The following is a 72089-nucleotide window of genomic DNA, read 5'->3' as shown; positions in this document are numbered from 1 at the left end:
TAACTGAGAGCAATTGCTTACGTTTGGCTGGAATTAAGAACAGGCTGGGCGCGGTGGCTCACGCCTGTAATCCCAGCACTTTGAGAGGCTGAGGCGGGTGGATCACGAGGTTAGGAGATCGAGACCATCCTGGCTAACACGGTGAAACCCCATCTCTACTAAAAATACAAAAAATTAGCCGGGCATGGTGGTGGGCGCCTGTAGTCCCAGCTACTCGGGAGGCTGAGGCAGGAGAATGGCGTGAACCCGGGAGGCGGAGCCGAGATAGCGCCACTGCACTCTGGCCTGGGCGAAAGAGCGAGACTCCATCTCAAAAAAAAAAAAAAAAAAAAAAAAAAAGAACAAACTAGCACAGAAAATAGTAATCTGGATGTTTTCTGTCTCAGGGGGCCTCTAGTAGGTGAAAAGAGGCTTTTAACCTTCAAGTTAAGCCACAGAAGGCTGATGAAATTGTGTGTCTAAAAATTAATTACTCTTGTTCACAAATTGTTAAATGTTTTGATTTTGTGACTGTATTTGGCACACACAAAATGTCAAATGAATTACATCAAAAAGCAGGATGTATTAGTTAAGGGCCTAGGTCTGAGGCTAGACAAGTGTCAAATTCATGCTCTGCCACTAGTTAACTGTGCGATGCCAGCAAGTTACTTCTCTGCCCTTCAGTTTCCTTCTCTGTAAAATGCATATAATGTAATCATATAATTCATCTCAAAGCATTATTGTGAAAATAAACTAAGGTAATGTGTGAAAAGTGCTCATCATCGTCACTGATACAGAGTAAACTCTGAATAAATAGTAATTATCTTCATTACACTGGGATTACAGCATTACAGCAGATGTAGTGTATGAATAAATGATGAAGAAGTCATTGTTAGGGCTACTATGGGGGCTATGTTTTTAGCTCAAGTGTAACAAAAAAGTATTTAAACTCTAGATTTTAATGTTTATTTTTAAATAAAATAACCATTATGTATACTGATGGTTTTTAAGAAGAAAAGCAATATTAAGTAAAGGCTGAATTTAGGTTAAGTTATTTCACAATGCTAAGTGACTCTTTTAATTGCCTGACTTATTTTAACAGTCCCACATTCAATAAGACTGGATATGCAAATGTCACCATATATAAAAAACAACCAGATTGCAATGTTCCAGATTATTTGATGTATTCAACAGTATCTGGATCAGAAAAAAATTCCAAAATTTATTGTCCTAACATTGACCTCTACAATTGGACAGCACCTCTTGAGTGGTTTAAGGTAAGAAGAAATTTGGAAGGAAATAGATGAAAATCACACAATTAAAATAGACACAAGTGGCCGGGCACAGTGGCTCACGCCTGTAATCCCAGCACTTTGGGAGGCCAAGGCAGGCAGATCACTTGAGGCCAGGAGTTCAAGACCAGCCTGGCCAACATGAGGAAACCCCATCTCTACTAAAAATATAAAAATCAGCTGGGTGTGGTGGCACACAACTGTAATCCCAGCTGCTTGGGAGGCTGAGGTATGAAAATCACTTGAACCTAGAAGGCAGAGGTTACAGTGAGCCCAGATTGCACTACTCACTCCAGCCTAGGCAACAAAGATTCTGTCAATAGATAAATAAATAAAAGTGAACAATTACTGAAAAGGAAATGGAATTTCTTATTTCAGGATTGTCAGGTTCTTCAAGGATCAAGGTACAGGGCGCACAAGTCATTTTTGGTCATTGATAATGTGATGACTGAGGACGCAGGTGATTACACCTGTAAATTTATACACAATGAAAATGGAGCCAATTATAGTGTGACGGCAACCAGGTCCTTCACGGTCAAGGGTAAGCTACTGACACTAATGAGATAGAATACTACGGGAAAGAAGTCAAAGTGGGAACAGTTGTGCCCTTCTGGTTGGGTTTCTTGCACTTCACCCTCCTCCCTCTACTTCCTCCTGCTCCATCTTATCTTGTACATTCTGAACTATGACGCAAAGAGATTTTCTGAACACACTATCAAGATTTAAGAAGTTTCAGGGGGAAATTACATTACTAATTCAAAGCTACATCTATTCTTTATTCTTTTTTTGTGACTTAATTTTCCAAAGATAAAGCAATCTGAATGCTAACTTAACTTACTTTTTTTGAATGGCAATACAACTATTTGGAGAGCAAAACCAGCTTTTTTTTTTTTCTAGTTTGGTGTCAAAGTTTCTGCAATAAAAAAGAAGAACTTAATCTTTAGGAATACTCATTGGATTCAAAGTTTAACGGGAGGCTTTGTGATGGGATACTATGTTGTACATAAATGTTGTTGAGTGGTTTTTAGTCTTTGTTTGCAATATTTTCAACATCATCAATGGCCTCAAGTAGGTCACTTCATTCCAAACATGTGTTTTCCAAGTTGTTTTAAATTTTATAAAAGCTTATTTAAGGGAAAGACTTCACAATCATAGCTTATCAATCTACAAAGAATTGTGGTCTCCTTAGCACAAGTTGATCTACAGACGTAGATGAAATAGCCCCTTTACATATGACAGTTTTTTCAGGGCAAAGCAATACTGGAGACAAATTTTTGGAGTTTTTCAATACTCCATCGCTATAAAATAAGCATCACCAGACCACATTCCTATCAGTGCCTCTTTCGGTTTAATATCAACCCTTACAGTGGTCCTTAATCACACTGTCATTAAATAAATGAGCATGAAGGGATGGAGGATTGCAGCAGCACTCCACAAGCACTGCCCGTCTTTCAGCCTTAGTGGTTACAGGAGTCAGAATTCCATACGGGCAAGATTTCACTGAGGATGGGCCACCCTGGTGGAGAACTGCGAGCAAATCTGTGGACTCATCCATTTATTATTTTCATGGGTCTTTTGAAATCTTCCCTGTAGTCTTATTCTTATTCTGTAGAAGTGTAGTTTTCTAACAACTACTAGGTCATGTAATTAGTTTTATGGGTTGGACCTGCATTTGTTTAAGTGATATCAAAGAGAATAAAGATATTAAAGAGCATCATAGGTAATAAAAGAAAGTTTTAAGTGCTTATCTGTTTCATGTGTGTGTGTGTGTGTGTGTGTTTGTCATTATGGGTTATTGTCAGAAGGACTTGAAAAACATTGCTATGAAATAGAATAGAAACATGAAAATACAAGCTTTCTACTGACTAGCATTCAATGCTCTCCTAATATTTATATTTCTTTTTGTCTTTAAGATGAGCAAGGCTTTTCTCTGTTCCCAGTAATCAGAGCCCCTGCACAGAATGAAACAAAGGAAGTGGAAATTGGTAAGAAAATTTATCAGAATGCTGTAAATATTGCCTGGAAAATCCTTCCATATGACCCATGTTCTGAATTCCCTTAGCAGGGGTCAGGCAATTAGCATAGGGAACCTTGAGGAGTAAGTGAGGTGACATCCCTGGAAGCACCTGCCCCGAGAATTCGCTAATATTGGGAACCAGGACACAGCGATTGCAGTGTTTACATTTGTTTATTGCAGGTTGTAATTCATGGTGCTTTCGTGTATGCATCTAATTTCATCTTCATCTCTATCCCAGAGCTTGGGATGGAGACCTGCAGAGTGTTCATTCTGGGCAATGGTAGCCAGGTCTGGTAAAACACATTTATCTTCAAAAGTAGCTTATGGAGAGGTGAAGAGAGTTCTGTAGAAAGATGTGGAAGAGAGCAGTTGGAAAGAAACTCTAATTTCTAGTAGAGGGCAATCCTTTTACTAGAAATCCTTTAGAATGTGAGGTTGGTGAAGCCAGAATCATTGGCCTTGTTAGTTTCCCATGCGGGTGAGAGCATAGTGGGAGCTAAGCTTCAAACCCAGTTGGGTGAATGAAGGTAATGGGAGCAGGGAGGAGGCAAGAGAGGACATAGAAAGAGGAAGGTGCTAGAGGTGAGGGAGGGAGGTCCTGGTGGGGTGCATACTAAGTGTTCAGTAAGGGTTTTTTTTTTACATTAAATGGGATAAAATGCCAGTCGCAGAAGTTAATTTTATTGGTGAATGTCCTTACTCCCCTCTAGGAAAAAACGCAGACCTAACTTGCTCTGCTTGTTTTGGAAAAGGCGCTCAGTTCTTGGCTGCTGTCCTGTGGCAGCTTAATAGAACAAAAATTACAGACTTTGGTGAACCAAGAATTCAACAAGAGGAAGGGCAAAATCAAAGGTATTTTTATATTGAAGAGAACCATCCTCTTCCCCTTGCACATGGTTTGCACCTGCAAAGTAGGCATTAAAAGTAACAGGTTGCTTTCTTAGTTTCAGCAATGGGCTGGCCTGTCTAAACATGGTTTTAAGAATAGCTGATGTGAAGGAAGAGGATTTACTGCTGCAGTACGACTGTCTGGCCCTGAATTTGCGTGGCTTGAGAAGGCACACCGTAAGACTAAGTAGGAAAAATCCAAGTAAGGAGTGTTTCTGAGTCTTTGGTCACCTGAACTTTCTGTAGCAAGTGTAAGCAGGATGGAGTGTGGTTCCGAGAGATCCATCAAGACAATGGGAATGGCCTGTGCCGTAAAATGTGCTTCTCTTCTTCGGGATGCTGTTTGCTATCCGGTCTTTGTAGACTGTTCCTGTTTGCTGGGAGCTTCTCTGCTGCTTAAATTCCTCTTCCTCCCCCACTCACTCCTATCATTGGTTGCTCTAGAACACTCAGCTGCTTCTTTGGTCATCCTTGTTTTCTAACTTTATGAACTCCCTCTGTCTCACTGTATGTGAAAGAAAATGCACCAACAACAGTAAACTGAACGTGTTCTTTTGGGCTCTTTTATAACTTGTATTACATGTTGTAAGCATGGTCCCTTCTGTACCTTTTTCTGGTCATAATGAACACTCATTTTGTTAGTGAGGGTGGTAAAGTGAACAAAAAGGGGAAGTATCTGACTACTGCCATTTCAGTGAGAAAATCCTAGGTGCTACTTTACAAGACATTTGTTAGGCCATTCTTGCATTGATATAAAGAAATACCCAAGACTGGGTGATTTGTATGAAAAGAGGTTTAATTGGCTCATGGTTCTGCAGGCTGTATGGGAAGCATGGCGGCATCTGCTTCTGGGGACACCTCAGGAGCTTTACTCATGGCAGAAGGCAAAGCAAAGGCAGGCGCTTCAAATATAAAAGCAGGAGTGAGAGAGGGCTGCCACACTTAAACAGCCACATCTCATGAGAAGTCACTCACTATTGCAAGGACAACATCAAGGGGATGGTGCTAAACCATTCATGATGAACTTACCCCCATGAGCCAATCATCTCCCACCAGGCTCCACCTCGAATACTGGGGATTACCATTCAGCATGAGATTTGGGCAGGAACACAGACCCAAACCATGTCACACACATTATCATTGTTAAACTTTATAAAGTATTTAAGGTACATGGAACACATGGGAAGTCTGGTAGCTCAGCCCATTTCTTTATTGCATCTGTTATTCACCATGCAATTCAGGTACCACCTATTCCAGGGAGCCTTTCTTGGCCCTCAGTTTGCAGTATACACACTTTCCAAGTACTCTTGTAGCATCCTGTTTGTATCATAGTACTGGTCACATTGCCTTACCTAAATCTGTTTGACAGTCTGCTCAACATGACCGCAAGCTCCACGAGGGCAGGGACATCATCTCATCCATCTTTGGGTCCTTAGTGCAATACCTGGCAGCTAGCCAGCGCTCAATTAAATATTTGTTGACTGAATAAATGAATGCACAACCAAATTATTGATACCAAATTTTTTGTGTGTACATTTCTACTTCTCTAGCTATAAGTCTTAATTATACAACAAAATACTATTTTATATTTATGTTTGGTAAGTTCAATAACATTCCTCATCATTTGGAAAGTCAAATTGTTTATTGCTTCCCTACAGTTTTTTCTGAATCTAGCAGGATTTTAATGATATCATTATACTTTGACACAATAAAAGGACAACATGAAACTGACGAATCTTTATTGGGTTAATTTCAGATGCTATATAATCTTTTAAAATGTAACATTCTTTTCTATATATAAATAATTGGTGGCATCACAAATAGCCAAAGCAGGGTGGAGAGAGTGATCCCTCCTGGGTGCAGGCAAGAAGGGGATATGTTGTCTACAGAGTTTTCAAAAACAGTGATAAAGCTGTCTACAAGTCATTGTGCTTTTTATCGTCACTACGCTGAGACAATGTGAAACATCAGAGATGAAGTGCTCCTCCCACAGAGTTGGACTGATCCTTCTCCCCACTCCCGTGGTGTGTCTCTGAATGCAATGTTGTCTTGGGAAATAGCTTTTCAAGCATTTCACTCCTGAGCACTTGTCAGTTTCCTCACTTGTTCTTCGCATATCCAGGCAAAGACATCCTGTTTGCTATATGAAGCATTGTGTCCCGTATAAAAGGAAGGAAAGAGAGAAATATATTTTTACACTCATCACTCCTCAGGGGATGTACAACCATGTAGAAATTATTTAATGTGCTTTTCAAATAGCCAAAGAAAGTGTTAAACCCTGAGTTCCCACCCATGTGTGTGCTATGGTCCAGATTCATCCAGATACACACAGAGAGGCACAACAGGAGGAGAAAGGATAGGGGTGTGGGGACAGTGGGCCCCCAATATGGTGTAATCGTGGCAGGTCTCTGCCTGAAGTGGTATGTGGGGTTTTTCTTGTTTTAATTTTGACCTTAACCCCTGATTTGTAAGTTTTTCATAAAATAGACAGAAACATAACTCATTTAGATGGCTATAAGTGCCGTAGTGTTCTGTGGGTCTCTGGTGTCTGCCAGTGATAAGTGTGGCACCCCAGGAAGGCTGTGGACCCCATCAAGGTGCTATGTGAGGGCCATGCTTGGGGTGATGGTGGGCCCAGTGGACCCTGCAGCCATCGATCCGGCCTGCCCACCTTCACTGCCCTTGTGTCCTCCTGCTTTGCTATGTTATCATCGATCAATGTCCCTGGTTACCTATGTGTTGGAATTGTCTTTGTGTTACAGGTGTTTAATGATTTTGTTCCTTCTAGCTTATTTGTATTTCACCTGTTTTTCTTTAAATCAACATGGTTACACTCTGTTTCAGCAACTGTATAAATTAAACACAAATTATTACTACTGCTATTGAGTTGTCATGATGAATTCTTTTTTATTTCTGAAATTATAGCATTTCTTGAATTTAAGAGAACAAAAACTTAAAAAGCCTGTCTCCATTTTACTATTACTAAATACATATTTGATGCTCATAATAATAATAATACACATTTATTCATTATTTCCTATGTACAAGGACTCATCTACTTATTTTACATTTAACTTTCTCATTTATTTTCTCAATACTTCAAAGTAAAAGACAAAGAAAGTTGAATAACTTGCCAAATACCACAGTTATGGAGCAAGGATTCAAACACAGCCAGCATTTTCCTATTTATATGTGTATACAGAAAGTAATGTTTCGTCATCACATACCTGAATTACTTATACTTTTATAAAATAATTCACACTTATGAAGACTTCCTTTGATGTCTTGGATCAACTTCTTTCCTCTACTTGGAAGCATCCAGCCAATGGCATGGTTACTTCTCAGCAATCCCCACAGGAAGTACACATTCCTCTGTGCATCGAGCTGGGGTTTTTAGAGAGAGTTACCTGGAAAGGAATCCTGTTGAAACGATTTACTTACAGAGTTTTCATTATTTAACCTGATGACAGTAAGCTCTTTGTCAATTTTCACTTTTTCCCCCCAATTTTGTGTCATATCACCTTGATAATTCTTGATTTCATACTGCTGGTCACTGAGAGAACTGATAAACTATTAGAGGCTGTGGAGGAATTCGTGAATATGGGCCAGTGATTTTTCTACCTTAAAACTGGGAGCCCATGCATGGAGACTTAAGATGGAAAAGAACCATATCAGCAAATCTCATTTGAGATTCTTCTCACATTCATCGGTGCATATGCATGTTGCATCTGCATTTTGTGAAGCAAGGAGTACTAGGAAAAAGTTCAGTGTTGGCTGAGTAATGTTCACCATGAGAAAAGCATGGGCTATGAGTAGGACCTAGAACTTAGTAATTTGACTTTTGAATTCTTTATCAAAGATGCTTTAGCCACTTAGGTGACTCTTGCTTCTTCTATCTCCCACACTGCCAAGCCCTTAGAGGCAGTAAGTCCCTCAGACCTGTTGATGCCTTCTCCTTAATGCCCTGACAGCACCTTGTCCGTTCCTCTCTCATTATTGCATGAGTTACAACCCTCTGCATCTTGCAACACAAGTACCACACTCCATTCTTCTCTGAGTGCCTATAGTTTCTTTCCACAGAAACAAACTTTCTGCTACCATCAGATTAATCTCATGGGAAAACCACTCAAGTCTCCAATGCTCCCGTGACCTTCAGAATAAGGCACTCTGCCTTAGTTGGGGTTTCAAGTCTGGACAGAACCTGGCCCTGACCAAACTTTCTAATCATATCTTCCACCAATTCCCCAAACTGGGTTATTCCAATTCCTCAGAAAACACACTTCCTCTCTGCATTTAGGCTTATAGTATTCTCTCTGCCCAGGTGGGCGTTTCTTTTTTTGCATCTCCCTGAATCCTACTTATCTTTCAGAGGCCTCCTGCTCCTCCAGGAAGGCTCCCTTTCCCAGTCCTGTACTGAGCAAGCTCTCCTTATAAACTCCTCTGCCAGCAAAAATCATGCTTTTGCTTCCCATCTTAGTTAAGTTGACAAGTGTCCCTCTGCCTCTTTTGCCTTTGAGAATTTCCTATAATGCTTAGCCTGATGTGTTGTAGAGGCTCAATAAATGTGAATGTCCTGGTACTTAAAGCAGCCATGAAAATTCCCAGTGGGTATATCTTACGTGAAATTCTTGTACTCCCAAGGGAAGCCAGCATCCATGTATCTGTTTATTATATCTTGTTTCAGTAGTAATAATAGACTTTTTCTTTCTTTTGAATAGTTGATCATCATAGCACCTACTGCATAATTGCAGTATGTAGTGTATTGTTAATGCTAATCAATGTCCTGGTTATCATCCTAAAAATGTTCTGGATTGAGGCCACTCTGCTCTGGAGAGACATAGCTAAGCCTTACAAGACTAGGAATGGTAAGTGGCAAATACCAAGTTTTTCTCCCAAAGAAAAAGTCCCATAATAACTGTTGGTTACTTGTCTATTAATCTTTTAATGGCTAAGCTGCTAAACCCAGATTCCATTTTGCTTGCTAATCTGTTATCAGTGAGTTGTGTTTTTAGATTTTCTTAGAGGCCATTTTCCACCCTGCTATGTAAATCCTCATGGTCCTGAGATTCATCTCAACAGCTCACTTTTCTTCCCCGATAAGATTGCTATTCCTACTGAGTTCCCAATAACAGAATCTGCCCCAAGCCCAGACAGGTGTAAATTTTATAATGTATTGGTAAGACATTATGAAGTTAAACACAGTAGCAAAATTGTTCCTGTTTTCCAGATGTGAGTAGGTTAGAAAGATCCGTCGGAATGCATGTGTGTTCTACCTGAAACCCTCATCTGTAAAGTCTAACCCAGGCACACAAGCATGGGCATGAAAGGAGTCAGTTCTGCCTGCTAGATGCAAACCTCATGCTTTCGTTTGGAGGCAGATACATGTTGCATTTTTCAAACAGTTGACTGAAGTAGGAGCTCATTGTTTGATTTGTGGAAAATTCAGATCCCTTAAAAAATTTTATGCCCTTGCTACCATTAGCTTTAAATTTTTTCACTTCTCCAGGGGAGTATGGGGAAACCAAAGATGAAACCAAAGTCTATTCAGCACAGAAGGCCCCCTTATTCATAGATTATTAATCAAAATTGATGAGATGGACAGGCTCTTGTCCACTTTTTTGTTATTTAGTCTGTGACAGTAAAAAGGAGAAACGCTTTGGGATGAAGACTGTTATTTCCTGATCCTGTTTTGTGGCAGTGGTTTGCCGTCAACATCTCTTGAGTCTAGAATATTTTGGAGGATGACATACATTCACCAACAGCCATAAAACTTGGAGAGGAATGTCTTCGAAGAGTCCAGTGAGAATTTTTAGAATCAAATAAGAAGTTGTACTTCTTGTTTTCATTTTCAGATGGAAAGCTCTATGATGCTTATATTATCTACCCACGGAACTACAAATCCAGTACAGATGGGGCCAGTCATGTAGAATACTTTGTTCACCAGATTCTGCCTGATGTTCTTGAAAATAAATGTGGCTATACCTTATGCATTTATGGGAGAGACATGCTACCTGGAGAAGGTAAAGCTATTGACATACATTAGGGACAGAAATTCATGCTTATTAAAGGCTGTGAACTAGGTGGCCTTATCCCTGCATTGGATAAGGAATTGCATTTACTATCTCAGGCCTTAAGACCAGAACTTTAAATATTTATCAAGAAGCAGACACTTATGCTTCAGTCGTCCCTGTCCCGTCATTGTCCCGGTGATGAGATCTTCACAGTAATATTGGTGGTGTGAATTCAGAGTTAGAAGTCCTTTGCTTCAAGGACTTAGCAAACCATCATCCCTACTTTATTTTCTTGGTCCCCCACCAGGATAACTCTGCCACTTCTTAATTCCGTCTATGAGATTTGAAAGAGGACTTAAAAATTGATGAATTTTGTTCTGGTAGCCATAGGCACTAGCTGAAATACCTTAAAAGGACTCAGAGAGTCTTCATGACTTTCTTTATGTTGCTGAAACATTTGCAAATTTATATTCTTACCAGAACAAAAAGAACTATAGCTTCTGTTCCTTAATATTCCTACCCAATTTTATATACTTTTGACAGTTTTATCACAACTCCTGTGATTGCAGTAGTTATTTTTCCCTTCCCTTCATACATTTATGTCCAGTACCTATGGACCCTCCTTGTGAACTTTTCTCTAATTTCTCACAGACCAGGGAGGGTTTGGAATATAATTGGGGCTCAGCTATCAAGGGCCTAGGCGTAATAAAGTAAACTTTCAGTTTTACATTTTAAACTCATTTTACTAAGAAGAGGAATTCACATGCCTGTAGATGTAAAGGTATGAACAACAGGTGAATTTGGTTTACCCTGGAATATCTGGGAATGCTAATAGCCACAATAACGGCTCAAGAGACTTGTGAAAGGTACAATTTAGGAGAATCTAATGCATTTCTTCTCTCGAGGCTCTCTTCTTCCCCCATTTTCCCACTGGCCACCCATGCAGGTAGAAGTAATGAGTAATGCTCTCAAACACTCTTTTCGTATTACAAATGTACTCAAGAACCTGCAGAGACTCCTGTTGTTTGTGAGCTCAACAGTGTGCCACATCTGGCCCCAAGCTCTTCACTTCTTCTTTCTTAGTCCATCCACCTAAGTTCTAGTTAAACTTCTCCCCAGCCAAACCCAGATGCTAGCTCTCTCACACTCAAGCCTGTGCTGCCTTCATTGTGTGACAACATACTAATCTGGAATGGTTTTCTACTTCCCTCTGTCAATGCATTTCCTCTGACCTTTCCTCAACCAAAATAAATGAAACCCAACAAAACAACACCAAACTTCACTCTTCGCTTAGGAAAGTTCATGACTGTCTAAGGTACTGTGTATAGTCTCATGCAACTTATCTTGCATTTGCCCCATCAAAATCCTCTCTGAACCACCACTCCATCCAGTGGCCCTGGGTGGCTGATCATCATGGAATCCATTGCACCCTTGTTGTCTGCTCCAGGCTGGGTTTGGCCAATGGGAGGCACTGGCAGGAGGTCAGAGGGTTCCTGTTCCTCCAGGTGGGGCTTCTGGAGCAGCTGTGCTCCTCCCTCTGGGAGCACCTCTTCTCAGCTGGCCTGCCTCATGCATCTGCAATCCCTCAGACACCCGTCTGTGGGAATATCTTGGGTTGTTTTATTCACGGTTGTGCTTTCTCCTGTTGCAGTGAGGACTGGGTATTTCATGTTCTTTCTAAGTCCACCCAGAGCTAATTGGAATCACCATAGAGTCTATGCTGTATAAACACCAAATGGGAAAGGGGATCTATTGTCCCTCAAGATTTTTCTAGTTTGGATCAAATCAGTTTCTACAACAGAGATTAATGGGGGGTGAAGTGAAGTCAGGACTTACTTTCCTAGAGACTTTGGTCAATTTTGAGGGGCAAAGCTTCCTGAGTTTGTGCTTTTTAATATGTGAGTTAAAATTTTAAGCCATTGAAAAACATAGAAGCAAATATTCTAAGAAGATAATACGTATCTAATGAACCAGAATTCTAAGTCTCTAATGCAACAATAGACTAAATAGCTTTACATTCCCATTTACTTGGAAGAACTCTGTTTTAGTTAAGACTAAGCTACCTGGGAAATAAAAAGAGGACATTGGGGCTGATATTCTCACAAATGAAAGGAGCACAAAGAACAAAACGGGTTCTCTATCTACGTATATTTCCACTTCTCTGAATAAGTGACTTGATTGATGTCAGAGAATCTCACACCAGATTATAACAATAAGACTTTTAAATGTTCAGGATGTTTATGTTTAAAGCATTAGACTGATAGGAAATCTGATATATTTCTTGTATGACTAGATGTAGTCACTGCAGTGGAAACCAACATAAGAAACAGCAGGCGGCACATTTTCATCCTGACCCCTCAGATCACGCACAGCAAGGAATTTGCCTATGAGCAGGAGGTTGCCCTGCACTGTGCCCTCATCCAGAACGACGCCAAGGTGATACTTATTGAGATGGAGGCTCTAAGCGAGCTGGACACGCTGCAGGCTGAGGAGCTTCAAGAGTCCCTCCGGCATCTTATGAAAGTACAGGGGACCATCAAGTGGAGGGAGGACCACATTACCAATAAACAGTCCCTGAATTCCAAATTCTGGAAGCACGTGAGGTACCAAATGCCTGTGCCAAGCAAAGTTCCCCGAAAGGCCTCTAGTTTGACTCCCTTGGCTGCCCAGAAGCAATAGTGCCTGCTGTGATGTGCAAAGGCATCTGAGTTTGAAGCTCTCCTGACTTCTCCTAGCTGGCTCATGCCCCTGCACTGAAGTGTGAGGAGTAGGAATGTCAAAGGGATTCAGGCCTCAGGTTTCATCTGGTAACTTTGCTTCCATTTCCCTGATTCTGGGTGGAGGCAAAATGCCCAGAAATTTTTCTCCTCAATCCTCCCCCATCCTCCAGTCACCATTTCCTTCCCTTTTCCCTTTTGCTTGCTTCTCTCCACTGTGGTGTGGGATGTTTTCACTACTCTCTTTTCCTCTCTCTCTGTCTTGCTTTGTTTCTCCTCATTCTTTGTCAATAATCTGAATAGCAAAGTAATCATTTGACGATAGATTTTCACGTCATGTTGAAGAACATTCTGATTCCCTCAGGCAGAATGTCAGTTGTAAATCTTGTTCCCAACATGCCAGATTTTCTTTATTTTATATATCTATAATATTATATATATGATATTATATATTATATATCATATGTAATATTATATATTATATATCATATAATATTATATATCATATATAATATATATTATATATCATATATAATATTATATGATATATATCATATAATATTATATATGATTATATATGACATATATATGAGATATATATATATATTTGAGACAGAGTCTCTCTCGGTTGCCCAGGCTGGAGTGCAGTGGCTGATCTCAGCCCACTGCAGTCCCAGTCTCCTGCGTTCAAGCGATTCTTCTGCCTCAGCCTCCCAAGAAGCTGGGACTACAGGTGGATGCTACCTTTTTTACTCCCGGTTAATATTTTGTTTTTGTTTTTGTTTTGGATTTTTAGTAGAGATGGGGCTTCATAATGTTGGTCAGGCTGGTCTCGAACTCCTGACCTCAAATGATCCACCTGCCTCGGCCTCCCAAAGTGCTGGGAGCCACCGCACCTGGCCTATTATATTTTATGTGAGTGGATGCTCAGTCTCATCATCTCAATATTGTTAATTATGTTGGAATACCTTATCCCCATTGCCATTATGATCAAGCTTTTTTTCAATTCTAAAATTCCTTTCATATACTTTTATTCTATTTAGAAATATTATTTTCTCCCTATAAAAGTGATATACAGAGATTATGGAAGAAAATAAAATATGAAAGAAGAAAATAATAAGAATCACTCATAAATCCATCATCTTAAGATTTAAATTTTCTTGTTTAAAGAAAAAATTTATGGCTGGGTGTGGTGGCTCACACCTATAATCCCAGCATTTTGGGAGGCCAAGGCGAGTGAATCACTGGATGTCAGGAGTTGAGACCAGCCTGGCCAACATGGTGAAACCCTGTCTCTACTAAAAAATACAAAAATTAGCCTGGCATGGTGGCATGTGCCTGTAATCCCAGCTACTTGGGAGGCTGAGGTAGGAGAATCGCTTGAACTCGGGAGGTGGAGGTTGCAGTGAGCCAAGATCGCACCATTGCACTATAGCCTGAGTGACAGAGTGAGAGCCATCTCAAAAACAAACAAACAAAAATTTGTTTTTACAGATATCATTTTTATAGCTGAGACGATGCCATGTGGAGTTTTGCAAACATCATAATGAAAACATGTGGCATGTCACTGAAACGTTTTAAAAAATGTAAAAATATTCATAGTGTTCCATCTCCCAATTGTACCACAGGGATGCAACTTAAATATCTATCCTGATAAATAATTCTGCAACAATCCTATCAGTATATCATATATGTCCTGCTTTTAAAATGTCTTTTAAATTTGAGACCATTTTGTTGTAACATTTCTATAAAGGTAGTAGGGGATTTTGACAAAACCGTTTTGGCAAAATGGAGTTAATTTACAGTCAGGGCCACTTTAGTCAGAGCACTGAAGGGAAGCACACACCCTGGGGGTTGCAGGACTGGACCCAGAGCTACCACAAATGTCCCCTCAGATAGGAATCCTGTTGGTGCTTCAAATTTTATAAGTGGATGGAGAGCTTATCTCAGTTGAACTGCTTAATATTGTATATGATTCTGTATTTCACTGGCAAAAGAAAACTGAACTCTGGACTGTTGACAGAGAACATCATCTTGAACTCATCGTCATTCAACAACTTTCAGAATCCGTATTAAGAGAAATCATATCTCTAGAAGATTCCTTATGGTTACTCATTTGTCTAGGTACCTATACCTTTCATTTGTACCCCCAGATTGGGTTGCCAGATAAAATACAGGAAACCTGTATTAAAATATCAGGACACCTGTTAAGATTGAATTCAGACAATGAACTTTCATCTGAAGACCTAAAATTCAGTTTTGGCTGGGGATCTTGTAGTTTTATTTGCTAAATCTGGCTACCTTACTTCTGTAGATTACCATTTGATTTTGTTGAGTTACTAAAATATTGGTCAATGAAAAGGGTATTGTATGGCTAACTGGTTGATATCGTAGTATTTGGAATCAACAAGCCATCCTCTGCAGGTCTACCAGCTGTGTGATCTTCAGGAAAGTACTTAACTTCCCCAAAGCTTAGTTTCCTTAGGTAAAATAAATATAATAATATAAAACACTTTGGATTTCTGTGCTAATCAAATGTTTAAAAAATATTTGGGCCAGAGTAAGAATTCAATAAATGGCAATAGTTGTTATTACAAAACTTCACTGTATTTCTTTTCATACTAATTATATTCTCTGACTTCTCTCAATGAAGACCACTAAAGAATAAATTATCCCCAGTCTCACTCTCAGGAATAGATGTGTCCTTATCCTTGATTCTTCATCCACCTAGAATGACAAGTGTGGTTTTGATTTATGGACTCAGGAAATTTTGGAATTGATTTGTTTTCCTCTTTACATTAGCTACTTGAAAGCACAGAGCTAAATTTGGGAGTTTTCTACAGCAGGCATATAGGACATCATTACACCGATTTTGTAATGATCTCTTTCTTGGCTCCCTAATACCTTTGTTTTAAGTTTGCCCCCATATTCCTTATTTTAAAATATGTTTTAACCATTTATATTATAAGCTCCTTTGCAAGTATTCAACATTTACATTTTCTGAATGTGTGCTGAGTGCCTCTCTGGGAAGGATGAGGAGGAAGGTGTGATGGGAGCCATGTATATAGCCCAGGAAGGCACACTCCTTGCTAACCCTGATGGGGTTTAGAGCCAATCGTGAAAATGCGCAGGGAAGAGAGAAGCACTTCAGAGACCTCAGATAGGGCTGGCCTGGGGAAAACTCTGAAGTTGCTGAGCTCTTTTCTCCATTGCCTGTTTCCTAAACTTCCACACCACTTCCCAAGTCACCTGAGCTCCCTGGGGCTCAGTTTCTGCAACTGAAAGGAGGATGGAGAAGATGAACCCAAAGGACTTTCTTAGCTGCAGTGGCTCATGATTCAGGCTGGTACACTCATAATGAGGTCAGGAAACTGCAAGAAGACCTGGATTCTCACACCAGCACCACAACTGACCTCTCTTATTTCCTCCTCTGTACAGTGACAGTAATACATGCTTCTCCTGCCATACAAGTTAGTGTGAATAAAACAAATGTAGCCAAAACTTGTTGAATGTCTGCCACACAAATCATGGTGAAAATGACTGTGAACTGTAAGAAAAAAATCAATTATTTTTAATTGAATCAAGTTTGCGTAGCATACAATAAAACGTTGATCCAAGTGCTCAGTTTGATGATTTCTGACTGTTGGACATACCTGTGTAATTATCACCCCAGGAAAGTTCCATTGTGCTACCAGGCAAACACTGTTTAGATTTCTAACTCCATGGATTAGTTTTGTTGTATCTTTATATTCATATCAGTAAAGTCATATGGCATTGAGTCTGGCTACTTCTACTCACCAATACTTTTAAGATGCATCCATGTTTTGCATGATTCAGTAGTTCATTCCTTTGTATTTCTTGTTGATGAACATATGAGTTGTTTCCTGTTTATTGCTATTATGAATATGGCTCCTATGAACATACTTGTGGACTTACGATTTTATTTCTTTTTGGTTGACACTTAAGAGTGGTCATATGGTAGTGTGCCCAGAATTGTTGGGTTCTTGGTCTCACTGACTTCAAGAATGAAGCTGCGGACCCTCGTGGTGAGTGTTACAGCTCTTAAGGTGGCACGTCTGGAGTTTGTTCCTTCTGATGTTCGGATGTGTTCGGAGTTTCTTCCTTCTGGTGGGTTCGTGGTCTTGCTGGCTCAGGAGTGAAGCTGCAGACCTTCACGGTGAGTGTTACAGTTCTTAAGGCGGTGCGTCTGGAGTTGTTCATTCCTCCCGGTGGGCTCGTGGTGTCCCTGGCTTCAGGAGTGAAGCTGCAGACCTTCCCAGTGAGTGTTACAGCTCATAAAAGCAGTGTGGACCCAAAGAGTGAGCAGTAGCAAGATTTATTGCAAAGAGCGAAAGAACAAAGATTCCACAGTGTGGAAGGGGACCCGAGCGGGTTGCCACTGCTGGCTTGGGCAGCCTGCTTTTATTCTCTTATCTGGCTCCACCCACATCCTGCTGATTGGTGGAGCAGAGTGGTCTGTTTTGACAGGGCGCTGATTGGTGCGTTTACCATCCCTGAGCTAGACATAAATGTTCTCCACATCTCCATCAGATCAATTAGATACAGAGTATCGACACAAAGGTTCTCCAAGGCCCCACCAGAGCAGCTACATACAGAGTGTCGATTGGTGCACTCACAAACCCTGAGCTAGACACAGGGTGCTGATTGGTGTGTTTACAATCCCTGAGCTAGACATAAAGGTTCTCCACATCTCCACCAGACTCAGAAGCCCAGCTGGCTTCACCCAGTGGATCCTGCACCAGGGCTGCAGGTGGAGCTGCCTGCCAGCGCTGGCACTCCTCAGCCCTTGGGTGGTTGATGGGACTGGGTGCTGTGGAGCAGGGGGTGGCGCTCGTCGGGGAGGCTCGGGCCACACAGGAGCCCATGGAGGGGGTGGGGGCTCAAGCATGGCGGGCTGCAGGTCCCGAGCCCTGCCCCGTGGGAAGGCAGCTAAGGGCCGGTGAGAAATCGAGTGCAGCGCCGGCGGGCTGGCACTGCTGGGGGACCCAGCACACCCTCCGCAGCCGCTGGCCCGGGTGCTAAGCCCCTCATTGCCCGGGCCGGCAGGGCCGGCTGGCTGCTCTGAGTGAGGGGCCTGCCAAGCCCACGCCCACCTGGAACTCCAGCTGGCCCGCAAGCGCCGAGTGCAGCCACAGTTCCCGCTGGGGCCTCTCCCTCCACACCTCCCTGCAAGCTGAGGGAGCAGGCTCCCGCCTTGGCCAGCCCAGAAAGGGGCTCCCACAGTGCAGCGGTGGGCTGAAGGACTCAAGTGCCACCAAAGTGGGAGCCCAGGCAGAGGAGGCGCCGAGAGCGAGCGACGGCTGTGAGGACTGCCAGCACGCTGTCACCTCTCAGTAGGTGCATATTTAACTATCAGAGAAACTTATACATTGTTTCGCAAACTAATTTTACTACTTTACATTCCTACCAGTTGTGTATGAGAGCTCTGTTGCTTCATTGCCTCACCGATAATTGGTGTTGTCAAGTTTCTTTATATTTTAATAATTTTCACGAGTGTTAGATGAAGATCACCATGGTCTTAACTTGAAGTTCCCCGACTAATGATGATGAGCCCTTTTCATGTTTTCATTGGCCATTTGTATATATTTTTTAGTGAAGGCAAAATATTTTGCCTTATTTAAATTGTATTTCTTTTTATATTGTTGATGTGTAGGAATTATTTATGTATTGTGGACGCAAGTTCTTTGCCAGATAGATGTAAAGTGAGAATATTTCCAGGGTTATCTATTCATTTTTAAGTGATGTCATTGTTTAGTAGACATTTTTAATTTTGGTGATATCTAATTAATCAATGTGTCCCAAATGGCTATTGTTTTTTGTGTCCTAGCAAAGAATTTTTTTTTTTTGCCTTGCCTGTCCAAGGGCATGATTTATTATTATTATTTTTGCCTGTTCAAGGGTCTTCTCTGTATTTTTATGAAATATTTATGGTTCTAGCTTTTATGTTTAGGTCCATGGTCTATCGTGAATTAATACTTGTATGTAGAACAAGGCAAGGATGAAGTTCTTTTTTTCTGCTGCTGCTTCTTCTGTAGAGGTACCCAGCTGTTCCAGCAACGTTTGTGAAAGACTGTTTTTTCCCCACTGAATTGACATGGTGCTTTGTTAAAAAAATCAATTGACTAGATATGTGTGGATCTATTAGTCTACTTTCTATTTTGTATGTTTGTATGTTTCTGTGAACATCACATTGCCATAATTACTATTGCCTTATTATAAATCCTCAAGTCAGTATAAGTCTCTCAACTTTGTTCATCTTTGTCAAGATTGTCCGGACAGGCCAGGCGGGTGGCTCACCCCTGTGATTTCAACACTTTGGGAGGCTGAGATGGGCGGATCACCTGAGGTCCAGAGTTCAAAACCAGCCTGACCAACATGGAGAAACCCCGTCTCTACTAAAAATACAAAAGTAACCAGCCTTGGTAGTGCATGCCTGTAATCCCAGCTACTCGGGAGGCTGAGGTAGGAGAATCGCTTGAACCCAGGAGGCGGAGGTTGCAGTGAGCCGAGATCGCGTCATTGCACTCACTCCAGCCTGGGCAACGAGCAAAATTCTGCCTCTGTCCGGACAATCCTAGATTATTTGCATTTTCACATGAATTTTAGAAAGAGCTTCTTAATTTCTTCAAAAATTTTTCCTGAGATTTGGATTGGATTGCATTAAATATATAGATTCTGTAATATATAGAGTCTAAAAATATATGGTGTGGAGAATAGATGTCTTAAGTCTTCCAATCCATAAAGGTGGTATATCCCTTTATTACTTAGATGTTTCATCTCTGTTAGCAATATTTTGTAATTTTCACAGAAGATATTGAGAGGTGACAGCGTGCTGGCAGTCCTCACAGCCCTCGCTCGCTCTCGGCGCCTCCTCTGCCTGGGCTCCCACTTTGGTGGCACTTGAGCCCTTCAGCCCACCGCTGCACTGTGGGAGCCCCTTTCTGGGCTGGCCAAGGCGGGAGCCTGCTCCCTCAGCTTGCAGGGAGGTGTGGAGGGAGAGGCGCCAGCGGGAACCGGGGCTGCGCGCGGCGCTTGCGGGCCAGCTGGAGTTCCGGGTAGGCGTGGGCTTGGCAGGCCCCTCACTCAGAGCAGCCGGCCAGCCCTGCCGGCCCTGGGCAATGAGGGGCTTAGCACCCGGGCCAGCAGCTGTGGAGGGTGTACTGGGTCCCTCAGCAGTGCCAGCCCGCTGGCGCTGCGCTCGATTTCTCACCGGGCCTTAGCTGCCTTCCCATGGGGCAGGGCTCGGGACCTGCAGCCCGCCATGCCTGAGCCCCCCACCCCCTCCATGGGCTCCTGTGCGGCCCGAGCCTCCCCGACGAGCGCCACCCCCTGCTCCACAGCGCCCAGTCCCATCGACCACCCAAGGGCTGAGGAGTGCCAGCGCTGGCAGGCAGCTCCACCTGCAGCCCTGGTGCAGGATCCACTGGGTGAAGCCAGCTGGGCTTCTGAGTCTGGTGGAGATGTGGAGAACCTTTATGTCTAGCTCAGGGATTGTAAACACACCAATCAGCACCCTGTGTCTAGCTCAGGGTCTGTGAGTGCACCAATCGACACTCTGTATCTAGCTCCTCTGGTGGGGCCTTAGAGAACTTTTGTGTCGATACTCTGTATCTAACTGATCTGATGGGGACGTGAAGAACCTTTATGTCTAGCTCAGGGATGGTAAACGCACCAATCAGCGCCCTGTCAAAACAGACCACTCTGCTCCACCAATCAGCAGGATGTGGGTGGAGCCAGATAAGAGAATAAAAGCAGGCTGCCCAAGCTAGCAGTGGCAACCCGCACGGGTCCCCTTCCACACTGTGGAATCTTTGTTCTTTCGCTCTTTGCAATAAATCTTGTTACTGCTCACTCTTCGGGTCCACACTGCTTTTATGAGCTGTAACACTCACTGCGAAGGTCTGTAGCTTCACTCCTGAACCCAGGGACACCACAAGCCCACCAGAAGGAACTCCTGACACATCCGAACATCAGAAGGAACAAACTCCAGACGCACCACCTTAAAAGCTGTAACACTCACCGCGAGGGTCCGCAGCTTCATTCTTGAAGTTAGTGAGACCAAGAACCCACCAATTCTGGACACAATATCTCATATATCATCCAATGGATTTATACTTTGGTATTTTGATTTTTAAATGCTATGGTAAATTGCATTTTTAACAAACTTCACTTTTCAAGTTTCCATCTCTAATATATAGAACTACCATTGATTTTTATATTCCATGATCTTGATAAACTTAATATTTCCAGTAGTTTGTTTTTTGGTAGATTTCAAAGGTTGGTCTACATATAACTATGCTCTCTATTAAAACCAGTAGTTTTAATTCTTTCTTCTCAATCTTTATGCTTTCTAATTTTATTTTTATTTCTTCACTTGTTGCAAAGCAGTTGTCCCAGGTGGGAGCCAAAATCTTTATCTCATTACTAATCTTAGGAAAAAGCAAAATGTTTCACTACTATGAGGTCACCTGTAGGTTTCTTATAGATGTTCTTTATCAGATTAAGAAAGGTCATTTCTACTCTCGGTTTTCTGATCGTTATTAATTCAGAAAGAGTGTTGAATTTTGTCAGATGCTTTTATTTGCATTTATTGAGAGAATTACATATTTTTATTTATTATGTGGTGAATTATCTTGATTGGGTAAAAAGAATTAAAATAATTGTCTCATTAAACATTTTGCCTGTCGGCTATGGGTTTCCCTTTTCCTTTTCTTAAATAACAGTTCTGCCACAAAATAAAAATCTAGGAACACACATTCCCCTTTGGCCTCCTTAAAAAAAATTTAAGCTTCAGCAATTGCACCCCTCTCTGTTACTTCCCCATAGTGAACCCCCATCTTTCTGGGAAAGCAAAAAGCCTGGGGCGCACTTGTGTACTTCAGACGCGGAGCCCCTCTCACCTTTGGCATCCCCCGGGGACCCCTCTTCCACCCTCAGCCCTCCCCTCCTCTTCCTCTGAAGAGCCGGGCGGCCGCTGCGGCCAGCGGTCCTCCCTCCTGGCATCCTCTGCTGTAAACGGCGGCTTGCAGGGTGCTTGCGAGCGGCCCGGGCGCGCCCCCTTCCGGCCCTGCAGGTCACCGGGCTACCGCCCGGGTTTTCCCGGGACCAGCGCCGCCAGGCTGGGGAGGAAGCGCCAGACGCCTGGGGCCCACGCCGTCCGCGGGAAAAGGGCAAGGCGCTGGGTTTTCCAGCTGCGACCTTTGGACCCCGCGATCCAGTAGCTCCGGTAACCCCACGCGGGGCGCCTGGGTGGAGGAGCCGGTCCTGGAGCACAGCTGCGAGGAGCACCCAGACCGAAGGGCCCCTAGACCGGGACCCCCAAGTCTGGGAGGATTCTACCCCCGGGAGCGCCCCAGACTGAGAGCGCCCCAGACCGCGACACTCCCGGACCCGGAGCGTCGCCCGACCGCGGGCAGTGCCCAACTGCAGCTTCCACTGGCCGGGGTTAGCAGCCAGGAGCTGCCAGACGCCTGACATTCTTCTTTCTTTCTATTCCTACTTCTTTTCCTTCTTCTTCTTTTGTTTTGTTTTTGTTTTTGTAGCCCTCTCTGGGTGCCTTATCTCTTTAATCACACCTCTCTTTCACTTTCCACGGTAGTCAGGAGGCGGGGATCGCTGCTTCTCACCTACTTTCTGAACTTGGCCTCCGCAGTCGCGACCTGGCGTGAAGGAGGAGCTGCCGCCCCCGCCCCAGCCTCGGGGACGCCTCTCTGAAGGTAAGCGTGGGCTCCGCTGCCACCCGCATCCCCTCCCCACCCCCCAGGGGAAAGGAAGACCACCATCGGGGAGGGATTCTCAAAACAAGATCAATTAAGAGAGAGAGATAGTGTGTGTGTGAATACGTGTGAATAATTGATGAGACAGCATCCTGTCTTTCTCTGAAAGTATAGTTTCAGAAATTAAGACATCCCCAATTATTTTCTGGAGAGGTGAGAACGACTGAAATAAATGATAACAATAGTTGTCATTTTTTAAGTGCTTACTGTGTACCTGACATTGTAGAAAATTTTTAGATATCTTATTTTCACTTAATCCTCCTAAGGGCCACATGAAGTAGGAACTATTATTATGCTTTAATAAGAGGGAGGAGGAATTCCCTCATTTATCCAAGAGTATCCAGCTACTAAGAAGTAGATCCCAGACCCACACCTACTGTTTTTCTGATTCCAGAGTCTTTGTCTTTTTTCTGCCCAGCCTTGGGAAGTTAAAATGCCCAGCAGGTTGCATCGCAGTTATCAGACAAATTAATGAGGTGTCAATTGCAGCCAGATACAGAGATCCAAGATTATTGCATGCATTTCACTGACTTCCCTTGCTTCATTCTCAAGACCCTTTGCAAATACCGATTTTGTGTCATACACAGTGCTGCTATTGGGAGCACACCTCTCAACCTCAGGGCCTTGGATGGGCTAGGAGGGGTAAATTTGGGGAATTGGGTTTGTGCAGGTTCTGGGGACAGTGTGTTCCCTCTCCCTGCACAAATACACATCCAAAGGCTAAGAACTAAGGCTAAGGTCTAGGAACGTGGCTTGGAAAGGCAGGGTCTATAATCCCAGCACTTTGGGAGGCTGAGGTGGGCGGATCATGAGGTCAGGAGATCGAGACCATCCTGGCTAACATGGTGAAACCCCGTCTCTACTAAAAATACAGAAAATTAGCCAGGTATGGTGGCATGCATCTGTAATCCCAGCTACTTGGGAGGCTGAGGCAGGAGAATCGCTTGAACCTGGGAGTCAGAGTTTGCAGTGAGCGGAGATTGTGCCACTGCACTCCAGCCTGGGTGGCAGAGCGAGACTCCATCTCAAAAAAAAAAAAAAAAGAAAAGAAAAGAAAAAAGAAAAAAAAAGAAAGAAAAGGCAGGGTTCCTGCCTTCAGGGACCTCACCAGAGGGTGGGAGCTAGTCCAGGAGTGATGGAAACACCTGCGGAGTGATGGAGACCGGCTTGGACAAAGGCATACGCCATTTGGGGCTGTTGCAGTTGGAGAGCTTCCTTAAGAAGGCAAATATTGAGCCAAGTTGCAAGGACTCTAGGGACCTGGCAGCTGGGAGAAGTGGGGAGGGTGGCCCAGGTAGCACAGGCATAGGCAGATTTTGGGGGAAGCATAAGGCTAACAACAGACACTTGTGTGACAAGGACTATGAGGTGGCATTGATTTTCTTGGCCTTACAGATGAGAAACCAAATTCCACACAAATTCTTTTGTTTGTTAGAGTTTAAGAGTGTGTGTATGTTATGCCCCAAAATCATTTTCTCCTCTTTGCATTTGGTTGTTTTATCATCTCACAGGCTGAGTAAAATGACTATGCATGGAACACTGTACAAGGAAAATTATATTGAAAAAAACTGGTGTTATGATTTTCATCCAGGCATTTTGTCTCAGGAGTTGCTCGATTGTATGTGTTGCTAATGAGTGATTTATATTGAGGCATCTACATTGATTCATGTGTGTCCTTGTGAATAGCTGTAATCTGAGGCTGTCCATTTCACTTTCTCAAATCTCAGGTTCCTCATTAGAAAGAGCTTTGAAATGGCTCTTTCCCTGTACATTATGTGTTTCTGTGAATTACTTTTAGAGAAAGGTCAGTTTCTCAGGGTGGGGCCCATAAACGAGGGCAACTGGGCAGAGCCAGGGGTTCAGGTGACTGTTTGGACCCTCTGGAAGGGCTTTTTACTGTGCTGCCTTGGGAGACAGAGTGGTCAGCTTGGATCTGACCTTAAGCCTAGGTCACCCAATTTTTGAAGGAAACTTTTTTTTTCATTTAGAGAAAACTTCATGCCTTTGGGTGATTTAGGTAAGTTTGTGACTATTCGTTATGTGTGTGTACACACACGTACGTACTTATGTACATGCACAATATTTAATATGTCTTAGACACATCAAACATGTGCATTTAAGATGTATTAAATGTACTTTCCTAAGAATACAAATAAGTGCCCTATGTCGGCGGCTCTCTACCTGACTGTACATTAGAGTCACCTGCGGAGTTCTGAGGACTCAGGATGCCCAGTCTGTCCTCCAGACCACTGGGTGGAGCCCGGGCATCCTTATTTTTTTTCCAAACTTGGGTGAGAGCTGGTGGCCTAGACTTCACATTAGTTGCTAAAACATACTTTCCAAGATATCATGCTTTAAAAAGCATTTCAAAAGTAGATTATGCAGATGTGCCAATGGATCAGATGATCACCTAGATTCAAAATTATGTATATTTTATTTATTTAATTCATTCAATAATTCAGCAAATAACAAAGAAACAAGCAGACATAAAGTGAAAATATGACAGTTAGTGATAAGTGCTATGAATAGAAAAACTAAACGTGGGAGGGTAGAGGAACACTGGTGTGTGTGAGCATGTGTGTGTGTGTGTGTGTCTGTGTGTGTGTGCATGTGCATGTTTGCATTTGGGCAAGCATGCTGTGCTAGATTTCCAGTAGAGTGCTCAGGGAGGACCTGAGCTATAAGCTAGTGTCAGCAAACCGTAGGGGAAATACAGGATTATTTAATTAACAATGGAGACGTAATTAGTAGGTATTTGAGGAAAGTAAGTTTAGTTACTCCCTATCTTCATGTCAATCAAGAAAATTAATTGTTGGTGGATGAAAAACGTTAAATATAAAAACAAAACAAAACAATACTGAGCCGTAAAAATGAAGAAACTACGTAAGCATCTATTTGACCACCAACAGGAAAGGATATTCTACACTTAAAAGTAATGAAAACATCTCAAAGCAAAAGAATGATTGGTTTGACTACATCAATATAAAATTTGTCATATATTAGCATAACAAAAGAGAGAAAGTAAACAACAAGTTAGACAAACATCTGAGAACTGGACAAAAGACATAAAGAGATGGTTCATAAACATGAAAACAAAATGGCTGATAATAAGTGATTAATATTTGCCTCATTTATACCCAAAGAAATGCAAACTCAGAAAACAATGAGATACCATTTTTCCATTTTGGCTGTCTAATTACATTTTAAAAGTAAGCTGCTCAGTGTGCTTCTGGGTGTGGTCGATAGATGCTGTCTTGTGCTATTGAGTGAGAGAATACGAATATTGCAACATTTCTGGAATGCAGTTTGGGAGCATGCATGTGGCAGGTTTCAATGTAGTCTTCAACTCAATCACTGTACTGCCATCAAGTAACATCCAGGAAATAATAAGAAATGTAGACAAATAATAATAGCTAACATTTAAGTGGTATTACCATTCACCAGACCCTTGCAATAGTAACTCATTTAACTTTCACGTCAGCTCCAGGAAATGGTATTATTATCCCTTTCTATAGATAAGAAAGTTGAGGCACAGAACAGGTAAGTCAGCTGCCCACATCGGTTAGCTGGTAGAGGGTAGAATGGAGATTCAAATCCACCCAGGCTGCCACCTGAGCCCATGCTGCCAAAAAAAAAAACTGAGCCATCCTGCCTTACCTGTGAAGATGGTCATGTGATTATCTCATAATACATCTGGTAAATGATAATATATCCACACGAAGTAATATTAAGTGGCAATTAGAATGGTTTTAACGAAGAGTTTTGTGACATAGGAAAAATGCTCATTATGTAAAATTAAGTGGAAATGCAGGATATGCAATCATTTAAACACCTTTTTTTTTTGAGACGGAGTCTCGCTCTGTCTCCCAGGCTGGAGTGCGGTGATGAGATCTCGGCTCACTGCAAGCTCCGCCTCCCGGGTTCACACCATTCTCCTTCCTCAGCCTCCCGAGTAGCTGGGACTACAGGCGCCTGCCAACATGCCCGGCTGATTTTTTGTATTTTTAGTAGAGACGGGGTTTCACCGTGTTAGCCAGGATGGTCTCAGTCTCCTGACCTCGTGATCTGCCCATCTTGGCTTCCCAAAGTGCTGGGATTGCAGGCATGAGCCACGGTGCCTGCCCAAACATCTTAATTATGTGACAACATTTATAAAAAGTACAAGAAAACATGCTAAAATATTATACATGTTGAGATTATTTTCTTCTTTCAGTCTTCATTTTGTAAATGTCCTACATTGAGTGTAAATTGCTTTAGAAATCAGAAAACCTTTAAAAAGAAAGAAACAAGAGTTATGGAGAAGCAAAAATATTGATATTAAACATAACAATTAAAAATCCTTAAAATTCTTACATGTAAGATATTTAATATTTATATTATTCTATAACTATTTTATTAATACTTGCTAGAGTATCTGTTACATTTATCAGAATAACTCTTTTTCTGGAAATGAATTCATTATTTAGTATAAGCTAAATCTCTTAAATTCACACATAAAACTTAAGTACATTAAAAATTTTACATACACACATCCACATTTGCAGAATGCTGTGCAAATACTAATTTTTATATACTGAGATCTTAGTATGTTTCATATTGAAACTCAGAGTTAACTTGTCAGTTTGCCGAATCATCTCCTAATAACTTTGTCTCTTGGTAGATATTGAATTTTTTTTAAAGTGGTGCTTTTTATAAGGTTATATCAGCCTTAATCAGAGTGACATAAAGGAAATAACATTTTTTATTCTATCCAAGATAAAAGAATAGGCAGAGTTAATAATAAAAGTGTGTGGAGGTAGTGGGGGAGGTTTCAAACCATAGAACTGGTCTAATTTGATTATACACAGTTGGTACTTTCCATTCATACTTGTTTCTTTGGCCTTTACATTATTGATTATTATCTCTTGGAAATTCCACCAAATATTTGGTGATTTTTCCCTAAGGATGGATGTGAATGGTTTGGCAGCTTAGCCATTAAGCTTTATCCTGGATTCAGGCATTGATAACCCTATTTTTAAGATGGAAGATGAGTAGTTATTGGTGAGAGGGGAATTATTCTGAGCTGAGAAGCTGCCATGCACTCAGGAAGTCTCCATAGATGGTTTAAGTCTCCAAGCCTTAGATGGTTTAATCACTCAATAATTCCAGAGGCAGGCCTTTTTATCATCTCCGTTTTGGTAGTGAGTAAACAGGCTCTAAGACTTGCTCAAGTTTTGCACAGCTTGTCAGGACTCAAACTGGAGTGGCAGCCCAGGTTTGTGTATTTCTGAAACCAGACTCTGCCATCAGGCTGTGCTCCCTGCACTCAGGATGGTAAACAAGGGATATGGTGTTGTTTATGCAGTATTTAGACTCTGAATGGTCTCCACTGTGGGGGATCCTTTCTCCATTGGGCTCTTAAAGCTGTAATCAGAAGTCCAAATGCTAGGTTGTAGTAGGATCAAAGTTCAATGCAGATCTTAGTTCCACTGGGTCACAGCCAATGTAAAGGAGGGGTCTGGAGTGCAGGAGACTGTCACTTCATCCCTCCATTTCCCTAAAGTAAACTCATATGGGCAGCCACAGACACATGCAAACACATGCACACACCTATGCCTCAGTGACACATGTTAGTGAGTGCTGGCCATGTGCTAGGCATGGTGCTGGATTTTAGTGATACAGTGAAGAGCAAAATAGACTTAGTACCTAGAATTATGAAACCTACGTTCTGAAGGAGGAAGATGGATTTTTAAAAATTCAATCCTAAATGAAGATCTCATTACAATTCAGGAACCTTTTGAAGTGAAAACACACACACACTCTCTTACATGGGCAGAACTGCCATACATAGCTCAGCGTGTCACAGATTGTTTATTCACAGAATGGTAATATTTGTAGTAGCACTGTTGTTCTCAACTTTGACCTTGGAAGCAGGATTTAGTAGACCAGGCCTGAAATCCATCAGATTCTGTTGTATCAGTAAAATAAATTACTAGGGATTTCTTCCAGAAGCAAAACTTCATTGCCTTGAAATATTATTAATTCTATATGGCTGAAAGTTCTGAAAATTGGTTGCTATATTAAGGATTATAAAAATCTTCTAGGTTGGTTTTTAAAAAATCTGTGTGCTGGCCGGGTGTGGTGGCTCACGCTTGTAATCCCAGCACTTTGGGAGGCCGAGGCGGGCGGATCACGAGGTCAGGAGATCGAGACCACGGTGAAATCCCGTCTCTACTAAAAACACAAAAAATTAGCCGGGCGTGGTGGCGGGCGCCTGTAGTCCCAGCTACTCGGAGAGGCTGAGGCAGGAGAATGGCGTGAACCCGGGAGGTGGAGCTGGCAGTGAGCCGAGATTGCGCCACTGCACTCTGGCCTGGGCGACAGAGCGAGACTCCATCTCAAAAAAAAAAAAAAAAAATCTGTGTGCCAGAAGATTTTTAAACCTTCATAAGATAGGCACGCTTTTGTTTGAAAGCTTTGGCTGAATCTGTTTTATTCTGTTTTCCAGAGAAGCCATTTGAAGCAGAATCCAAACCATGAATTGTAGAGAATTACCCTTGACCCTTTGGGTGCTTATATTTGTAAGCACTGCAGGTAAGTGATTATACATATTCTCAAACATATTTCATTAGCAATCGAGCAAGAATGTCAAAGTTTTTTTTTTAATGTGGTGGCTACTGAAGATGCTGAATTTATTCAGGAAAGAAAAGATTCTGCAGTCTGAGTTTATGTAGTGAGAGCAGTGTGAAAAACTTGCATCTTGAAATAAATTACATTTGTCTGAGGTGAAAATTTATTTCGTGTATTTGAAACTGAGGAGGTGGCAGCCATCTTTATTATTGGGTTTTAGGAAGTTTGAAACACACTCTCTCCTCCCTGAGAGGGAGGCCAAGATTCATCCCATTCTTTAGGTAATAATGAGGAAAGTAAATGACAAATATATTAGACAGGTTTAAAAAAATTAGAGTGAGACAGAACATACAAAAAAGAGACTGGCTAGACCAAGGAGCTCAAGTAGGCTTCATAGTAGATGTCAAATACCAATTTTAATTTATTAGCAGTGATTGCCTAGAGTTGTTTTTTTTTTTTAATTGAGAAGGATTCTGAGACTCTGTTCTTTAGTGTTTCATGATTGAATAGCAAGGCATTTCTTAGGCTTTGGGGGAGAAAGTGGGAGCACAAATATTAATTTGCCTTGATCTATTATCTAGGAGAGGGAAACACATGGGCTCATTTCCCTACTTTGATAATTACTGCTGAAGAGATAGTTGAATTAAGCTTTTGGTACTTTCAAATAACACAGGTCCAATCTCAGGGTATATTTACTTACGTGAATCCATTTATTATTGAGATCTCTGGAATACAACCCTACCCAGATGGTAAAAGAATGAGGTAGATCTTCGTTTTTTTATATGTAATGATCTGTCGGAAACAAGTGAGTGGAAAAGCAAGGTGCAGGAAAATGTGTCATGAGTTCCATGTCCTGTGGACATACACTAATAGCCTTACCCCTCATTATAATGAAAGCACGTTTCAGGCACAGAAACAGCCATGCAGCTAGTTGTGCAAAGTTGCCAAGCTCCCAGCTGCCTGCCCTGGAGAGCACTTTTCATGAATGTTTCACTCTAGGGAGACATGACAATGTTCTACCTGTAGGATTCACTGAAACTAGTTGAGTTTAAGTGACAAAATGCTATGATTGTCCAAACCCAAGACAGTTTCAAACACAGACTTTATTCCAAAGGGCATTGGTTGTTGGCCCTGCTGGGTTCTTATACTGTGTTTATGGAACAATAGGAGTGCCTATTTTGGCACTTGGAACTCCACAAACCTTGAATTCCTCTTATTTATCCCATCGAGGACCATTTCCAATAAGCATTATGGTAATCAACAAAGCCTCTAATGGTAAACCATGATTAGATATCCAAAGCTTCTAGCTGCCTGAGGAGGGGGGTGGTGTGGACTTTCAACTGTCAACCTCCCACCTCTGGAGAGTGTGTAATTCACATTAAGTTTCTTCAAATGATAATACTTCCAGAGAGCACATGTCCATCCAAACACAGTCATATGTGTTTATAGAAGCTTTTTAAGACAAGCGAAAACCTGAAAACCTAAAAATAACCCAATATCCAATAGACATTTGTTTAATAAACCAATCCCCAACATGCATCCTTTTATAAAATGGATAAATTGCCAAATGGTAACAAGATTAGATACTACATTGCAATGAGAAAAGAACACATCACTGCTACAGCATGAATGCATTTATAACATAATCATGTCAAGATAACCCAGACATAAAGGAGCACATATTGTATGGTCTATGCACTTTATTATATTAACTCTAAAACAGGAAAATAAATGAACTGTTAATGACTCACCAGGGTTTTGCATGTCAATTGAAGCTGACACCCACATATACACATGTATCACACCTTCTATGTTGAAGTATTAGTATAAGATAGAGATTGTATTGCAACCAGAAAACATGAAGTTGGTGCTCCTTAACTCTTGTGTTTTGAGGTAGATTTGACATCCATGTTTTCAAAGAATGTGTATTAGTCCATTCTTATGCTGCTAATAAAGGCATACTTGAGACTGGGTAATTTATAAAGGAAAGAGACTTTATTGATTCACAGTTCTGTGTGGCTGGGGAGGCCTCAGGAAACTTACAATCATAGTGAAAGGGGAAGAAAACATATCCTTCTTCACATGGTGGCATCAAGGAGAAGGCTAAGCAAAAAGGGGAAAAGCCCCTTATAAAAACATCAGATCTTATGAGAACTCACTCACTATCAGGAGCACAGCATGATGGTAATCACCCCCATGATTAAATTACCTTCCACCAGGTCCCTCCTATGACACATGGGGCTTATGAGAACTACAATTCAAGATGATTTGGGTTGGGATACCGCCAAATCATATCATTCCACCCCTGGCCTCTCCCAAATCTCATGCTCTCACATTTCAAAACACAATCATGCCCTTCTAACAGTCCCCCAAAGTCTTCACTCATTCCAGCATTAACTCTAAAATCCAAGTCCAAAGTCTCATCTGAGACAAGGCAAGTCCCTTCCTATGAGTTGGTAAATTCAAGAGCAATTTAATTACTTCCTAGATACAATGGGGGTACAGGCATTGAGTAAATACACCCCTTCCAAATGGGAGAAATTGACTAAAACAAAGGGGCTACTGGCCCTATGCAAGTTCTAAATTTAATAGGGCAGTCATTAAACCTTAAAGTTCCAAAATAGTCTCCTTCAACTCCATGTCTCATATCCAGGTCATGCTGCTGCAAGAGGTAGGATCCCATGGTCTTGGGCAGCTATGCTCCTGTGGCTTTGCAGGGTACATCTCCCCTCCTGGCTTCTTTCATGGGCTGGTGTGGAGTTTCTTGGCTTTTTCAAGTACATGGTGTAAGCTGTCAGTGAATCTATCATCCTGGGGCCTGGAGGATGGTGGCTGTCTTCTCTTAACTCCACTAGCTGTACCCCAATGGGGACTCTGTATGGGAGCCCCAACACCACATTTCCCTTCCACACTATCCTAGCAAAGGTTCTCCATGAGGATTCCACCCCTGCAGCAAACTTTTGCCTGGACATCCAGCGTTTCCATACATCCTCTGAAACCTAGGCATAGGTTCCCAAACCTCAATTCTTGACTTCTGTGCACCTCCAGGCTCAACACCATGTGGAAGCTGCCAAGGTTTGGGGCTTGCACCCTCTGAAGCCACAGCCTGACCTGGTATCTTGGCCTGTTTTAGCAATGGCTGGAGGGGTAGGATGCAGGGCACCAAATCCCTAGGCTGCACACAGAAGGGCGCCCTGGGCCCATCCCAGGAAATCATTTTTTCCTGTTAGGCCTCTGGGCCTCTGATGGGAGGGGCTGCCATGAAGATCTCTGACATACCCTAGAGGTATTTTTCCCATTATCTTGGCAATTAACATTTGGGTCCTCATTTCTTATGCAAATTTCTGCAACCAGCTTTAATTCTGCACCCCCCCATCCCTGCGAACATGGATTTTTCTCTCCTACCACATCCTCAGGCTGTGAATTTTCCAAACTCTTATGCTGTGTCACCTCTTGAATGATTTGCTCTTTAGAAATTTCTTCTTCCAGATAATCATCTCTCAAGTTCAAAGTTCCGTAGATCTCTAGGACAAGGGCAAAATGCAACTAATCTCTTTGCTAAAACATAACAAGAGTCATTTTTGCTCCAGCTCCCCAAAAGTTCCTCATCTCCATCTGAGACCACCTCAGCCTGGACTTTATTGTCCATAACATTATCAGCATTTTGGTCAAAGCCATTTAGCAAATCTTTAGGAAGTTCCAAACTTTTCCATATTTTCTTATCTTCTTCTGAGCCCTCCAAACTGTTCCAACCTCTGCCTGTATGCAGTTCCAAAGTCACTTCCACATTTTGGGTATCTTTACAGTAGCACCCCACACCTGGTACCAATTTACTGTATTAGTCCATTCTCACACTGCTAATAAAGGCATACCTGAGACCAGGTACTTTATAAAGGAGAAAGATTTAATGGACTCAGTTCTGCAGGGCTGGGAGGCCTCAGGAAACTTACAAAAGGGGGGAAAGCCCCTTATAAAACCATCAGATCTCATGAGAACTCACTCACTATCATGAGAACAGCGTGAGAGTGACTGCCTCCATGATTAAATTCAAGATGAGGTTTGGATGGGGACACAGCCAAACCATATCAGAATACTTCTATGACATCACTTCCTCTTTATATTGTGGTTAACAATTTTGAGTTGAAACCAGACTGCTGCTTTGAGAAACAAACCCTGACTATAGAGAGGGCATTCTGTCCATGTCCTAAGGGAAATGTTTCATTCAATTTAAATACTCTCATCCTCAAAATGCGGTAAAAGTGCACCCGAGAGTCACTGGAAGGTAGATTACGAGAAAGACCCATTAATGCTGAACTTGAAGTACCACAAGTGCAGAAAGAGGGGAAGGAGCACCTATCCTGTGTAGATGAGGGTCAGATATATTTCCAAAGCCAGAGAATCTGGGTCAATTGAGAAAGAGGGAAAGTGACAGATATGCAAATTTGGATTGATATTATATTAATGAATTCTTGATTATCCACACGGTGACCTACAGTAATAATAAATGTACACACACTGTAAGTTACATAGGCACACCTTTAACTATCCCCACACTTGCCAGGGAATGTTAGATAGGCAGAGTGAATGCAAGGTGAGTGAGATTTCTGATAGTGCAGAGGAAGAATGCCAAGGTTGCTAGGTTTCTTGTTTTCTTTTCTACTGAGACTCCTCAGCAGGGTATGTTTTGAGGTAGGTATGGCAGCACTGTGACTTCTGTGGCTTTCCTTATGAAGAAGTTGTAATGTGTAATATTTTCTTCTAAGAGATGACACAATTATCAGTCTTCTAGCTATGGTTGGTTAAGTTCTGATACCTTCCTGTTGGGGAGAAACTGTCAGAAGTTGTGTTTTCATCTATGTTCTGAAAGTGCCTTATCCTTTCTAGCATTGGAAAGATTGATGCAAAAATAAAGAACCCACAGGAAAGTGACACCGAGATTTCTCAGGACTTTCTTACTAACCTTGCTTCTTCACCTAATGCATTAGGATACCAAAAAAGTTACCTTTGTCATTTTGGTTTTTGTTTTTATTTATTTTACTTTTCTAATCTTTTGAAGAATCTTGTACTTCACGTCCCCACATTACTGTGGTTGAAGGGGAACCTTTCTATCTGAAACATTGCTCGTGTTCACTTGCACATGAGATTGAAACAACCACCAAAAGCTGGTACAAAAGCAGTGGATCACAGGAACGTGTGGAGCTGAACCCAAGGAGTTCATCGAGAATTGCTTTGCATGATTGTGTTTTGGAGTTTTGGCCAGTTGAGTTAAATGACACAGGATCTTACTTTTTCCAAATGGAGTGAGTAACCCTTTCTTTTTAAAATGTATTTCACAGCCCTCTTGTCCTTTGTTCAGCAACTCAAATATGCAGGAATCTGAAAGGCCAGATAATCAGCACATCTTTTTCTTTCCTACTCTTCCTACGACATGAAATACATTCTTTGTTATGGAACAAAATAAGTTTATCTCTCTCTGCTTATTTTCTTAGTGACCTTAATGAAAGGAGATTACCTTGACAGGATTTCCTTTTAGGGGATCCTTACCAATGATAAGTGATGATTGCATGAAAGTCAGTTTTAAAATTCAGCTGCTCCTGTTGTCTACATGTCCCCAGTCAAATGAAATCAGCAGCTCGGACTTCACGATAATATTAATATGTTGTGAAATGGGGCAGTGTCAGCTTCCTGGGTGGCATCCTTGGTGGGGGTTGATGCAGACACACACTAGTCCAGTCTGCAGGGGCTCACTGGGAGCCAGGTGGCAGTGCTAGTGGAGGAAGTGTGTGTCTGGCAGCCAATCACAACCCACAGCTGGGGACAGTGAGAGAGGGCAACACGGAAGGGCTTTGCATTTTACTCATGAGGTGGCCCTAGATTGTGCCAGGATACTCATAATTGGGTTGCATAACTTCCACGAAATGGGCGCAGCCAACTGAAAGCATCACCCACACTTACCAAACATGTTTCTTTTTAGATGTACCTACCTACATATGTAGGTATTTTTATAGAGACTTGAGACTGACCCGTAGGAAATAGCTCAGGGCCAGCTGAAGGTGATGGTGTGTAGATTTCATATGTAGCAGATTTCTTTTAGAAGCACTTCTAGAGTGAGTCCTCATCATTATCAACCATGCTGTTGAGAGAAGAGTGAGCTATCACTGTGAAACTTTGGTAGCACTCCTGCGGTTTTGCACCAAATTAGGTCATTTTTGTTTGTTTTTATACATAGGAACTCCCAGGCATCAGAAAAAAATTAAATAACTCTTTTGATAAAAACCAATACATCTTTAGGTGACCTTTTAAGAGTGATAATTACAGAAATGGGTCACAACTGGGATTTTTCATAACAAGCTAAGGAAGAACGAATACTCACAAATGGGGTAAAGGAAAAAGAACAACAAACACCGCCCCCCCACCACAGACTTCCGACTCCTGATTGAATAAAGGCACAATTCAAAGGAATAAAGTATTCTGGACAGGGCTGAGAGAGCACGTTGAGAGGAACAGCCAGGCATCTATGATCATCACTTGGAGATAACAGAAGCAAATAGCATTGGCAATCTTTCTGATATGGGGAGTAGAGAATACAGCCTGGCTTAGGAAGCAACAATGGAAGCAAGAGATTGAGGCAGGATTTCAGAGAGGTGTGGAGAGACAGGGTAGCAGATAGGAGATGCTAAGAAAAATGAGGTGTCCCAGAGTGGATATTGAAGACTGATCACTATGAGAGTAAAGTGATGAGGTGAGAAGCAGCTTTGACAACGGCCTTGAAAATAAATGGAATTCTACATGGAAGCAGGTTGTTTTAGACACCCAGGAACATAGAAGATACAGACATATTCAAATATAGCATAATTAGTAAGCAGTATTTATTGTAGATGTGTGTGTATACACATATGTGTTCTAACTTAGGTGTGTAACCCTTTGTAGTTTGATGTGGGATCTATCAGTGAACAGACTTTATGCCTAAAAATTTCCCATTAGAACAGTAATTCTTTAATTTTTAGGAGTACATTGCTAATAATCAAATGCCACTGAGGACTGATAATTTAATCCTGCAGTGAAAATCACTTTATCCCACCAAATTTTAAGAAAGAAATCAACCAAGAGGCAAGGGGATACAAAAGAGATAGTTTTCAATGATAGAGATGAAGAAATGAAGGTAGAGGGAAATGTACACACAGAAATCTAATAACCAATCCTAGGCTGACAGGCAGCAAATTCACCTTGGTGAGCAGCCTCAGAAGTGGGGGCTGGTGTTTATCCCCTGGTGTGTGTGGACACAAATGAATGGTTTTCATAACCAGGATGGGCTGGGCCTGCAGCAGGAAAGTGTGGTCACAGCTTTGGGTCAGTTGGCCTCAGTGTTAACACCAGCCTTGGAGCTCCTGGGTGGCAGGTGCAATGTGTTGTTGATTGTTTCAGTGTTCCCAGCACAGTGTCCTGCACATGGAGTGTCAGTCCTCTAGCATTTGTTGAGTGTTAGGAATCGAGGATTACAGAGGTAGAGAACAATGTAGTCTGAAAAAATGGGGATATTCATGTACCCTATTCCTTTTAAGCAACAAGTCATAGAGGTCCAGAAATCTCTATCTCTCCAATTCATTGAGGCCAAAGTTGGGGAGACTTTACAAAAACACACTTGAGAAGAAAGTGCTGCCAATGGGATCCTGAATCCATTTCAAGGGCCAGGTAGCTCTATCATGTCCCATGGCCACAGACCCACTACCTATAACTGTGACAACAGCCTGCCACATTCTCCAGTCATGGCCAATCTTTTATAAATTCATGCCCAAGGTGAAGGGACCAGATTCATTGGATTATGAAAGTGTAGAATTGTGCAGAGCACTTCTGGCCTCTGGGACCAAATAGATGTGCATTTGCATCCTGGCCCCATCTTGTAGCAAGTGTGTGGCCTGTGTGAGTTGTTTAACCTGTCTGAGATTTAGCATTCTCATCTGAGCCTAAGGAAAATAGTAATTTCCCTTACATGTACATAGTCTAATACCTGGAACTCAATAAGTGTTAGTCTTTTCTTCCTTCTATCCTATTGTAGACCTAAAGGGGAACTGGAAGAGCCTAAGGTGGGCACAAATGTGTCAGGCATAGAGGATAACTTAAAAACACGTGTCTGCTGTATTTAGCAAATGAATCTATACATCACAGGTGCAGCGGAAGCAAACATCAAATATGAAACATTTTCTCTTTAAAAACTTCATTTAAAAAATACCGTATTGTTTTCCAATTCTAGATCACCTTTTTTGTTTTTTTGTTTGTTTTGTTTTGTTTTGTTTTGTTTTGTTTTGAGATGGAATTTCGTTCTTGTTACCCAGGCTGGAGTGCAATGGCGCGATCTCCACTTACTGCAACCTCCGCCTCCTGCCTCAGCTTCCCGAGTAGCTGGGATTACCACACCCAGCTAATTTTTGTAGTTTTAGTAGAGACAGAGTTTCACCACATTGGCCAGGCTGGTCTCAAACTCCTGACCTCAGGTGATCCACCTGCCTTGGCCTCCCAAAGTGCTAGGATTACAGGTGTGAGCCACTGCACCTGGCCTAGTGATAGTCCTGATCACTAATTTCTGATCAGGAGTAACAACAACTATAAAATCTATTCACACTCACTTTTGGTCAGTAAGGCATTTAAAGAGCTAATTCAATTACACTGAGGGCAGCAACTCCAGACTTTGGTTTATTCAACAGTATAAGAAGGGGATTGGAACAAATTGCCTTGAGAAACAAAACCTAATGCATATACACACACATTGAGAAAACAACATCAGGAGTTTATATACCTTTTGAAACCAAAGCCACCCTCCCATCCTGGGCCAAGACTCTCTGAACTTATCCATCAGTGAAGATCACTGACATTGTGAAGATTTGCTTTTCTGACATCCATAATATATTGTCTGCAGTAGGATATGTGCGTGTGTGTGTGCATGTGTGTGTCTCTGTGTGTAGACTGCTCAGGTTTTCATTTATTACCCCCTGCTTCCATGACAGTTTTTAAAGTTCTTGCTCCTCTGAATCAAGAGGAGGCAGAGCAGGGTTTACACATCAATGAATCAATCTCTTTAATAAAAATAAAGGAAAAATACTGTAACTGGTTACTAAAGGGAAGATGGGTGATATTTGCAAAGTTTCTGTAGCATTATAAAATACCTTTACACTTTTATTCCATAGAAATTATACTCAGAAATGGAAATTAAATGTCATCAGAAGAAATAAACACAGCTGTTTTACTGAAAGACAAGTAACTAGTAAAATTGTGGAAGTTAAAAAATTTTTGCAGATAACCTGTGAAAACAGTTACTATCAAACACTGGTCAACAGCACATCATTGTATAAGGTAATGCTTTTATAATATTTGAACTTTAAGACTTGATGGAAAAGATCAAATTCCCAAATGAGGGTCTGAGGGCTACCATTTTGGTCTCATAACAAATAAGCTGCCTGATCCCACATGGCTCACTTGCCCTGTTTGAGCCAAGTATCCTCACTGGCTTGTTGTCAAGAGCTGATACACAGTATTAAAATATGTTCCACAGTAGTTTCCCTGGATTTGGTGTTCAATAAATGATCACAGCTTCTTCTCCCACACTCTTCCTTCATTTTCCTTCTCTTTTGACAAGTTAATTTTTAGGAATTCTAGTTTAAGGATTTCCATTTTCTCCTGTCACATGTACTTAACATGTAAAACTCAATTGTATATGTTTTTCTGAATATATTAGTTCATTTTATAAAATGGAAATGGTAATGCTTTTATAATATTTTAACTTTAAAACTGAAAAGTGAAGAAAGCAAAAATCACTCATAAATACATCAGTTAGCGACTTTGTTTTTTCTGTGAAGCATCTGCTTTTTGAAAGTGGTATATTTTATTTTTTGTGTGTTTTTTCCTCTAAGAATTATGTTGTGACTATCCCTTCACATCTTTAAATGATCTTCTAAACATGGGCTTTCAGTTTTTATGTGCCTGGTTTCATCTAACTAACCCCCTTGTTTCATCTAACTAATCCCATTGTTATTGGACATTTGTGAATTGCCTATTTTTCACTATTATTTAAAGGCTAAAATGAATACCACTTCCACAGATCCTTGGGTGTTTATATAATTTGTCCTTCAACCAAATCCCTAAATGTAGAATTACTGGATCAAAGCCTGTGAGCATGTTTATATGTCTTTTTCTTCACACTATCAAACTCGTCTCCAGGGAGCTCTGCCAATTTTACCCCACACTTGAAAAAAGAATCCCAATTTTTTGTCACCTCCACAACACTGGGAAATAATGCTCCTAGAATGTTTAAAATTTGATATGAAAAATTTCTAAAACTCCTAGTGGTTTTTTCACTTTTCTTAGTAATAAATTAAACTTTTGTCTATACTTATTGCATCTTACTGCAATCAGGCAATTTTGTGGGTTGCCTGTTTATTTTTTTCTGTTTTCTTCAGTTGGCATACCTTTTACTTGTTGAATTTTAAAAGCTCGTATACACCATGGAATACTATGCAGCCATAAAAAAGGATGAGTTCATGTCCTTTGTAGGGACATGGATGAAGCTGGAAACCATCATTCTCAGAAAACTAAAACAGGAATAGAAAACCAAACACTGCATGTTCTCACTCATAAGTGGGAGGTGAACAATGAGAACACATGGACACAGGGAGGGGAACATCACACACCGGGGCCTGTTGTGGGGGGTGGGGGGGTAGGGGATGGATAGCATTAGGAGAAATACCTAATTTCTCAGATTGATGGTTCCAGCAAACCACCATGGCACGTGTATACCTATGTAACAAACCTGCACATTCTGCACATGTAACCCCAAACTTTAAAGTATGATTAGAAAAAAGCTCTTTTAGACCACCGTATAGGAATTATGTATACACATACATAGTGTGTGTGAGTATACAGTGTGTGTATGCATAAAAAACATACACACTCCCATCCACACACACAAACACCACAAATTGTGTAGTTCAGGGGTCCCCAATCCCTGGGCCAGTCTCCCTCACTCACATTACCACCTCCTGTGAGGTCCACAGTGGCATTAGACTCTCACAGGAGCAAGAACCCTGTTGTGAACTGTGCATACGAGGAGTCTATGTTGTGTGCTCCTTATGAGAATCTAATGCCTGATGATCTGTCACTGTCTCCCATCACCCCCAGATAGGACCACCTAGTTGCAGGAAAACAAGCTCAGGGCTCCACTGATTCTACATTATGGTGAGTTGTACAATTATTTCATTATATATTACAGTGTAATAATAATAGAAATAAAGTGCACAAGAAATGTAATGCACTTGAATCATCCCAAAACCAACCATCCCCCCTCAACCCCTACCCACACTGGTCCATGGAAAAATTGTCATTCATGAAATCAGTCTCTGTGTCAAAATGGTTGGGGACAGCTGATGTAGTTTATATGGAATAACAAATCTGAATAATGTGACTCTGTCATGGAGACTTTAAAGACCTATGAGAGAGTGGTCTGAACAGAACTTGGGAAAGCTGAAGCGAGTGATGATAATATCCTTGAAACTTTTGTTTGTGCCTTATGCTTGAACACTGTTTACTTGTGATTTCCAAAGACAGCTCTTATCTGAAATGTTTTCTAAACATTTGAGTCAGTCCTGAGTTGACTTCACACTATTTCTCATCAATGTACAAATGTGCTACAGTACATGTAAATTAGTGAGGCTTGGTGTGCTAAGTTTTAAGAAATTCCATTCGGGTGTGGTGGCTCACGTCTGTAATCTCAGCACTTTGGGAGGCCAAGGCAGGCGGATCACAAGGTCAGGAGATGGAGACCATCCTGGCTAATAAGGTGAAACCCTGTCTCTACTAAAAATACAAAAAATTAGCCAGGCGTGGTGGCACGTGCCTGTAGTCCCAGCTACTTGGGAGGCTGAAGCAGGAGAATCATCTGAACCCAGGAGGCGGAGGTTGCAGTGAGCCGAGATCAGGCCACTGCACTCCAGCCTGGGGGACAGAGCAAGACTCTGTCTCAAAAAAAAAAAAAAAAAAAAAAAGAAAGAAATTCCAAAATGCAGATATTTAAATTAAGAGCATTGGTGCACCAAGGATGTTTAGTCAAACAATTGACCACAGGGCTAAGTATTCTAAGCCTGTTGACTGATCATGACTTCACCCAAGAACAAGGAAGCTAAATCAGTAGACAACTGATTGGAAAGGAAAATGAAGAGTCTCTGATCTTTTCTATAGCTTGAAAAAATTAGTTTGGCTTTATAAAATTTTGACTTATATATAAATAATTTACTGATGTGAGGTACACATGTGGGTGCTTCACGGGCACATTCTACGCACAGTGGGTCTAGCTCCAGTGGCTGCCAGCTCTGAGGGAGAAGTCTGTGGGCAGTAGGTTCTCCTTGCTTGGTGTTTGCAGAAACAGTGTCCAATGGTCAAGGATGGCCATTTAGCCCCCAGCCTTCCCACATAGTCCCTGCATGGCTCTGGGACCTACCTCTGGGTGTCAGATGTGCTGGAATGAAGAAAGTGGATTTATTACAATTAGTATTAATTCCTGTGACATGTATGGAAATGTGTGTGTGAGAGAGAGAGATGTTTGAGTGTACCTATGGATTTGAATATTGTTGATGCATTTCTAATCAGCTCGCTGGCTTCTGATGGAGGGTGTCAAAGGTGTGGGTGGTCTGCTAGCTACTCATTCTATGAGTAATTCTACACCCATCCCACTATCCACCCCTGGGATGCATAGTCCAGAATACACAAAATTGGACTGAACATGTATGAAATAGGGTTGTGACTCAAGCAAGGATTTTTGAAGTAGTGTTCTCTCTCTCTCTCTGTCTCTCCCTGTTTCTCTCTCTCTGCATGTGTGTAAAAGAGATAGATGAAAGAATATTGATGAAAGCAGCTACAGTGCTCATATTGCCCCATGCTCTACTTCCCAGCATATATTAATAATGATAATCATGCCAACAGCAATGAGACCGCATTTAATTGTTTCAGTAAAAGTACTACCAAGTAACTGGGACATATATCCAGGAACTGCTACTTTCCATTCTCTTTTCCTTTTTCTTTAAAGATCTTTAACTCAAAAATTTGGATCACTCTAATATCAATTCGGCTTTTACTTAAAGTGTTTTAACTTGCTTTATTAAAAACAGAACTGTAAAAAGCTACTACTGGAGAACAATAAAAACCCAACGATAAAGAAGAACTCTGAGTTTGAAGATCAGGGGTATTACTCTTGTGTGCATTTCCTTCATCATAATGGAAAACTATTTAACATCACCAAAACCTTCAATATAACAATAGTGGAAGGTAAGGGAAATCCTAGAATTGGGAAGAAACAGATGTATTTTAGTAAAATGGATTTTTTTCATTCTTCAAAACTGTGTAGGGATTGAGAGTCCACTTAGTTGGGGTTGTGACCACACCACTAGTTCAAATATAAGGGTCAAAATCTTCATTTTGGTGCTCCTCTACTTGGCTAAATAAACCTTTCTTTTTGGCAGGAAATGAAAATCTGTATGAATAAACCTCACATGAGTCAGCTCTCTCTTATATATGAAGTTTGAGTAAATTGTGGAATCTTTTGTTGTTGAATTTACATTTTCACTTCACAAATATTTAGTGAAGGTATCTATACTCAATAAACTGTACTTAGCACAGGGAGGCAGGGAAGCGAGGAAATATGAGATGAAGTGAGCACCGTACTATTCTCAAGGGATTTGATTATAATCAGGAGAGGCAATAAGCTACATAAAGGTGTATGAAACAGCATCATCTGTGAGGCTGCAAGAGTGCAGGGGGAGGTTGGGGGAAGGACAGATGCAGGAGGCTCCATTTGACCTGGGTCTTGGAGGGGGAGCCTCATGAAGCAGTGACCTGCTGGGGAAAGGGATCTCGACTGAGAGAGTGTAAGGAACACTGATGTGCTGGTGAGAGGGGAGGGATGCTGGACCCAGGCTGTGTGTGATGGAAGAACAGAATCCTGGGACATTAAAGGTATTTAATTAAACCTCACCCAGTGAAGATATTCATCATAAGGCACAGCCAATGATTGATCATCCAGTCCCTTCTTGGGAACTATCAAGGAAATGATCAAATCACAGAGCAGTGTAGTCCAGATTTTAATATCTGATTGTTGAAGTCTGTTTTTCCATTGAGTCCAAATATCCCTTCTCGTAGCTTCCAACCACTGATTTTGATTTGCCTTCAAGATTTTCACAGATTAAATCTGGCTCCTTCTTAAAATGACAACTCCTTTCGTGATTTGAAGACAGGTGGCTTATCCAGTCTGGATTTTTTTCCCCATCATCCTGAGAAACTGGAAACTGTAACACTTGTGTGGGTGGCTTGCTCAACAAAATCTGTGGGCTCACATTTGCTACAGCCTTTGCTTTAGCAACATCTTTCCTCTTCACTACAACCATGTAGCTATATACACCCACGTATTGCCACAGAAACAAATTACCCCAAGTTTAGGGTCTTCGGTAAAATCAAGGTTTTGGCAGAATTGCTTTACTTCGGGAGGCTGTAGGGGAAAATGCATTTCTTTTATTTTTTTATTTATTTTTGTTTTTTTGAGATGGAGTCTTGCTCTGTTGCCCAGGCTGGAGTGCAGTGGCGCAGTCTTGGGGCTCACTGCAAGCCTGCCTCCTAGGTTCATGCCATTCTCCTGCCTCAGCCTCCCGAGTAGCTGGGACTACAGGCACCCACCACCACGCCTGGCTAATTTTTGTATTTTTTTTAGTAGAGATGGGGTTTCACTGTGTTAGCCAGGATAGTCTCAATCTCCTGACCTCGTGATTCGCCCGCCTCGGTCTCCCAAAGTGCTGGGATTACAGGCGTCAGCCACTGCGCCAGGCTGGAAAATGTGTTTCTTTGCCTTTGCTTTCTCCAACTTCTAGAGACCACCTGCATTTCTTGGCTTGTGCCACTTCATTTCAGAGCCAAACACATTCGCTTCCCTCACCTCATCTCCTTTTTGACTCTGACCTTTCTGTCTCCCTCTGACGAGGACCTTGAGATGACATTGTGCCCACCTAGATAATCCAGGGTGATCCCCCATCTGAGGACCCTTAATATAATCACATCTAGAGGTTCCTTTTGCCATGTAACATATCATATTCACAGGAACTTGGGAGTAGGATGTGGGAATCTTCGGGGTCTATTATTCTGCCTACCACAGCCCAGAACCTGGGAAACCCATAACTGAATTTTTAAACTCAAAAACTTAAATTCTATATATAATCATCTACCCCAAACTCTCCAGATTTACTTTCCTACATGTATTTTTAATCTCATATAAATCTGTTCCTTTGATACTTTCAGAACCTACCCCGTCTCCCACCATCTTTGCTTTGTGCCTATCAGCAGCTCTTTCCTTCCTTCTTTGATGAAGCTGTAGGAATATCCATTATTAAAAAGGTACTTGCTATGGGCCAGGGATAGTGCCAAGTACTGGAGTTGAATCATGTCATATAATCCTCACAACAGCTCTATGAGACTGTGGCCTTGGGTGAGTTAATTTCCTTAGTTCCTCTCTGCCTCAGATTCCTCATCATGAAATGGGACAGTAATGGTTCATCCCTCGTAGGGTTGGCTGACAATGACTGAGTGAGTGTGTGTACAGCTCTAGGATGGCTCTAGGGACAGTAAGAGTTTTGCTGTAATGACCATCTCCCACTACTGGGTTCCCAAACCTCACCTGCAGCACAAGCTATTCTTCTCCCATAATTGTCCATCTTATTTTTCTTGTCTTCTTGGAGAATGTCAACTGAGTCTCTCAGGACTCCACTCAAATGTTGCTCCTCCTCCATGGCCTCTTGTTTGCATTTCCGATTGCTGTCAGATTTGCATTACATGTGTGTCTCTGTCAATAACTTGAAAAGTTTCTGGAAAGGTTTGCACTGAGTTCTGTTCCTCATCTTTGCATCTTGAATACCTATGATTGGCACTTGGCACATAAAGGTGCTCATTACATGCCTGTTGTGTGCATCACTGAGACAGAAACAACTCCTTCGATGCCACATGCAACAAGAAGTCTAGACACTTCACCATCCTGGCTGTTTTTCTTTGGATTTGGCAAAGTTTGCTATGAGTCTACAGAAATTACAGCTTGGAGTTGGGGAGGACAGCCAGGAGGTGTTCTGACCTGTGTCGAGGACAGAGGGGTTCTGAGCTCCCGCCTTCTCTGTGTTGTGTCTTTATTACAGTCCCCTTACCTTCACAGATGGAGATCTGTCAGCTGCTACATAGTGAGCGCTGTAGTGGTGGAAAGGTGTGATACCTCTCCTCCCCATCCTAAGGATCATGGCAATGTTCCCATAACAAAAGGCAGATTAACAAGGGGCAAGCAAGTTTTATGTGACATGGGAGCCTTCAGAAATGAAGACCCCGGGGCTGGCTGTGGTGGCTCACACCTGTAATCCTAGCACTTTGGGAGGCCAAGGTGGGCGGATCACCTGAGGCCAGGAGTTCGAGACAGGCCTGGCCAACATGGCAAAACCCCATCTCTACTAAAAACAGAAAAATTAGCTGGGCTTGGTGGTGGGCACCTGTAATCCCAGCTGCTTGGGAGGCTGAGGCAGGGAAAATTGCTTGAACCCAGGAGGTGGAGGTTGCAGTGAGCCGAGATTGTGCCATTGCACTCCAGCCTGGGAGACAGAACGAGACTTGGTCTCAAAAAAAAAAAAAAAAAAAAAAAGGAAATAAATGAATACCCCAAGACTCAGGAAAAACCACTTTTTTCTTTTTAAGTGCTTAGATTCTAGAAGCATGGACAGCCATGTAGAAATGTGATTGGACAAAAGGGTATGACCTAATGCTAATGGACTGAGTGGGGAAACCCAGCAAGACCTGTCCAGATTCTTCTTGGCCTCTCTGTTACATTTCCTTTTCCTGGGTAGAGGGAAGAGGGTCTTAAGACTTACTATCAGACCAAAGAAGGCCAAAGAATTTATAGCCAGCTCCTAGACAGAAAGGCAGGAGAAGGTTAGAGTCATGCTTCTAGGTTCTATGGCTTACTTTGGGGAAAAGGATTCTAGTTTGTATGATCTGCCTTTGGAAAGAGGGAGTCTGGTTTCTATGACTTGCTTTGGGGAGAATGGGGGCATGAAGCAGGAGGGCAGGAGAAGCTCAGACAGATCTTGGTTTTGAGGCTGCTTTGAGGCCTTCCAATGTCCTTTGGTTTAAAGTCCTCAGCCTGCCAAAATGCCATACTTTGGGCACTGTTTTTGGAGCCCAGGAGTACCATTGCCTTCAGCTCGTGCTCGTGAATCACAGTCACCTGAATTCCCATGGGGCATCTGCCACTTTCCTGGTCTCATGCTCTGGCTGATCGAGTGGCATCTCCTCCTACTGCTGAGGACCTCTCTGCCATTTTGACTCTGATAGCCTCCTAGGTAGACTGGTCATGTCAAGGGCACGAAATAAGATGTTGTCTTCCTTCCATGACCTACATGGGACTGCACCCTTCACTTTACACCAGTTGTGCAAACTCAGGGCTGACCTGGGTTTCCAATGATATAACTTGAGATTTAGTAGACAGCATCCTTTGCTAAAGATGTCTTTCACACTGCCTCACCTCAAGTCTCCCATGTAAGTTTCTGGGGGAAAAAATGGATTCAGAGAAAGGTAGTCAGTAGGAGTTTTCTCCCTCACACAGAAATTGCCTCCTGCCCCTTTGTCTTTGAATTCAAGCCCATTTTGCTTCTTACTGTCAGACCTGAGAGTTAGTTCTTTCCCTGGATACATCTCAGTTCCTCCTCCCTGTCTGCCAGCATTCCAGGCTTGCCCAGAGACTCCAAATCCCAGGATAACCCAGTCCTGACTCTCAACCCCGGAGTCCACTGTGCTGGTTTCATCCTCCTGTTCTTGCCCACATGTCTGCCCACTGCATTCTCCACTACTCACTCTGGCACTGCACTTTCTGAGAGGGCTCAGGTAGGTGTAGGAGCTGCAGGAGGGCTCCTGATACTCACTGTACTCCACTCAACCAGGCATTCTGCTTGTTGAGCACCTGCAAGTCCCAGAAGGGATGTTCTGGATGTTGCTTGGGAACACCCCCAAAGCAGCGGGGCTACTAGCAGGGAACAGTCCTGGTCGTGAGGAAAGTTACCAGTGCAGATATCAGGGCTAACAATAACTTAACTATGCACCAGTTCAAATCTATGACCACAGCTGCTCTTAGGGTTTGCAGTTGCCAGCTACCTTGGGCAAGAGCCTGCTGGGTGATGACTTACTTCATCAGATGGGGACTGAGGGGGCAGAATATATGTGCAGTACTTCCAGTCGGGGTCAGAAGCCGCTCAGAAGCAGAAGTAGAACTTGGCCTACAGGCATGAACTTAACAGCAGGGCCAGGGCCGAGGTGAGGCTCCCGGGGCACAATATTGAAGGGACACTGCTCTCAGTATCCTGCAAGGGAACGGTGGGCACCTAGAGTGAGGGATTTGCTTTTCTCAACCTGTCTTGTCCCTGCAACCTGTAAATCCATCACTGGCCAGCTGAGGAGGACAGATGGAGGGAATCGAGACAGGGCAGAAAGGCTCTTCCCAGTGATTTTGCATGGTCCAACTCTTGCATGTTTGATCGTCTGGGAGTCAGGCTGCAGTGGATGGGCATCTTCCTCTGCCTTTTAGTTAAAGTGAGCAGAAGCTGCCAATTTGAGTGAGAGAAAACTAGATACAAGGTGCTTTCAACATCTCCGTCAGCATGGAGTTGATGGAGAATGAAGCTATAAACAATATGATCTGTGACCTTTAGTTAATGCAAATAGGACTCAAGTGAACGTAAACCAGTAACTATTGGAATCTTTGTTACATGAAATGAGCATATTATCATAGATGCTTGTCTTAGAGAAGCTCAAGGCAACACTAATACATTTGTCTTTTCTTTTGTCACTTCTAGATCGCAGTAATATAGTTCCGGTTCTTCTTGGACCAAAGCTTAACCATGTTGCAGTGGAATTAGGTATATTTCAATATACATATATTCTGCGTTTATAAGTAGGGGACATAATAGAGTCTTCTGAGGGTAAATATGATTCATTATTGAATGACACTGGGTACACATTTCATACTTACTGAATAACATTACAAAACTAAGAAAAGGGTGCCATTTTTTGAATGTTGCCACTTTTAATCTGACTTAAAAGTGGCAACATTTTAAAGTTCAAGAGACGGTGGAACTGCCTGTGATCTGTAGACTAAGGTTTTTGTTGTGCTGTGTGTGGCTTGTCTTTAACTGTCTCTATGTTCATTTCTAAATATGAAAATTTAGGCCAGGCATGGTGGCTCACGCCTGTAATCCCAGCACTTTGGGAGGCTGAGGCAGGTGGATCACTTGAGGTCAGGAGTTCGAGACCAACCTGACCAGCATGGTGAAACCCCATCTCTACTAAAAATACAAAAATTAGCCAGGCATGGTGGCATGCACCTGTAGTCCCAGCTACTCAGGAGACTGAGGCAGGAGAATCTCTTGAACCCAAGAGGTGAGGTTGTAATGAGCTGAAATCATACCACTGCACTCCAGCCTGGGCAACAGAGCAAGACTCTATCTCAAAAATAATAATAATAATAACAATAATAAATTAAAAAATTCAGTGAAAACACTCTGGAGAGATGAGTCAAACTAATTTTGTGGTCTGAATGTTTGATTAATTGATTCACTTTGAATCAATTGACTGAATTGATTGTATATTTGGGGTTTGTCTAGATAAGCCTTATGAATCAACATGTCCAATTGAGTAATTTCTTTCAAAAGAGAAAGGAAAGAAAGAAAGGAAGAAATTCACATATGCTAAATATACTAAGCCAGTATCGTGCTAGGTCATTGAAATATATTATTGAATTAAATGCTCCAAGCAACACTGAGGCATGTATTCTCATTTTATGAATTAAATAATTGAAGTGCAAAAAGGCTAAGTAACTTGTCTAAAGTTAAATCACTAAAAAGTGGCAAGTCTCTGTTGATTGCTTCCAAAGTCCCCACCTTATAACCACAGTTGGGGTCACAGCGGTTTATATGACCACATGTGCCCAGTGCAGCTGGAGTCCTATGCCATTTGTACATGAGGTTTACCTGCTTTATATTTTTATTTATTTCTGTCTTTGTCTTTGTTATTTTTTTCTTCTACTCAGTGGGGCTTAACTTGCACCTTTTGTTCTAGTTTGTTGACCTGAAGAGATAGATAATTAATTTTAATTATCCTCTGGTAGTGTATACATTCAAACTCCAAGTTTCCCTGTAAACACTACTTTAGCTGTTTCTCATATTTTCATTCTATTCAGTTTAAACCATTTCTTAAAATTTCCCTTGTGATTTCTTTTTCCACCAAAAAGAAATTGGTGTTTCTTAATTTCCAAATATTTGGTGAACTTTCTAGTTGTTGTCTCTTATTGATGTCCTGTTTAGATTCATTATAGTCCAAGATTATACACAGTGTCATTTCAACCTTTTGGAATTTGTAGTGACTTACTTAAGGCCCACAGTATGGTATATCTTGCTGAATGTTCCAAGTGCATTTGAAACAAAGGTATATTCTATAGGTTTTTGTTTTATTATTCTTTAAATGTCTATTTGGTTCAGTTCATTATTGGTGTTGTTCAAAAAATTTATATCCTTACTAATCTTTTATCTGCTTTTTCCATGTGATGCCAAAAGAGATGTGAATATCTCCAGCTATTGTGGTCAAAATGTCTCTATCTCCTTTAGTTCTGTCAATTTTTGTCTTATATAGTTTGGAGCTATCTTATATGCATACACAGATTTATGCCTGTTGAATTAACACTTTTATCATTATGAAATATCTCTCTGTATCTATCATAACACTTCCTCTCTCAATGTGTAGCTCTGTCATATGAAATAGTCACACAAGTTTTCTTTTGCTTGGAATTGGCATATTTGTCTTTTTTTAAACATCCCTTTACTACTAACATTTTTTTTTGTTCTATACATAAGTGTCTCTCATAAACTGCATGTATTTGGATCTTTTTTGAAATATGGTCAGTATGGTGTTTAGTCCATCTGTATAATTAAAATTACTGTTACAGTTGGTATATCATATATGCATGATATAAAAATATTCAATTTATTCTTTTTAAAATAAATTACACTTTGTTGAAAATGACTGTATTTCCATCCACTTGTTTATCTTTTCCTCTATTTTCTTTCAAACAGTTACTTAGAGTTTTATCTGCTAAATTCAGCATCTGTAGGTCTGCTTCTATTATCTGTCTTTTCTATTGATTATTGTGCACATTTTCTGTGTCTCTGTATGTCTCTTAACTTTTTACTGTTGTTGATCTTTGTGTATCAAACAATTAAAGTGAATACAGTTTGTGTTATTTTTTCTTACAAGTAGGTAGCCTGAGAGTTGAGTATCTCAGTTGACTCAGAATTGAGTTGGGATGGCTGGGATGTAGGTATGTTCGCTCCAATCTGTCTTCATCTCTGATAGCTGGTGAGGGAGGAGGTGCTGCAGTCATGTGTTTGATGCAGGCCTTTTCTCTAATGAGACTTGTGCTCCTGATTACCATGAGATTGCAAGTGATATTGTGCAGCCTTTACATCCTTTTATGCTGTCCGAGCAATTAGCAGTAATTCTGCAAGCCTGTGCAGCTGCTGAGAGCTTCACTGGATTTTCTTGTTTCTATGAGACTCTTTCTGTTTATTCCAAACCAAAGCAAATTCCTCCATGGAATGAAATGGCCACCTATCTTAGCTCACCCTAGAAAGAATCCTTCCTAAGCATACTTTCAGTTCAAAAATTTGTCTTTATTTTCTCTGCACTTTGATGTCTTTAATGTTTGCTTAATGTAATTTTTTTTGTGATTTATCCATTTGGTTTATCTAGAAGTCTCAGTGAGAGTATTGTCCTGATGCTACCTACTAAATTGTGTACTGAAAAGAAAGTACACTGATCACTCTAAGTTTTAACAGTTGATTAAAAAATAAATGTTTGAAAAGAAGCCAAATCATGTTTTGATGATGACTTGTAATTGCTACCTATTTCTTCTGCTTTATATATATTTTTAATTTAAAACAAGGCATATTTATTCTCTTTCTGGGATGGAATACCATGTTTTGCTTTAGGTTAACATACATTGATTATATTGTTTTGAAACTTTTGAGAAACCTGAGTTTCAAAAATCAGAACTTTAGTTGCCAACTTTTACCAGGAAAAAATGTAAGGCTCAACTGCTCTGCTTTGCTGAATGAAGAGGATGTAATTTACTGGATGTTCGGGGAAGAAAATGGATTGGATCCTAATATACATGAAGAGAAAGAAATAAGAATTATGTATGTATGTGTAATATGTATGTCATGATATATACCATATAACAATCATATATATTATATGTGACATCATATTAAAAACACTGGGTGGCTGATATGTATTTTGGGCTAGTTTAAATTATAATTATAATGGACATATTTTATAATTATAATGGCCATACCCTAGGTGGATGGATTATGCAAAATGTATTGCCAAGATCTAAGCTGGAAAAGAAGGTCCATGAGAAGGCCATTGGTGGTATTTAGCATCACCTTATAAAGTAGCACTTGGTCAGTCAGGATCCGATGGGGATGGGGATTTTACCTAGATTCTTAAAAAAGGGCAGTGGCCTAGGCCAAGCTTTTTTTTATTTTTGAAAAATTGATTAAGTTGTTTATTTTTCTAATGTGCCAAAAAGGTTCCAAATGGCATGCATGTTGATACTTAAGTAAGCCTATATTCTTCCATTAAGGAATGGTCAGACTTATAAAAAGAATCAGTCTAAACATATAGTCACTTAAGCTTTTCTGAATGACTTTGGGTCATACTGTAATTATTCATTATTATACTGATACACTACTCAGGGTCTAGTGAGTGCTGAGCCTAAGGAAGAGAAAGAGAACGTGCTGCCAGTGGCTTTCTCAAGTCATTTTCTGACACTCATGGAACAGCTTAACTGGCACTTCTCATGTGCTTTGGGGTGCTTGAGAACAGTGTTATGTTTTTAATGCTGAACAAATTAAACCAGTTTGTTGGATTCCATTGATAAATGTAATACGAATCTGCATCTATGCCAAACAACTTACAGCCTTGTCATAATTAGTGGGAACCACTCTGTGGGAAGAACTCCAAGTTGTTAGGAAGAGAGAAGTAGAGAAAAATAATTGAGAGACAGAATATTTTCCCCTATTTTCAACTTAGCATCATGATCTTCCAGCCATTTAAACTTCAGGTAATTGACAGCACCATTCCCAAATGGCCTCAGAAGGGCTGTTTCTGTCAGTTCTGATGCTCCACGGAGGAGGGGACGTTTATTGTAGTCCATGCTTTAAAAGTACCGACCAGAAAGGGAAGAAATAATGGAGGCAACGTCACAGCTGCCTTCAAGCATTTTAAACATGTGAATTCCCCTCTCAAGGGTAACGAACAGAGCCTACTGCTAAACTATTTTGCCCTCTTACAGGACTTCAGAAGGAAAATGGCATGCTTCAAAAGTATTGAGAATTGAAAATATTGGTGAAAGCAATCTAAATGTTTTATATAATTGCACTGTGGCCAGCACGGGAGGCACAGACACCAAAAGCTTCATCTTGGTGAGAAAAGGTGAGAAAGATTTATTTTTGGAAGTTTTGACACTTAGCTCATTGCTACTGAGAGACATCTCAGAGATGGCCACTTTCTCATTTTCCACACCAGAACCCAGCTCCTGAGAGGGGAAATCAGTCACCTCATGTCACAGGCATTCAGTGGCAGAGCTGGTGCTCAGCTCTGCTGGGCCCCTCTGTCTCATGAGGCCAAGCAGAGAATGAAAACAAAACTCAATCACTTGCTCTCACAGTCATATTCCACCCCATGTGGAAATCGGGGGAACTGAGGCTTGGAGATACAGATGCTGAGAGTGAGGCTCATGGGGAGGCCATCAGGACAACCCCTGCACCCAGCACTGCACCCAGAGCAGCCAGAGGGGAGTTTTCAGATCTGTGTGGGGTTAGGCCAGTGCAAACTTGGTGTGACTGCTGCTCCAGCCTGCCTCAGCAGGGTACCAGGCTCAGGGGCCTTGTGTGTGCTCATTCATTCATTGACTCCTGGACTTGGCAAGCAGGCCATTGATAGCCCTGATCCATGGGCTCTTAAAGTTTTTCAGTGCTCACCTGATGGAGGGCCTCAGGGTCGCCATCCCTTTCCTCCACCGAAGTAGCACAGCCCAGGGCCTTCGGCCCAGTAGCTGCTCAGAAATGGCTGTGACTGGAGCCAGAAAGCTGTGATTTCCAGTTGTCACTACTCATTCACTGTCCATTCCCAGGCTCCACCATGAACTCCCTGGATATGTAGAGAAAGGTCAAGATCTGCAAGAGAGAGAGAAAGGGAGAGAGACAGAGACTAACACACCCAGAGACAGACAGAGACGGAGAGAGACAGACACAGAGAGAGGAGAAAGAGAGATACGTGAGATGGAGGGACAGAGACAAACAGACAACTCTAGAGAGATAAAGAGAGAAAGAGAGACAGAGACACAGAGAGACAGAGAAATGAGAGAGACATGGAGAGACACAGAGACAGAGGAACAGAGAAAGAGGGAGATAGAGAGGCAGAGACATGAAGGGATGCAAAGACAGAGAAATGAGAGCGAAACAGATAGAGAGACAGAGTAAGGGAGAGATACACACAGACACACACAAACATTCAGAGACAGCCACACACACAGACTGGGCCTTGGCTTTGTGAGAAACGGAAGGAGTGGGACAGGAAGAGCACAAAGGCTGGAAACCCCCTCCAGCTGGGCTATCTGGTGCCCAGGGGCAGCTCCCCCAGCACACATGTTTTAGAGCTGCCTTTCTACCATATGCACTCATAACAACAGCTCACATCCCATACATGTTAATTACATGACAGGATCTGGGTGAAGTTCCTCCCCTGATCTCATCCAGTCTTAACGACAAGCTTTATAGAGCTGAAGAAACTTGCCCGGGGTCACACGGCAGGTGAAGGTATTGAAACTCAGACCTGATTAAATCTGGAATCTGTGTTCTTACCTTCCACAGGGCTTGTCGCCTGTGGTCTTCCACCCCTGTGTGATTGCCTGTGCTGTGGTCCACTCACTTGTGAGGGAGCGGGGCTCAAATCTTTGTTGGACCATCGCCTGGCCAGGCTTTCCTGGGGCCTGCTCACCACCAGTTGCCTCTCCTCTCTTAGAACAGGGCAGGACTGTCCTATTCCTGCCCTAGACGCTTCTGGCCAGTCAGTTCTCCTGCTGCTGCTCTCACAAATGTAGGCTTAGAAATTGGGGCTCACAACCCACCGTTACCCCCTGCCAATGTGTGCGTGTGTGTTTGTGCAAATGTGTGACACAGTTATGACTATGCAGTCCTTTCAAAGGTACAAGAGCCCCAGACCCTGGGTCTGTTCAGAGTTCACTATTAAGCAACATTAGCTGCTTACCTGAATCCTAAAGATAGTAGAAAGATATGGAAAGATAATTTCTAAAAATTGCACCAAGATGGCAAAAGTTTTAAGCACGTTTATGCTCATTGACCTAGAGATGCCCCCACCATTACAATCTATTTTAAGAAAAGAATTAGAAATATGGATAAATGTATATGCATTTTTGTATATGTACATACATATATGCATGTATATATATGCATATTTGCAAATGTATATGCATATACATACATGGTTACACATTTATATAAATATTATACATGTATACACTTATACATATAAAATGTACTGCAACTTTATATCTACTTACTAAAATTTGCAATCAATCTAAATATTAGGATATTATGAATTATAATTTTAATGACCTACTGAAATGCTCATAATATAATATTCAGAAATAACGAATGATTACCATATGATCTCAATTAACTAAAAACTTTAAGAGACGAAAAGAAAACCCAGAAGGAAATATTCTATCCTGTTAACACAGCCGTCACCACATTGTGATTGGTTGGTGAAAATTACTTTATTCTTTTTATTCCTCTGTATTATCTTAGATTGTCCATAATAAGCATAAACGGAATCAATCTAGAAAATGTATTTTTTTCCAAATGATACTTTTATACAAGGAATTTGCTAAAATTCCAAGAGCTGTGTGCTGTATTAACTACTTGTTGTGTAATATTTCACTTAATCTTCCCTAAAGGAGAAGCCTTGTAAGTGAAGCAGAAACTGTTAATTATCTTCATTTTACAGATGAAGGTACAAAGGTTTAAGGGCATTCACGATTTTTCCTACAATACAAAATAATTGATGGAGACCGGCTACAAACCCAGATAAATGTGAATCCAGCGCTGTCTCTTTTCTCTCAAAACTATGCACCTCAACACACTTGCTAAGATTTCCGTGAGTCCCTATGTATTTCAGCCTAGTATCTCTTCACCCCAGAAATCTGATTTCCACAGGTACGGATAGAATATATTACTGTGTAATGTTTTCACTTTAGGTCTGTAAATATCTGTGTACACATTTTTATTCTTTAAAAATCTGAGTAGAAATATCACTACTCCAGACTAAAGGCAGGAATGTGGAGTCACTCAGTGGAATGTGTCAGCACGTGGGTTGGCAACTACTGCACTAGCGTTAACAGTAAAAATGGACAAGCACGTGATGATGGACAACACTGGTAAGATTTCTTGATTATTTTCTTTGCCTTTTTCTCTTTCTTTTCTAGCAGACATGGCTGATATCCCAGGCCACGTCTTCACAAGAGGAATGATCATAGCTGTTTTGATCTTGGTGGCAGTAGTGTGCTTAGTGACTGTGTGCGTCATTTATAGAGTTGACTTGGTTCTATTTTATAGACATTTAACGAGAAGAGATGAAACATTAACAGGTAACACATATAATGATGGAATTTCTTACCTTATGTTCTCATTAAGAAATCAGATAAATAGACATTAATCTTCATCTTATTGTGATGATATTGTAGAATTAATCTGTGGGAGAGGTTTTCTATGGGAAATATTGTTCTGCCTGTACCATCCATTATGAATGTTGTTTGTGTCTTCTTTTCTTGTGCTTACTTATGTGTTGCCCAAAATTGTTCTGATTGTCTCGTGTATGTATGTCATAGCCTCCTAAATGCCCTGGGACATGCTCAGGCCCAGGAACTGTATATCTGCATGTCCTTGTGCATGCATCACCTAGGTATCTTTATAGTTCATACACTCAATAAAGTTGCTTTAAGTTGGATTGAATTGTCCTATCGCTCTTTATTTCAACCTGGCAAAGGAGGCTTACATAATGGATGTGTAAGAACCCCGAGATGGCCAGGCATGGTGGCTCATGCCTGTAATCCCAGCACTTTGGGAGGCCGAGACGGGTGGATCACGAGGTCAGGAGATCGAGACCATACTGGCTAACACAGTGAAACCTCGTCTCTACTAAAAATACAAAACATTAGCTGGGCGTGGTGGCGGGCACCTGTAGTCCCAGCTACTTGGGAGGTTGAGGCAGGAGAATGGCGTGTGAACCCGGGAGGCGGAGCTTGCAGTGAGCCGAGATCGCGCCACTGCGCTCCAGCCTGGGCCACAAAGCAAGACTCCGTCTCAAAAAAAAAAAAAAAAAAGAAAGAAAAAAAGAACCCCGAGCTGGAAGCCAAATGATCTGGGTTCATGTCTCCTAGATCTGCCAGTTTTTATCTGCTACTATGTCGACCCGCTGGCTCTATGCCTCAGTTTCCTTATACTTAAAGGTGACTAGAAGTCCTCAAGTTTCCAGATAATTACTAATTTAAAGGAAGTCAGTCTAATTCATTGCACTTGATTTTGTTTTGCATGTGTGTGTTTGCAGGTGAAAAACCTTCACAGATTTCAAAACCCAAAATGTCTATGAAATTATACTTCAGAAGCCCCCCTTCCAGCCTGGTCCTGGATCTATGATTCCCACCCCTCATTGATAGCACATCTGACCAAATATAAATATAGATTCTTATTACACACCTCCTTTTAAAGAGAACAAATCTTGGCTTAATATGCACACTCTTTTCAACTTTGCTCTCTTATACCTTGGACACACTTGCATGTTACTTTATAAAGAAGTCCCTCATTTTTTAGGGCCGCACAGTATTTTATTTGTGCAGAGCTACCACTGTTTATTTAGTCTCCTTTTGATGGACATTTGGCTTGTTTCCAATCTTTTGTTATTACAAAAATGCTGCAATAGACAGCTTTATACATTCATCGTTTCATACGTATGCAGTAGGTCTGAAAGAAAAATTCTCCAAAGTGGAATTTCTAGAGTACAAGAGAGAGACACAGCTATTATTTTGCTAAATACTGTCAATTCACCCTCCCTACTGCCTTCAAAAGATGACAGCAAATTTTTTCCCATAACCTTACCCACAACCATTTGGAGTTGTGCCAATCTGATAGGTGAAAAGTTGTATCTAAGTTACATTTTAATTTGCATTTCCCTTACTATGCAAGAGAATCAGCAACTTTTCATTTGCATAAGGCTCAGTTGTATTTCCTTTCTCAACACACCCATTCATATCTTTTGCCTATTGTTCCGTGGGGCGATGGCTTTATTTTGCATATTTATTTCTAGGAGCTATTTAGATTTTAGGGAGTTTAGCCTATTATTTATAATATGAAATGCAAATATTCCCAGGCTGTAATTTGTCTTTTGACTTTGCTTATAGTGGTGTGCTATATAAAAGACTTTTTGAAAAACATACTCAAATATATCTTTTATGCTTTCTGGATTTGGGGTCATAAGTAAAACAGCCTTCCTAACCTCAAGGTATATAGAAATTATATTAGTTCCTCTGAGATTTTTATAGGTTTAGTTTTCACATTTAGAACTTTAAATCGAACAATATAAAATTAGCAAGGTTAGTGAATTTGGCTTTGAGCCTGTGTGTGCACGTGTGATTTTGCTATGGGGAGAGATGATGCCACAACAAACGGGGAAATCTGTATTTGATATTTTCTGAATGGTCTCTGTTTGCATAGATCAGTGTTTGTCTTCAAATAGACATTGACTAGTTCCTCTCTTTCTGACTTTCTGGAGCTAAGATTTCTTTTTTTATTCTCCAGTTGTGTTTGGCATGATTTGCAGGTAATTTTTTCAATTCACACTTCTTAACTGTCAATATGGCAGTGCACAGAGACATTTAGAGACATGCTCTAAATCACTTCCATTAAATTATGGTCCATGAACAAATGTAGACCATGAAAAGGACAGAAATGGAGATATAAGTATGAAAATAAAAACTTTTATCGCAATTTAATACTGCTGCAATATCTAACAAAGTGTTCAGTATTGGTTTGTGAAGGATTGGAAATGAAACTAATCAATAAACAACAACAACAAAAAGGCAAATTTAAATTAAAACATGGCCATTCACCAAGCATAGTTTGAGGAACATTTGTTCAACTTACTCCTTGAAGTCCCAAATATCCATTTGAATTATAACTTCCTTTATAATTTTCCATTATGTTTGAATATAGAGAATAAAAACATTACCATTAGTTTTCAAATTCCTTTTTTTGAGCACTTCACTCTGTCAATTCTCAAATCCCCTAAACCTTTTACTACCTGAATTTAAAATATATTGTAATAAAGTTAGCAGATTTATATTAAAAGAATTGCTTAAAATAAGGAATTTGAAAGCAATTAATAGTTGAAAAGTTAATTTTTCATAGGTAAGAGCAAAGCTATATTGTATGTAATATAAACCTATATTTGATGAAATTGTCTTCCCAGTTTATTGCAATCCATTACATCATAAGAAAATTATGCCTTTTAAAAAAGTGTGCTTAACTAGTAGGTAGTTATATTTGATAGCAGTTTAAGAAAAGTTTGAGGGGGACCTGCTTACTGATTGATAACTGGTTTTTATTTTTACCAACATTTCATACCTTTGATATTTATGTAAGCCTGAAATTTTTACCAAAATTTTTCATCTTTCAATGCATGCAATTCTGCAAAGCAATTGCTTTAAATCAACAATAGGTTCTAACCCAAATTGCTAAACAGAATACTGTAGGTAGAACTGAAGAAGCTTTTGCCAGAAGCAGAAAGTGTTATTTGGTGACCATGAGTACTATGGAGGATGCCAGACTGGGCTGTTGAGCATAAATGATGTGGCACCATAAGAGACATAGATCTAGAATGGTTTTATCCTATTAGATTTTAACAGGGGATGCAGTTATATGTAGCCTCAAACTCCGTAGCAAATTCATTAATCCCAATAATATGCCATGCATAAATCTTACCCGTCTGCCATCATCTGCCATCAAAACAATTGTCGTGGGATAAAGGTAGACCATTCCCCACTGCTTTCCTTCTTTCTCTACAGATTCCAATTAGCATCCATTGCATTTTTTAGGACCTGACTCAGAATTTCCTCCTTTCAGAAAGCATGTCCATCGGTGTCACTCTTTATTCTCTGGCCAGGTTATTTTGTCTGTGAGTTTTGTTATTTTTTTGTTGTTGTTATGCTATTTTTCTTCTGCTAATGTGTTGTCTGTAACTTTTTCCAAGTTGTTGCATGTATCTGCTTTGCTTTTAAAAATAGATTGGATGAAGCTAGAAGAGAGAGTGGTATCATGTTTTAATTACCCAATTAGGAGCATGGTCTTTGTTATTTAGGAGACATTTTCACCGTCTTGGGGGTCTTTTTGAGCATAGAAATTGTGATGGTGGTAGAATTAAATGATATGAGTAAACCAGGGTGAGATTTTCTTTCCACTCCTGGAATGAGGGCACCTTTGGGCTCTTGGCCTTCTAAGGAACTTAAAGACTTAAGTTCCTTTAGTGCCCGGTTCTATGGCTCATATATCTCTCTATTCTTCTGTGGTGTCAAGCAGTGGGATCTTAAAGTAGATGCTTAAAAACACATTGGCTAATTGGTTGCTTGGTTAGCATGGGAGGTTTAAATATAAACAACTTTATATATAATTTGTTTTTTCAATGATTCTATACTCATTACTTAGACATTCACTTGTTTGTACTTAAATAAAATTTTATTTATACATGAATTAAAAGAGTCAATCTTACCTCCTAGATGGAAAAACATATGATGCTTTTGTGTCTTACCTAAAAGAATGCCAACCTGAAAATGGAGAGGAGCACACCTTTGCTGTGGAGATTTTGCCCAGGGTGTTGGAGAAACATTTTGGGTATAAGTTATGCATATTTGAAAGGGATGTAGTGCCTGGAGGAGGTAAGAGGGAATGCAAGATAGAAAAATAATCAAGATAGTTTCTTTTTAAAAAATGAATGAGCTAGCCCCCAGAGAGCTATCCTACTTTCCTTAAAAACAAACAGATAAGGTCCTTTAAGCCAGAAATAACCAGGTAAGTCAACAATCAATAATGAGAAAACAAACTAATGAGCTTCCAATAGTCTCTTCTCTTGGGCTCTGTTCTTTGTGCTTCATGGTTCTCTGAAACTTTAGGAAAGAGAGAGGGCATTTCCTTTTCAGAACCGGGTCCAGAGCTGGCGTTATCATGAAGCCTTTATTTAGAAATGACCCACGGTGAGAATATCTGTACCACAGCAGCGGTTCCTAATTTAACATGTGATGTGTAGACTAGTTAATCCTCACTAGTAACTCTTACTAGAAATAAACACGGGTTAATTATTACTGGAAAATGTATGGGTTTTTATTGTGTTGATATTGGTGATGAAATTTAGGTAGAAAATAGGAAAATTGAAAAGAGAAAAATAACTGGAAAGTGGTGATCCCCATCAGATCATAGCTATGAAATTCAATGTTTTTTTATTGATATAGGAATACAAATGGCCATAGTGCATCTATTAAAGCAAATTACCGTTAAATTTTTTTTAAAAGGAGTAACATTTTTAGATTTTCTCTGAAGTCTTTAGAATAAACATTTAAAATCTGGTGTCAAATTATTCTGGATACTGATGCTTAAAAAAAAACAAATGTTTGATTATTACCATCATTCATGTATTAATCTAGTATTTATTGGATACTATTCCTGTGCCAAGTTGTGAACTGAGCATCAAAGATGTAACAGTGAGCAATAGTTACATTCCCCCCCATATTACAAATTAGAAGTGAAAATATTGCTAACTTACACTACTGTTTTGTAATAAACAACTTGTCAAAAAAAAATGCCAGATTATCAGATGCATACATTGTGGTATTTTTGGGTAGCAGTTCTTTGCATCTAGGAAGGCATATTGTTCCTTAGAAAGCATTTATTCTGGGCCATACATCAATTTTACTATATTTCCGTTATTTTCTAGGGGTCTTTCTTGAAAACAGATTTATTCTTAATTCATAAATAAAAATAATGTTTGAATATTCAGTTGTAATTAGGTTTGGTTAAACCTCTATTTGAGAACAGTGAGAGGTCTAGAACAGGCGTTGGCAATTTACCAGCCATGGGTTTCATCACACCTGCAACCTTATTGAAACACAGCCACGCGCATTGGTTTACCTGTCGCCTGCGTCTGCATCTGAGCTACAACAGAACTGAGTAGTTGTGACAAAGACAGTGTGACCTGCAAAGCCTAACATATTTACTATCTGGCCCTTTGCAGAAAAAGTTTGCCAACCCCTGGTCTAAAATAATGGATAGTTTTGTTTTGTTGTGCCTTTTTGTCTTTTAATCTTTAAATTCTGATTTTAGCATGCTCTTTTCTGCTTGAGGAGAAGCAGGATAGTATAATAGTTAGAAAAATGTATTCCACTTGGGTTTAGATTCTGATTCTGCCATTTACTAGCTGTGTGACTCTGGGCAGGTTACTTAACCACTCTGTGCTCTGGCTTCCTTGTCTGTTAAATGGCGGGATAACAATATCTTCTTTGTAGGGTATTATGATGATTAAATGAGTTAATATAAAAAACATTTAAAATAGGGTATGGTACAGAATAAATGCTAAGTAGATGTTCATTATTATTGTTACCTAGAGATTTTTTAATAAGCATATAAAATTGAGAACAAATGGTTTGTCTTAAAGAAAAACTTATTAGTGGGGTTAGGAGTTAATATAAAATAGGACTGCCCAAAATAACTTTTATCTCATGTTCTCCCTTTCAGTTATCTTAAATTAATATCAGTTATCTTGCATTTTCAGCTGTTGTTGATGAAATCCACTCACTGATAGAGAAAAGCCGAAGACTAATCATTGTCCTAAGTAAAACTTATATGTCTAATGAGGTCAGGTATGAACTGGAAAGTGGACTTCATGAAGCATTGGTGGAAAGAAAAATTAAAATAATCTTAATTGAATTTACACCTGTTACTGACTTCACATTCTTGCCCCAATCACTAAAGCTTTTGAAATCTCACAGAGTTCTGAAATGGAAGGCCAATAAGTCTCTTTCTTATAACTCAAGGTTCTGGAAGAATCTTCTTTACTTAATGCCTGCAAAAACAGTCAAGCCAGGTAGAGAGGAATCAGAAGTCTTGCCTGTTCTTTCAGAGTCTTAATCTTCAGAAACGATGAATGCCAAAAAGAACTCGAGATATTCTGGGGACTGAGAGTATGAACCTGTTCATAACAAAGGCTGTGACTCAAAATATTTAACTCTGTAAAAATCCTGCTCACAATCTGGAGACAAAACTTGTCATTAGGTTGGCAGGAATAAGACTAAAGATTGCGCTGTGGGCTGTGGTCACGTGCTCCCAGAAGACCTGGAATTCAAAAGAAATGGAGCTCTTCTTCTTCTCCCTCTTTCATAACTGGATGCAGCTGCCCATACTCAAGCCCATATTCAGCAAGTGTGAAGCCGAGCGTGATGCAAAATAACCTATGCCCTACAAAAAGGGCGCATCTTTAAGAGTTGTAATGCCAGTGCTTAATTTGAATGAGGGGATTTTAAGTGCCTGAAGAGGCATTTTCTAGGGACCCGTGGGTGACTGAGTAACTGAAATGCTGCTTTCACTCTCTAACACCATGGGTCTGGTTGTGCATAGGATATGGGAGGAGGGGCTGGAAGGGCCGCCTTTAGAGCCTGCAGGGCCTCAGCCTCGGGATGCATTTAATGTATCCCGGCCACAGTTGCAGCCAACGGTTCTTGAAAGCTCAGTCCGGCCCTGCAACGCAGAGCCTGCTTCTGTGGATCTATTTATGGGAACTTCTTAAAAGGACCCCAGAATAGCTCTTTATCTTTCACAAGAGACACAAATTCTAATTTAGTTAATTATCTGGGCCTTTACTTTTGATGCTCTGAAACATTTGTTGATTTTGTGTGAATGTTTATATCAAAATGTTTGCCAGGTTGTATTAGCCATTGAATAGCAAAAAACTGATAGTTACTCCCTTGTTTTTTAAAAATTACATATTAAAAATGCCCTTGGCATAAGGCAGCATGGTGTAGCAGTTAAGAGATGGACTGTGCAGCCCATCCTGAGCTCTAGTCCTGAGTTTGCTACTTACTTCTGTGGCCTCTGGAACCTTATCCAACCTCTTGGTGCTTCAGTTTCTTCATCTGTGAAATTAGAATTTATAATAATTGTACCTACCTCCCAGGGGTAACTAAATGAATAAATATAATAAAGTATTTACAGTGGTTCCTGACACAGACTCAGCACTCTGTCAGTGTTGCCATGACTATTTTTATTATCATTATTAATGATTACTTAGATCAATTATTTAGCAGTGGACTAATGGAAGCTACAGAGCAAGGAAGGGAAGCAGATCTAGGGAGGAAGGCAGTTTTGATTTGAGGAGGTTTGCACATGTAGAGAAGCATATTGGAGAAGCATATCCAGAGGGCAAAAGATATCTCTCCATTGAACATCTGCCTCTTTTGACGTTAGAAGACACATGTCTTACTCCCTAAAGGGAGCCCAGCACTGGGAGCCTTCTTGATGATCTCAAAAATAATAGCTATTCAAGAAAATCACCAAGTGACTGTGAAACCGTCAGTTCGGAAGGCTGGTTAGAACACGTGGGAGCAACGTGAATGTTCTACAGAAGTTTAAAGCAGAGATTGTTTCAAATAGATGTAGTAGGTATTACTGAAAACCAAAAAAGAGTGAGATTGTCAGTGTAAGAATGTGACTTAATGTTTGTAGTGCTTACAATTTTGTGTACCAACTGGATGGCTAAAAAGGGTAAAATAATTTAATTAATAACTCATATTTTATGTGTGAAAACCTGTTAGTGAACATATATAATCAAAATAGATTTCATTGCTATTGCATAGTCTCTAATACATAGAATGATTTTGCTTTTCTCTTTTATTATACTTGCTTTAAAATACTTGAAATATATTTTGTATTAAATGCATTTCAAGTTAAATGTCTTAAATGTATACATTAGATGTGTGCTTTAAAATGCATAAAATACGTTGAAATACATTAATGAACCATTAGTCTAATGCCTTTATTTTTGAAATGTTGTGACATCTTTTACACTTACTTTAAGATTCCAATTCCTCATTCTCAACATAGACTCCTACCAGTTTTAATAGAATATGGGCCATTCAAAATGAATTCATGCACCTTTCTCTTTTTAAATGCCAAATTGCCTTGCACCTACCTTCTTGTTTCACACCTTCCATCCAGGAGCAAAATAATTCTCTTCTGTTTCTCATAAGCCACTCAATACTAAACACAGGGACTTATACATGGTAAGTCTTCACATGTCAGTTAATTAATGGGCATATTTTAAAATTCTGGTTTAAACATCCCCAACCAGGACCAACAAATAACTTTTCAGGTATAAAACAGCTTTCTTTTCCATGGTTCACATGCCCTTAAACTGTGAAGTCTATTTTAGAGAATCAGAACAGCTACCTTTCTAGGGCACGTGGAGAAACACCTGCTACATTTCTGTCATGTCCTAGAAGCATTTACTCATTAGAGCTATATCCTCTCAAAGCAGTGAGAAGCCTTAGGCCCCACATATTCCAAACCCAGGAACTTGAGGCATGGTAAGTACAGGGACTTGATCACAGTTGCACACGAGCGGTCTGACCAGGTTGGCACAGGACAGCGTATGGCCTCCTCTTGGAAATGAGCATCTTGGAGGCTGCAGGCACTTTTCTGGGGCCGACAATTTAGACTAAGAGGGCCCAGGGCAGGGGCCTGCAGAGAGGAAGCAGGCTGCCTAGGACTGGCTCTGAGGAGGAAAAGAGAGTGAGAGGGATGCTCAGGATTCCTTATAAGCCATTAAAAAAAAAATAGGCATTCAAGTTCAGTGCAGAGTGAAAGAGAACACTTGATGGAGCACATCCGCCCACTGTGGCCTCTGCTGAGATACAGGGAGTTAGAACCCCCCGCATCTGCTAGGAGCCCCTGGCCTGTGTTGAGGCAAATGACTCGCCAGTTGGGTTTGCTGGGGCTCTCAGCGAGGTGCAGAAAGGAGGCCGTTGTCCAAAGAGAGGACATTAGCAAAATCAGTGCCCCAAACCAAGTTGAATCATAGCTGTAAATACTTAGAGGAATTAACCTGTCACCTTGGTCTGAAGTTCAGCTGTGAGGGAGGGGACCCGGGGTTAGCAGAAGCCGTCTGTCTGAGCAGAAGCTGCTCTGAGCAGTGTGACCTTAAGGAATTCAAGGATTTTCAAAGAGTGACCAAGCCACAGACCTAACAGGAAACTCATGGGCAGGACACAGGGCCCTCCAGCCCCACCTGCATGCCATGCTGATAGTGATCACAGTCCAGGCTGGGAGCTGAAGACCAACACCTAGATTCCTGTGTGAGGCTTTTGAAAATTTTTATCTCCTTCTGGCATATAACTCACACAGACGCACCCGGAGAACACCATACCTCATTTACATGATTGCTACAATTTGATGTGTGTGTTTAATAATTAATAGTGAACATGTTAACTGACTTTCAAATAGTGGCTTGGGAGTCTTGGGATTCCTCAGAGGTGACTCAGGGACCATCCTGGATGGTGGAATGGAAAATTGGAGAACATGGGAACTGGGCTCCTGGATCTTCCCTTTCACCTCACTGCTCCCATCCCCTCCACATACCACAACTAGAGCCACACTGCTTTTATCCATGTTGTATGTTGAGGACTCATGTAACATTTTAGAACAGAATACTTCTGAGGAGGTCGTGGTTTAGATACAATGAATATAATTCTCTCTAGCCAGTTTAAACAGAAATCATTACAGAATTATTTAGAGAGATGAAGAAACGGACTCTAGGCTCCTCTTCCAGGGATGTCTTCCAAAGTCATATGAAAAACCTGGGCTGCCAAATACAGCTGTTGACCTTGCCACAACCAGAAAGAAGTCTGTGCAACCAGGAAGCTCTTGCTGCAGCTGCCAGCTCCAGAACCAGACAGGCTGAAGTCTAAGTTGACTGAGAGCCATCTAATATGGAATTGTTGATTGAGAAGGCCAATTGCTTCTGTGCACCTAACTGAGAACGCCAGGAGCAGCAGCTCTGAGTGGCAGTCTTAACAGGAAGTGAGGCTGGGCACTGCCGTTCAAACATCGGCAGAAATGGCACTGCAGGCGCCATCTTCTGATCCAAGCCTTTTGCTTTAGATGTTCTCCAAGTGAACACTATTAAGATGAGAAATGAGACAATAGCAGAGCACAGACGTCAATAAGTCAATGCCTTAGGCCTAGAGTTTTCTCTAGAAGAACATTTGGCTCTGGTTACTTGCACATGGGCCTGACGAGAAACCATCTTGGTCATAGGGTGACCTTGGAAAGAAACAGACTAAAGCCACTTTGGGTTTTATACCACTTACAACCAGACTTAATATGGACAAATATAAACTCCAAAACATGCCTTAGAAACAATGTCCTCTATAACGAAATTGACTTTAGAATAATTATCTCAAATGGCCTGTGAAAATGAATGAATGAATAAATGGCTTTTTAGAAATATGTGTAGCAAAAGAATTAGCTTTAAAACTTTCAAGATTCTGTTACATTGTTTATTTCTATTCAGTGATCATGTGCACTGTGTACAGAATGAAATTAAAAGATGAATGAAGGTGTTACTAAGATATGATCCATAACTGGCTTGCATTTTTTAACAAACATACATGAAATTAAGCATTTATATGAGAGCTGTCCTCTTGGAAGGAAGCATGTAAGCAGATCACACACTTTCTATAATGATTTTCTTGAATCAAACCACTTTTAAAATTCGTCTTTAGAAACTCGCAAACCAAGGCACAAAATAGCCAATACCCTTACATTTTCATTCTTTAGTCATGTAGTTTTGAAATTACCAAAGTCACTTGAGCTAAGCCTGATGAGTAATGGTGATAACCAAGTTGATGTTTTTAAAAATCAAAAGCAAGGTGTGATGTTAAAGTTACATTTGTTTTCTGCATTGAGTTGCAAACCAGTTACTGACTTTTCAAGTTGTTTATCTTGATTTTCAGTGTTATCATATTATTACATTCAAATTGTGAAACTTAGAAAAAGTATGGCCAAGAGGGAATTCAAGTTTATATTAAGCAAAGAGAAAAAAAGAGAGCACTTGGCTGCTTTAACTGTACATTTTAAAATGTTTATTATGAAACATTCGAAACATATGGAGAAGTAGAAGGAAATATGCAACAAATATTCATATATCTACAATCCAGACTCAAAGATTGTTAACATTTTCCCATATTTAATTTATCCCTGTCTTTTTTTCATACTGGATGTTTTTGTTGTAGGTTTCTTGCATCATGATGACATTACTCTTGAATACTTCCGCATGCATCTCCAGTAAATAGACGCTTATCTTCAAAATCATGATTGCCAACATTTAACAAAATTAACGATCATTTTCTAACACTAAAATTGTCTATTTTGGGCCATCTTCAGGTTGATTCCTAAGTTCTTTTGACTCAACTGTAGTATTTTTGATCATTTCCTAATTTTGTTGTTGTGATTTTCTGATACGGGAAGGTGTTCCAGACTTGTTCTTTTCTTAATCCCGGACAAAGCCATTTGTCTAAGGAGCCACGGTTCCTTTCAGTGAGAAATTGTTTTTAGAGACCACAATTTGGGTCTAACAGTTGCACACTCTTAACTGAGTTCATCAATATTTCTAGGCTTTCTAAGTAGATATAACAAGGAAATACATATACATCTATAAAATGAATTCTAAATTAATACTGAAAATCCAATTTAAATTTAGGACTGCCGGTTTTACTTAGCCTCATCAATTTTACATTGGAATCACTGCCACGCAGAAAATTCCATTTCCCAACGGCATCAACATGATTGTTAATTTGCTTTATCCCACGATGTATATACATCCAATATGCATATATTTCAGAAGAATTATAATACCAACACATCCATTAATATTTTGTTCACTAAAAGTAGTTGAAAACATTTTTGTACTGTTTTATCCCTTGAGAATATTTCACCAATATAGAGTCATCATTTTATTATAAAGTTATTTGAAATTATTCCTCTTATTGTGGCTTTGTCAGCTAAACATATTTATTTGTTTTGCTTTGATTTTTAGAAATTATTTTTTTAAATTTTATTTTGTTTTATAATAGGGGAAAAACATTTTTCAAAATGATTTTGGTTTATCCTTCTATATTTTTATGTAAGTAAATATTCATGCATATTTATTTCTTGTCACCTCTCACAGATAAATAGTAGATATTATATACAATTTCTCCCCTTGATTTTACCACTTGATAATATATTCTAGAGATCACTCCATAATTGTACGTGGAACTATTTCTGATAAATACTTTTTTTATACAGATACGTGGCATACCATTTTGTGGTTGTACCATAGTTTATTCAACCAGTCCCAAATATTTCCAGTCTTCTGCTCTTACAATGTATGTTACAAAGATGTCTTATGCATGCATATTTCATGCTTTTTCCTTAGAATATTTTGGGATATTAGACGTAGGATTGCTGGATCAGAGGGTAATACATATGTAATTTTGCTCAATATTGCCCAATTCGTCTTCATAGGGGTTGTAACATTTTGTGTTGTTATCATCAATGTCTAGGAGTGCTTGTCCCTTAGCTTTGGCCCATTTCTCTACAGAGATTTTGATCTCTTTCATTACCATTGTGGGAAGGTTTTTACATGTTAGACATATTAAGACGTTATCATGTAAATTGCAATTGTTTTCCAGTTTTTTTCTTTGCTTTTAGATTTTAAAAGAATTAATCCATTCTTCAATACTGATATGGACTCATTTTTCACTTTCAATCTTCAATCCATTTGGAATTTATTATGGTGTTTAGTCTGATAAATGGATCCATTGCATTGTTTTCACAAGTCTGTGTATTTATCACAACACCACTTCTTAAAAAGGTCATTTTTTACCCACTAACATAAGATACCCATTTAATGTCTATTCAGTTTCCATATCCTATTACACCTAGTTCTGGACCATCTATTCTGTTCCATTGGTCAATGTGTTTTAAATTGACACATAATAATTGTACATATTTATGGGGTACACTGTGATGTTTTGATACATGTGTACATTATTAAAACTGAAATCAGGGTATTTAGCATATCCATCACTTCATACATTTATCATGTCTTTGTGATCAGGACATTTAAAACCCTCTGTTCTCGCTATTTCTAAGTATATAATACCATCTTGTTAACCATAGTCACCCTATGTGCAATGGACCATCAGAATTTAGCCCTCTTAACTGTACTTTTGTACCTATTAACCAATTTCTCCCTATCCTTCTGCTTCCCAGCCTCTGGTAACCACTATCCTAACTCTCTACTTCTATGTGATCAACTTCTTTAGATTCCATGTATGAGTGAGATAATGCGGTATTTGTCTTTCTGTGCCTGGCTTATTTTACTTAACATAATGTCCTCCAGGTTTACACATGTGGCAAATGACAGGATTTCTTTTGGTTAATTGGATAAGTAATATTTTATTGTGTATACACACTCCATTTTCTTTATGCATTCATTCACTGATAGACACTTAGGTTGATTCCATATCTTGGCTATTGCAAATAGTGTTGCAATAAACATGAGAGTGCAGATATCTCTTTAACATACTGATTTCATTTTGTTGGGAGGATACATACTCAGCAGTGGGATTGCTGAATTATATGGTAGTTTTATTTTTTAATTATTTGAGGAATCTTAATACCGTTTTCCATAATGGCTGTACTAATTTACATTTCTGCCAACAGTATATAAGAGTTTCCCTTTCTCCATGTTTGTACCAGCATTTGGTTTTTTTTATCTTTTTGATAATTGCCATTTTAACTGAGGTGAGTTTATATCTCTTTGTAATTTTGACCTGCATTCTCCTAATAATTAGTGATACTGAACATTTTTTTCATATACCTGTTGACCATTTGTATTTTATCTTTCGAGACATAGCTATCCAGATATTTTCTCCACTTTAACAGTATTAATTCTAATCCATGAACATGGAATACCTTTCCAATGTTTTGTGTGGTTTTCAGTTTTTTAAATCAGTGTTTTATAGTTTTAAGCGTGGAGATTTTTCACCGCCTTGGCTAAATCATTACTAAGTATTTTATTTCTTTTGTAGCTATTGTAAATGGGATTGTTTTCTTGATTCCTTTATCAGACAGTTTGCTATTTGCGTATAAAAATGTTATTGATTTTTGTATGTTGATTTCATATCCTGCAACTCTACTGAATTTATTAGTTCTTACCATTTTTTAGTGAATTCTTTGGGATTTTCTATACATATTATCATGCTGTCTATAAACAGGGATAATTTCATTTCTTCCTTTCCAATTTTGATGCTTTTTACTTATTTCTCTTGCTTGTTTACACTGGCTAGGACTTACAGTACTATATTGAATAGAAGTGGTGAAAGTGGGCATCCTTATCTTATTCCAGATCTTATAGAAAAATTTTTCAATTTTTTCCAATCCAGTATGATATTAGTTGTGGGTTTTTATATATGGCTTTTATTGCATTGATGTGGGTTTTATATATGGCTTTTATTGCATTGACATACCTACACCTTTGTTCCCAATTTGTTGAGAGCTTTGCTATGAAGGAATGTTAAATTTTGTGAAATGCTTTTTTGGCATCTATTGGAATGATCATACAGTTTTTGTCCTTCATTCTGTTAATGTGATACATCATGTTTATTGATTTGCAAATGTTGAAACATCTCACATTCCTGGATTAAATCCCACATGATCATGGTGAAAAATCTTTTTAATGTGCTGTTCAACTCAGATTGCTAGTATTTTGTTGAGGGTTTTTGCATTTATGTATGTCAAGAATATTGGCTGTAGTTTTCTTTTTTTGTGTGTCCTTGTCTGATTTTGGTATAATGGTAATACTTGTCTGTACAATGAGTTTGAATGTATTCCCTTCTCTTCAATTTTTAAAGAACAGTTTTAGTAGAATTGGTATTAGTTATTCTTTAAATGTTTGAAATAATTCAGTAATGAAGCTATCAGTTCCTGGGCTTTTCTTTGATGGAAGACTTTTTATTGACTTAATATTATTATTTGTTATTGATCTCTTCAGGTTTTCTGTTTCTTCATGGTAGGTCATATGTGTCCAGAAATGTATCCATTTTTTCTAGTTTATCCAATTTGTTGGCATGTAATTGTTCACAATAGCCTCTTAGGATCCTTTGTATTTCTGTGGTATCGGTTGTAGCATTTCCTTTTTTGTCTCTGATTTTATTTATTCTAGTTTTCTCTACTTTTTTTCTTAGTCTGACTAAATAGATGTAACAGACATTTCCAGAACATTCCACTCAACAGCTGCAGAATATAGATTCTTCTCAACTGCACATGGGACATTCTCTAGGATAGATCACACAGTAGGCCACAAAACAAGCCTTAAAAAATTTAAGAAGATTAAAATCTTTTCAAATATCTTTTCTGAGTACAATGGTATAAAACTAGAAATCAATACAAGAGAATTTT

At 40.3% G+C, this 72089-nt stretch overlaps 2 protein-coding genes across 3 annotated transcripts in view; both read left to right on the top strand.

Annotated features, from left to right (window-relative positions):
* IL1RL1 (interleukin 1 receptor like 1) overlaps window positions 1–12982 on the top strand; it is a 39587-nt gene extending 26605 nt beyond the window's left edge. Inside the window, exons 4-11 of one of the 2 annotated variants that reach the window (XM_032177570.2) lie at window positions 1082–1256; window positions 1650–1812; window positions 3185–3256; window positions 3999–4140; window positions 4233–4378; window positions 8895–9041; window positions 10029–10196; window positions 12481–12982. In XM_032177570.2, the coding sequence (XP_032033461.1) occupies window positions 1082–1256; window positions 1650–1812; window positions 3185–3256; window positions 3999–4140; window positions 4233–4378; window positions 8895–9041; window positions 10029–10196; window positions 12481–12866 (1399 nt within the window). In that variant the 3' untranslated portion in view covers window positions 12867–12982. Of the gene's footprint in view, window positions 1–1081; window positions 1257–1649; window positions 1813–3184; window positions 3257–3998; window positions 4141–4232; window positions 7059–8894; window positions 9042–10028; window positions 10197–12480 lie in introns of those variants that run through there. The other variant, XM_058428804.1, reaches the window with a different exon arrangement.
* A 9044-nt stretch (window positions 12983–22026) lies between these two features.
* On the top strand, window positions 22027–64609 carry IL18R1 (interleukin 18 receptor 1). The gene is made up of 11 exons (XM_032177569.2): window positions 22027–22641; window positions 29189–29274; window positions 34367–34610; window positions 38493–38658; window positions 42462–42618; window positions 48213–48275; window positions 51485–51605; window positions 52766–52905; window positions 55979–56140; window positions 60320–60478; window positions 62365–64609. The coding sequence occupies exons 2-11, from the start codon at window positions 29217–29219 to the stop codon at window positions 62718–62720; spliced, it is 1626 nt and encodes a 541-aa protein (XP_032033460.1). The 5' UTR covers window positions 22027–22641; window positions 29189–29216; the 3' UTR covers window positions 62721–64609.
* Window positions 64610–72089: the final 7480 nt, after the last annotated feature.

Source organism: Hylobates moloch, unplaced genomic scaffold (assembly GCF_009828535.3).
Source record: "Hylobates moloch isolate HMO894 unplaced genomic scaffold, HMol_V3 SCAFFOLD_15, whole genome shotgun sequence".
Taxonomy (NCBI): Eukaryota; Metazoa; Chordata; class Mammalia; order Primates; family Hylobatidae; genus Hylobates; species Hylobates moloch.
This window is presented reverse-complemented; position numbering and strand designations above follow the sequence as displayed.

What these genes read in the sequence shown, in the direction of transcription:
- IL18R1 (XM_032177569.2), top strand. Translation starts at nt 29,217, where the DNA reads ATGAATTGTAGAGAATTACCCTTGACCCTTTGGGTGCTTATATTTGTA. An exon ending in CAATATAACAATAGTGGAAG is followed by an intron (nt 42,619 to 48,212) that starts GTAAGGGAAATC and finishes TGTCACTTCTAG; the next exon opens with ATCGCAGTAATATAGTTCCG. An exon ending in AAGAGATGAAACATTAACAG is followed by an intron (nt 56,141 to 60,319) that starts GTAACACATATA and finishes CTTACCTCCTAG; the next exon opens with ATGGAAAAACATATGATGCT.